At 35.7% G+C, this 72,089-nt stretch overlaps 1 protein-coding gene across 2 annotated transcripts; it reads right to left on the bottom strand.

The window, feature by feature from the left end:
- Positions 1-46,540: 46,540 nt before the first annotated feature.
- EMB2785 (elongation factor family protein) lies at positions 46,541-59,430 on the bottom strand. 2 transcript variants are annotated; one of them, XM_068609796.1, is made up of 19 exons: positions 58,959-59,430; positions 58,777-58,851; positions 57,905-58,055; positions 57,405-57,473; positions 57,126-57,298; positions 53,089-53,226; positions 52,199-52,324; positions 51,700-51,798; positions 50,717-50,837; positions 50,548-50,611; positions 49,836-49,890; positions 49,622-49,746; positions 48,938-49,011; positions 48,609-48,658; positions 48,383-48,469; positions 47,865-47,915; positions 47,708-47,791; positions 47,075-47,125; positions 46,541-46,910 (listed from the first exon to the last, which is right to left on the bottom strand). In XM_068609796.1, the coding sequence occupies exons 1-19, from the start codon at positions 59,274-59,276 to the stop codon at positions 46,827-46,829; spliced, it is 1,995 nt and encodes a 664-aa protein (XP_068465897.1). In that variant the 5' UTR covers positions 59,277-59,430; the 3' UTR covers positions 46,541-46,826. The 2 variants fall into 2 exon arrangements, with proteins under 2 accessions (XP_068465897.1, XP_090153114.1); XM_090296988.1 differs by having other exon boundaries at positions 53,089-53,236; positions 58,959-59,417.
- Between the last annotated feature and the right edge of the window lie 12,659 nt (positions 59,431-72,089).

Genomic DNA, 72,089 nt, shown 5'->3' with positions numbered 1-72,089 from the left:
TTGAGCAAGACTCTATTGGTGGAATCGACCTACCCATTAGGCTGAGGATGCTCCACCGAGGCAAACACATGTGTGACGTCGAGCTGTGTGCATAGCTTTCCTAGCTGCTAACTTGCAAACTAGGTGCCATTGTCAGACACTAAACGTTTTGGGATTCCAAAACTATAAACAATGTTTTTTCTTCACAAAGTGTTGAACCTTGTGGGCAGTTATCTGCGCAACGGGCTCAGCCTCTATCCACTTGGTGAAGTAATCAATGGCACACCAGGTACTTCATCTGACGAACTGCTAGTGGGAAATGGCCCAGGATATCAATTCCCCATGTGTGGAAAGGCCATGGGCTGTGGATTGATCGGAACTCCTCTAGGGTGCATGATGCCAATCGGCGTGCTTTTGCCATTGTTTTCACCGCTGTGCATACTTCATGCAGTCTTCTCTCATGGTCGGTCAATAATACTTTGCTCGAAGAACATTCAATGACAAAGTTCGTCCCTCAACATGGCTCCACAAATACCTTCATGGAGCTCTGCCATGATACGTGTGCACTGCTCTTCGCTCACGCAGGTCAAGATAGGATGAGTGTAGCCATGCCTCAATAGCTTTCCATCTACAAGGGTATATCTACCTGCATGCTTCTTAATGACCTTGGCCTCTGCTAGCTCCGCCGAGAGCATGCCATCAACAAGGTAACGCCTATAGGGTGTCATCCAAGTTTCCCTCACGACGATTAGGCAAACATCCGACGATTCCTCTTCTGACAAGCCATACCTTGGATACCTTCAGTGTTTCTTGGGTTTAGGGTTTAGGGTTTAGCCCTCTTTCTCCACCCTCCAAGACACCCACTTGTTGGACCTCTCCCGCACAATCGACGGTGGTCCTGGGCGCCTTTAGGGTCTCTTGGATGACTGACCTCTGGCGACCTCCCTTGCTTGAGCTGGCAAGTTTGGCCAACAGGTCTGCTCAAGCATTCTGTTCTTTAGGGACATGCACTAACTCGAACACAGGAAATATCTCCTTTAAGAGCATAACATACTTTAAATACGAGGCCATTTAGGGATCTTTGGCCTGGTACCCGCCTGTAACTTGTCCAGTCACCAACGACGAGTCACTTTTCACCAATAGACTTCGAGCGCCCATCTCTTTGGCCAACAACATTCCTGCCACCAATTCTTTGTACTCGACTTGGTTATTACTGACTTTGAAAGCGAACCTCAGGGCCTGCTTAATTAGCAATCCATTTGGTCCTTCCAAGATGATACCAGTTCCACTACCTTGCTGGTTAGAGGGCCCATCCACAGAGAGGACCCACTGGAAATTTCCATTGTCTAGCTGTGTGGCTTCCAAAGAGAGCTTTACTACAAAATCAACATAAACCTGACCCTTAATAGGTCATTTGGGTTCATACTGCAGATCAAACTCAAACAACTCGACTGTCCATCGGACCATCCGATCTGCCATGTCGGGCTTCTGTAGGACCTTACGAATCGGCAGGTCGGTCATGGCGATCACTGTGAAGCTTTGGAAGTAGTGGCGAAGCCTCCGAGCTGCGAATACAACTGCTAAGGTCGCCTTCTCAATGGCTTGGTAGCGCACCTCGGGCCCTTGTAACACCTTACTAACGAAATATACGGGCTTCTGGACATGATTTTGCTCCTGTACTATGACCGAGCTAATCGTTCGATCTGTAACTTCGAAGTAGAGACGAAGGGGAGTACCTAGTAGTAGCTTGCAAAGAACAGGCGAGCTAGCCAAGTACTCCTTAAGTTTGAGGAATGCCTCTTCACACTCGCTAGTCCATACGAAATGATTTTTCATCTTCAAGCACTGAATGTAAGGATACCCCCGGTCTCCTACAGGTGATAAGAACCGAGACAGGGCGTCCATTCGCCCAGATAACTATTGCACCTCCTTTATAGTGGCAGTGCTCCTCATTGCAATGATTGTCACACACTTCTCGTGGTTTGCTTCTATTCCCCACTCAGTTTCAAATTATATTGCTATTGTGGTGAATAGCTCCTTCAAATCAGCAACGTGTTGATCTCTTTCCTCGAGGTGACGACCATGTCGTCTACATACACTTCCACATTTCGCCCGATCATGGGGGCAGGAATCCTATCCATCAGCCTCTGATAGGTTGTGTCAGCGTTCTTAAGCCCAAAGGGCATTACCTTATAACAATAATTGGAGAGCTCTGTCATGAATGCAATCTTGCTCTCATCTCGGGGGTTCATACATATTTGGTTATACCTCGAGAAGGCATCCAAAAAGCTGAGAAGTCGGCAACCTGATGCGCTATCCACCAAGGCGTCAATGTTGGTAAGCGGATATGAATCCTTAGGACAAGCCTTGTTCAAATCCGTGAAATCAACGCACATTCTCCACTTCTTGTTGGCCTTCTAGACTAACACCACGTTTGCTAACCACTTAGGGTATTGGATTTCCCTTATGTGGCCAGCGCTTAGCAGCTTATTGGTTTCTTGCCTGATGACTAGGCATCTCTCTTCATTGAATTTCTTTCGTCTCTATATTACAGGTCTGACCTTCAGGTCCATCATGAGTCGATGGCACAGAAAATCAGGGTCGATGTCGGGCATGTTTGAAGGCGTTTAAATGCCATGTTATCATCTCGGCGATCTGGTTTTGCATTTCTTGGCTCAGAGACTTGCCAAGCTTAAACTTCTTTCCTCCGATCTCTCTTTCCTGAACCCTACAAGCAGGCTCAATTCGCCACTCTCTGGCGATCTCTACACGAGTGGCCTCTTCAATTTCTTGAGGCTGGGCAGCGACCACGCATACTCCTCTTTTATTTTTTAAGCTATTCTCATAGCACTTCCTTGCTGCCTTCTGGTCAAACTTGATAACGATTACCCCTCCCCTAAGGGAGGGCAATTTCATATTCATGTGCCTCGTCGAGGCCACCGCACCTAACCTGTTCAGGGCAGGCCTTTCCAAAAGGATGTTGTAAGCTGAAGCAACATTAACGACTAAGTACTTGATATTAATAGTGCGAGATGAGGTGCCATTTGAGAATGTCGTCCTCAACTCCACATGCCCCTCACCTCTACTTGGTCTCCAGCGAAACCAAACAGACAGTCGTCGTATAGTCTCAGCTAGTCTATGCAATTCTCCACATCATGCCTAAAGGCCTTGTGGAACTCGCACCAAGTATCTTTACTTGGCCCAAAATTCCTATCAGTCTTTGGGGGGAACCTCAACTTATCCGCCATGCCTGGTATGGTGAGCAACTCCTTGTAGGTCATTTTGAACTTAGGTCGAAAAGGCAGGCCACCCTTTGCTTTTGACTTGGATTGGCCCCTTCTTGGCGCATAAGGTGGACGCCGAGTTGGCGACCTCTTCTCCGTCGCAACTTCGTGCACTCTCACGGGTTGAGCACGAATTCTCTCACGGGGCTTGGTCTGCCCAGTGCTCGTGCTCCCACGCTTCATCGTTATAACTTCTTCTGCGTCGACGTGGGAAATAGCCCGTCGTCGAATCTCGCCAAACGTCTTCGCCTGATTCCTTATCAAGGAATCGTTGAACGACCCTGACATGACCCCCCCGCCCAAAGGCATAGACTATCAAAGCCTCGTCCTGGGTGTGGAGCTTCACCAGAAACGCCCCAAACTGGTCTAGGAAATCCTTCAAGGACTCTCCCTGGTGTTGCTTCACCCCGAAGAGGTCAAAAGGGACAGGGGGTGGAGCTCGGTTGACTATGAATTGTTCCCTGAACAACGCAGAGAACTGACCGAATGAGGTTATGTGGCCATCTGGAAGGCCAATGAACCAATGCAGTGTTGTGCCTGCGAACGTACCCATGAACAACTTGCAATGTATGGCATCCGTTCCTCCTGAAATCATCATCTGAGTATGGAAAGCCGTGAGGTGGGCCTCCGGGTCTTCGATGTAAAAGTAATTTTGGGTGTCATGAAATTTGTTGGTATAACAACATCCATGATCGCCTATAAAAACGGCTAGGGGCGAGCCCTAACTGGGATAGGTAGGTCCGCTCTCCTGTAGTGTGCTCCCCCAAACGTTGTAGATCTCTACACAATTCCTCATTGGCCCTGTATAACTCTTCGTTGCTTGTTCGCAATGCGTCCAACTCGACTCTGAATTGGTCTTGTCTGAGGACCTGCTTGGCTCGGACCTCAGCTAAAAGCCTCTCCTGGTCAGCCCTGGATGATGCCACTATCTCCTGAAGAGTGTTGACAGTCTCCATGAGTTGTTGTATGGTGAGGTTTTCACCTCCCTCCTTTCCAGATGGACCTTATCTTGGATTCCTCATATCGCCTGATAGCTTAATCACAACTGTGGATGGGACTTAGTTTTATCGGGCCCCACGGTGGACATCAAATGTTCTTGCCGGTTGACCTGCTCACCGGTTAACCCTAGAGAAAAGCTTTGGCTCCATCTATCTTTGCTGGAATCTGTTCCTCCCTTTTGTTGTATTGGAACGCGGCTCCGTTGAGACAGAAGGGGCCCTACCTATTGATTGCACTCTGACGATCAAGTCAATACATGGCTTAAGAAACAAGAAGTAGTAAGTCTCAGTCTTAGAAACAACGTACCTTCACTTGGGATCTCAAGTCCCTTTTATAGACTATCTCTAGGCTACCTCTTGTAACAACCTTCTCTCACAAGAATCTTATCATGAGTGAAAGCATGTTTAATGGGAGAAGAGTCTGTTGCAATGCGCACAATCTTAGCGCTGCAATTGCACAAAATCTTATCTCCTTGGAGTGCATAAAATCTTAACAGAATAACCACCGGGGTACCGACTCATGTACCAGCATCAGGGGTCCAATCTGTTTTACATAAGCATACATGCCCTTACGTATCATGCATGCAACCTGTCTTACCAAACCCTAGCGCTTTTGGGGTTAGGCTTTATAGAGAATGTTTTACTTGTACTAGACCCGAATGCACTAAACGCACCCCTAGACCCATTAACATTCTTTGTTGACCGACCAGGCCTTATACGCAAAGAATTACATTAAGTATATGAATGAGAGTCAATATACACATACCTAGAACCCACTCATGTGACCATCAACTCGACCCGATGACCGAGCTGACGTATTTAATGCAGACGTTGATGTCGGATTACCAAGCCCTGAGCAGCACTTCTAGTCCAATATAATAATTATAGTTATCTTTCAACAACATGGTAATTGACTTCAGTTTCTTAATAGGTTAAACTCTTCTTATATATTAGCAACGATATTTTTGGGGTACCTACTTATACTCGATCATAGACCGATGACCTCGTGATGAGCGTACTTTTCAACCATGTCAACTCTAACATCGAGTGGAAACTATGTACATGTCATCTAAAACCCGATAGCCTATTATATACGATCCACAAGCCTCTCAGGCTCGAATCGAGACGGTGTAAAGCATAGTCGATCTCTTACCTCCGAAGCGAAACATTGTTCCCTTTGGCAGGAGAATTCCAAACATTTTTTTATCCCATGCGACGTTTGAAGTGACTTTTGAATAGTCACACATAATCATTCAATGTCTCCCCTTGAATATTCTTCTAACACCTAATTAAGGTTTTACTATCCTTTCAAAGCTTCATGAAGTTCGATCATCATTCTCTTTTCACTACTCTCCTTCTCTGCACCCCTTCATTCATAATTCTCTAGTTATGTCCTGACTTTCCATTGGTTACTTCTTAACATACTGGTACTTCTACACGCTTAATATTTTCCATGTGCATGTATTTTACTTCAAAGTACCATATGTTCCTTTCTGGACTTTTTGGCTTTCTCTGAGTTTCCTTTCGTTTCTAGGTTTTTCTGGCTTTCTTCGCATTTTTGGGTTTTTTTTTTATGATTGAGGTTTTGTTGGTTTCTTTTCTAGTATAAGTTTTGTTTTGTTTGGATTCTTCTCGGTTTCGTTTTCGGGACTTTAAGTAGCTATGGGTTTCTCTCTAGGTTCCTTTTGTGTTTTTGGATTTTTTTTCCTAGGTTTTCTGCAAAACTATAGTTGATTCTCGAATATTTTGTATTTTTAGATGTCATCCCAATGTATAGATAGGAAGCATGGATTGTCAATCCCTCTACCGTAGGGCCAAATTAATATTTGAAAACATTGGTTACACCTCGATTCAAGTTCTAAATAAATTACAAGCTTATTAACCATTAGGTAAGTCAAGAAACGAGAAGGAAATTGTCCTCGAGGCGCACTAAAGACGAATCTGTTTGCAAGGATGACAAGGTTGACGAAGGAGACCCCTTCCTTTCCTTTGTATTGGACGTCTAATCCCATCGCTCAATCATTGAGGCAACTTACCGACCTAAATGAGGACGAGGCTCGACATTGCCGAGTACTCGAAGGAAACTTTTATATGGTTACCCTAATAAAACTTTTAATTCCATTTAAATGCTTACCTCTGTTATACTTAATTGTGTCTTTTATATGCGGATTGAAAAATGACAGTGTCTCGAAAGGAAATGGCACAACTCATGAAAGAGATGGAATTAAGAAGGTGGTTGCGACGTTGGGATGAGTGTGGCAAAGAACCAAGTTGATGGTTTAGCGAACACCGACCAAAGGAAACAATTCGGAATGAAGGCACACACCATCAAATGCTCTTCTGAACAAATATCCATCCACATAGTAAACAAAGATGCATTCTTTAGAAACGATGTCTTATCTGAAACATCTTCTTGTACTATCTCATTGGCTAACAACTGAATATATATGGTCATCCAAGACTACTTAACTTCCACGGATGAGAACAATTTGATAAGGAACCCTAAATTTACACTTGGTAAGATCAAGGTTTCTTGAATGCCTGTCTGACTAATGTTGCTGATCGCAAGTTTTTATAAGAAAAATGATGCTTGAACAACCGCAAATGCGTTGCTCCAGCATACAACCGTTGATGTGGCAAGGATAATAATATTTTGGGTCCCGATTTTTGGACAACCCTAAATGTGTGCTCCACCATACAACTGCCTACGTGGCACAAGAAAATATTATTTTATTTGGATTGTGGGGTCTACGAAAAATCTGAAATTGAGTGTTTAGCAGTACAATGTGAAATTAGTAGAATGTGAAATTAGGTTTTTAGAAAGGGGCTGAATTTAGGTTTCTTCTCCACGAACTCGTCTTCTCCACCACTTTGTCTTCTCCAGCACATCGTCTTCTCCACCACATCGTCTTCTCCACCACATCGTCCTCTTTGCAAGGTATTTGTTCGAAGTTCTACGCAACCTTTATGTTCAAGGACGTTCGTGGTCGTTATAGGTGCATCTACTTTTAGGGTGGTTTGGCGGTGGTGTCGTCTTCGACATCCTCCTTTGACGGTGGTTGGGTGGCGGTGTCGTCTTGGACATCTTGTTTTCACGGTGGTTGGGTGGCGTTCTCCTCTTGGACATCTTGTTTTCAAAGGTAATACATTTATTTTTTTCATTTGTTTATTAAGTGAAACCTTGATGTTGTGTGATTTTTGTTGTTGGGTCATTCATGTTATTTGTCCTGTGGTCACCCTTGTGTGAGCCAAAGCTGAATTTGATATTCGTATTTCATGTTGGGTTTACTTTGTGGGTCTGTATTTCACTATTATTGTAGTATTTTATTTCATAGTTCCATGTTAGGATACACAAAGAAAAGGGATTGGTGGAGCAACTCAGTTAGAGTTGTCCAAAAATCGTGACCCATTTTTCTGGAATATGACTTCATTTTTTGTGGAAAGTATTGTTGTTGGAAATATGTGTCTTGGTGTATAAATAATGCAGAATGATTGTTTGAAATGTTAGGTTCATGAGGTACAAAAATTTTTAAGGAAATCCTGTAATGTTGACATGGATAAAAAAGGTTAAAAGAGAGTATTAGTGTTATTGTTGACGTTGGTTGGGGAGGGGCAGAGGTGGGGAGAAAGTGGGTTAAATCAGGTTTTTATAGGCCATCAAAGTAGGATAGTGTGAAGTAACCACAATGTTCACAGTTCACAGTATATGGTGACCCTAATAGGAGTATGTGGTGACCCACATTAGAATTCCTGCACAGTCCTAACAGGGGAACTTTTTTTTAAATGTCAATTGTGTTCGTGTTGGTTAGGGAGGGACAAGAGGTGGGGAGAAAGTGGGTTAAATGAGTTATTTAGAGGTTGTGAGAGTAGGACGTTGTGAATTAACCACAAAATTTAGTCAAGTTAGAGAGTGACAGTATGTGGTGACCCTTCAGGGAATATGTGGTGATCCAGTTTACACTTCCTGCACAAACCCAGTGAAACTTGTTATGGAAATATGAACTGAGTGTTCATGTTTGTTGGGATGCGCATGATGTGGGGAGAAAGTGTGTTAGATCAGAACTTTAGAGGGCATGAGTGTAAGACAGTGTGAAGTGAGCAGAAATCCAGTAAACTTAGAGGGTTGCAGTATGTCGTGACCCCAGTAGCAGTATGTGGTGACCCACATTACACTTCCTGCATAGACCTAAAAGAGGAACTTTTTCTTGAAATGTCAATTGTGTTCGTGTTGGTTAGGGAGGGACAGAAGGTGGGGAGAAAGTGGGTTAAATGAGTTATTTAGAGGTTGTGAGAGTATGATCATGTGAATTAACCACAAAATTCACTCAGTTAGAGAGTGACAGTATGTAGTGACCCTTCAGGGAATATGTGGTGACCCACTTTACATTTCCTGTACAAACCCAGTGAAACTTGTTATGAAAATATGAAGTCAGTGTTCATGTTTGTTCGGATGGCCATGACGTGGGGAAACTTTTTGTAAAAATGGGAAGTGAGTGTTCATGTTGGTTGTAGTGGGGCATGAAGTGTTTAATTGAAGTGTTTAGAGGCCATGAGTGTAGACCAGTGTGAACTGTGCAAAAAATTCATTCAACTAAGTGAATATATGAAATGGTGACCCTATAGGGAATATGTGGTGACCCTAATGGGAATTGAGTGTTCGTCTTGGTTGTAGTGGAGCATGTGCTGGGGATAAAGTGGTTTAGTTGAGGTCTTTAAAGGCCATGAGTTTAGAGCATTGTGAAGTGGGCACAAAATTCACTCAACTAAGAATATCATGAAATGGTGACCCTATAGGGAAGATGTGGTGACCCACATTACACTTAGTGCACATACCTAGTCAAACTTTTTCCTGGATATGAGAAGTGAGTGTTCGTGTTGGTGAAGGGTAGGCTTCTTTAGAACCCATGAGAGTAGGAAAGTGCCAACTAACCACAAAATTCACTCAACTTAGACAGTTGCAGAATGTGGTGACCCTAGAGGGAATATCTGGTGACCCAATTATAGTTGTATGACAGAGGCAGGGTAACTTTTTCTTAAAATCTGAGGTTTGTTCTGTTATTAGTTAGGGTGGGGAAGGGGAATAATGTAAGGTTTTTGCCCTTCTCATGTTCTTTGTGTTGACCCAAAGTCAGTTGATTGCATAAGCACATTTACAGAATACAGTATCTGTGAATTGTTTGATTTTATAAACATTGATGTTCTTTCATTGTTGTTTGGTTTTGAGTAACGTATTCATTGTGGATTTTTTTTGTTTTGTAGGATATAATGACAACTCAAGAAAGTAGTCATGCAAAATCTTTTGTGGATGATAAGGTTTGATTTAGAATATGCTTAATTTTGTTAGGCATACGATGACATGACATTCTTAGTAAAGTGTACATGTTTTTATAAATGCAGGTGTTTAGGCATTATTGCAGGCCTAAATTTTTGGGAAGTTTGAACAAAACCTTAAGTGTTGAAGAAAAGTTTATTATTGAGTCAACCCCCTTTGGTTGGCTAATTGTGTTGGATGGGAAGCTGAAATTGAGTCACTGCCTTTTAAGGGAGTTATGTAGCAGGTGGATGGAGAGAAGTCATGGTTTTGTAGTCAGCTCTAGAGTTGTCCCATTTAGTTTGTTAGATGTTTGTTTAGGTATAGGTCTTAGAGTTGTGGGAGACAAATTTGACTTAGAAAAAATAGAAAACAATTGTAAGAGTAGGAGTTTTTTCAAAAGTAGTCATGTAACTGTGAAAATGATTTATGATGAAATTGTTAAACGTCGCAACGAATGTTCCATAGATGACTTTTGCAGGTTGTACATCTTGTTAGGAATGTTAGAGTTTTTATTTCCAAGTAGAATGAGTTTAGTTCCTGGTGGGTTGTTTAGGGTTGTGGATGATCTGGGCGAATTGGGTAGGTTTAATTGGGGAGGTTTAGTTTATGACTTTTTGGTTCAGATTTTGTGTTCAGCTTCAATGTGTATGAGGAGGAAAACTAATGCTACATATATCCATGTTCGTGGTTGTGTGTACTTAATGCAGGTAATTTAAAATGTTTACTTCGTATGTGTAATGATTCCCATACATTTTCTGGTTACTGACATTAATTTGACATGAATTGTGTAGATATGGGCTCTTGAACATTTGTTCTCTTACAAGCGACAAATGTCGAGGATTGGAAATAGATATCCTTGTATCAGACATTGGATGGCTGTTAGGCTGGGTGACATTGAAATTGCATCTGGACTGCAACAGAATGTGGTGTGTTCAATACATAGAAATTTTTTATTTAATGTACAATACTTATTTTTTTTTTCATTTATGTTGGTATTTGTTGTCTGCCTGAACAGGTTATTGTGGACTTATCTGCGTCCAATGAAGAGTTAGAAAAAGAATTTGTTGTTCAAGCATTTGAGGTAGTTCGACATGGATTTACATCTGACATGTCAAAAAAAAAGGATTATGATAAAATGAAGGTCAAAGTAGTTGATATGCTTCGCCAAGCAAAGGAACAAGAGGTTGTCATCAACAATTTGGAGGAGTTGAAAGAGTTACAAGAATTTTTAAGTGCACGTGCAAAATCTTATGTGCGTGATAGTCCTTTTGTAGATGATGACGAACATCTGCAGACGTCTTATGTTGATGATAAAGATGAACCCGATGAGGAAGGCATACCTGAAGGGCAAGGGTTACCCGAAGAGCAAGGCATACCTGATGACCAAGGCTTACCCGAAGAGCAAGACGTAGTTGAAGAGCAAGATGTATCCCAAGAGCAAGACGTACCTGAAGACCAAGATGAGGGAGAAGAAAAAAGTAACATATTCACCCGAGTGAAGCATAGAGCAAGGAAACGTGTGAAGTCGGCTGTGATGAAATCACCATGGACTAGGTATGGTAGGGGAAAAAATGATTTTGTTAGTCATAATTGAACCAGGGTTCGTATATGATGTGTTTAGGACTTAAGTATGTTTATTACGAAGTAGTTGTTATGAATGATACATGTTTATTTCATTGGGTGTAATGTTGTTAGAGAATTTAACACATGTATTTAGCAACTGTGTTGTAATTTTAGTAACTGTAATTTAGTTGGACTTTTTGAAGTTTTTATTTTAATTTTAATTGTCTTCCATTTATGTTGTTGAATTGAAGATATTTTTTAAATTTGAATGTATGGCAGTGTGAACACACATAAACTAAGTTCATAGAAGCTAAGAAGGACAAGTAACCAAACAATTCACTTAACACATGTAATAAGCATTGTTCAAACATGTGCTTATAAATTATAAATAGAATTTTGTATCCTCAATTATACAATAATAGTCTTCATTGTGCATATAGGCATGCTTGTAAGATATGGAAGTTTAAACCATCTTAGAACGTCGGATTCTATCTTCCTCCATGTTATTCAATAACTCCAATTGCTTTCCATCTGAATATATTTTGGATATTGAAATGTGAATTACAATATTGGATATAGGACATTGTTTTTTAAGTATAGAAATTTTTTGAAAGTGTACCTAAAGTCGGTGGATCGCGTATTACTGGATGACAAGAACGAACTTCCTCTTCAGATGGTGGACATATGACAAATTTGAAAACCTATAGGCATGAATTAGATGGTGTACATATGTCAAATTTTAAAACGTATAGGCATGAATATTGTAACGAAAGACACACTTCTTTGTACTATAGTTATAATGAAAGCCACATACCTTAACAATGTTTTTTACGGTTATATTAAGGTAGAATGCTCTTTGATTTGGACTAAATATGGCTACCTATAACAACATCAATGCTTTAATGAAATATGATATGGACTTATTTGAAAGAAAAGTTTTAAGAAAGATAAATACATTCTTTAGCACCAAGACTGATCCTACTGCAATTTGTGATCCAAATTCCGAATCTTTTAGGTTGCACGAAAATAACTTGGGTTGAGCGAAAATAGGACAGTGCTGAAATGGGCCATTTTAGCTTGCACGAAAATAACTTCGGTTGAGCGAAAATGGGACAGTGGTGAAAGGTCAATTTTAGGTTGCACGAAAATAACATGGGTTGAGCGAAAATAGGACAGTGCTGAAAGGGCCATTTTAGCTTGCACGAAAATAACTTCGGTTGAGCGAAAATGGGACAGTGGTGAAGGGCCAATTTTAGCTTGCATGAAAATAACATGGGTTGAGCGAAAATTGGACAGTGCTGAAAGGGCCATTTTAGCTTGCACGAAAAAAACTTGGGTTGAGCGAAAATGGGACAGTGCTGAAATGGGCCAATTTTAGGTTGCACGAAAATAACTTGGGTTGAGCGAAAATGGGACAGTGGTGAAGGGCCAATTTTAGCTTGCACGAAAATAACATGGGTTGAGCGAAAATAGGACAGTGCTAAAAGGGCCATTTTAGCTTGCACGAAAAAAACTTGGGTTGAGCGAAAATGGGACAGTGCTGAAATGGGCCAATTTTAGGTTGCACGAAAATAACTTGGGTTGAGCGAAAATAGGACAATGCTGAAAGGGCCATTTTAGCTTGCACGAAAAAAATTTGGGTTGAGCGAAAATGCGCCAGTGCTGAAATGGGCCAATTTTAGGTTGCACGAAAAATATTTGGATTGACCTTAAATGGGCCAGTGCACTTATGATTCTTTATTACACTTTGTACTTGTGGTTATTTATTAACATGAATTACTTGAATTGATACTTTGAGGTATGTTTACTCCTCCATATTCTTCAATTCAAAACACTCTTGAATTGAGTGAGTGTTAAATTTCTAAATTTATTTACTATAGGTGGCCTCGTCCTCACTTACTTCACACGAACATCATCACATTTTTATTGTAGTTTGTGTGCAGAAACTTTGTTACAGTTGACCACATTTTCCTTCATGGATCACCACTTATTCTGTAACACTTGACCACAATTTTCTTGTGTTTGCTATTTTAAAATTGTATCATAAATTTTTCACAAACATTGACTACAAAGACTTGGTAAAAAAATTGTTAAAATAGAATGTTTGCTGCATCATATGGTACAACAATATTCATAAATTCTCAGCATTAAAAAGTTCGCACATTCTTCAAGTCAATGGAAATGTATGTAATCCATTATGTTTCTACACTTATCAATGCTCGTAGGATACACTAAAAGATGTAATGAATAACTACACAATTGCAGAACATGCAGCTTCACATCCAACGCACTTTCAACCACCATCATTCTGAAGTTCCACGAAAGTTGAACTCCCTCAACACATTTTCTCGTTCTGCATTTCGTGCATCAAGGACCCAATTACAAACCATTTCCTGACGGAATGTTTGAAGCTCCTCCTGAAATTATTTTTGAAAATCAGTTTTGAGTGCAAAATAAAACTCATAACGTGTACTCTACTACTCAAAGGAACAAATACGTACACTGTTGTATTCAGGCATCGTCTTCCCCTCATGTTGCATACTATGATTTCGGTATATAGATGGATAAAAACAGCTCAACACAAAGGATATGGTGCAAACTATGTTTCTTCATATTTATTGGGTATTGCTAGAATAAAGTATTGCTAGAAATAATGAACCGTTAAATTGGAAACAAAAACATTTTATTGTAGTATGACAGTTTACCCCATGGGCATGTTTGGTTGCATTCTGGTGCCTTGCTTCAAAGAAATAACATGTTTTATACATACACAGATGCAAAGTCACACATTCATATTTTTACAATGATGCTATACAAAATTAAGACCATGTCATGGTAATTTCTTAAATATACAAATTATTCTCATTCCTTTTTGTCAACCACACTCTCTTTTTTAGCATTTTATAACAATGATTGCTTAAAAAGTATTTGTTGCTTAGAACAGTCTATATCACATCTAGGTAACAAACAATTACAATTACACTAGACTCAAGCTTCAAAGCCTAATGTAATGTTTATTTTGCATCAGGGTATTGACAGCATGGTGGTAGCTTCCACAGATTTTGGAGTTGCAATCGCTTAATCACTTGGGTTTTTCTAAAAGATATGTGAGATGTTTGCAGGCATGATATTAAATACTACCTCAAAGTGTATGTACAGTGTTCAGTACTATAGATAAAACCTCTTATTTCATATGCTATGTATTTTCTCAACCAATATATTACTTACTACAAACCTTGACAGATTTCGGAGGTTGTCAACAACATGAAAGACATAATACATATCTGTGCACAACACAAAGTTGGGGTAATAAGTAATTTGCATGTAGTTTTTCTGATGAGGTTACCCTATTGTGTTCTGTTTTCAATTAATCTACTTGTACGAAGCTGTTTGGAATTATATTCTTACATTGCCCATTGGCCTTGCCTGCAAAGTCTTTCAAACAATTATCCTCTACTAATAATAGCTTCAAAGCTCAAGATGCAATACATGAAGGAAATGGAGCACATGGCAAATGTTGATGGTCTACCAACTTATACAATCACACTCAATAACCTGATGGACTATAACCACCCCAACCACATATTCCTACTAAACCCTAAACCAACAAATACAAAACTCATTTGTTCAACAATTACACCATACAATTTATATGCTCTAACTTCATCATTGTGAAAAACATTTAACAATTTTATATCAATGTCTCTACTAATAACACAAAAAAACCAACCGTTCAACATTCAAGGAAGAAAAGCTTCAAGAAACTCAAACTAAAATTGAATCATCAATTTTAATTAAAACCCAGTTGATCAAAAATATATTACCTTTATCACCTAACCACCGTGAAAAGAGATGTAGGACGTCCACCGAGCTCACACCGAATGACGACGACGACGAACAACACTACGAAACCACTGCAGAACCACGACACCTTTGCGAAGAAGAAATTGAAAGAGGGAGACTTCGGGTAACCCTAAACCCTTTATCACCTAACCACCGTGAAAAGAGATGGAGGGAGTCCACCGAGCTCACACCGAATGACGACGCCGACGACGAACAACACCACAAAACAGCTGCAGAACATCCACAACTTTGCGAAGAAGAAATTGAAAGAGGGAACGGTGTCGTCTTGAACCATGACACCAAAACAAGAAGAAAATGAAAGAGAGACAGTTCAGGTAGACCAAAACAAGAAGAAATTGAAAGAGGGACAGTTCAGGTAAACCAAAAGAAGAAGAAATTGATAGAGGGAGACTTTGGGTAAATGTAAATCCTAACCCTAATGAAAATTTTAACCAAATATTAAACATTTTAAAAAAATAGTGGGCCCCGCACAACATTTTAATATTAGTTTTTTTGCCACCTGGGCAGTTGTACACTGGAGCAATTGCATAACCGGTTGTTCAACCAACATTTTCCTAATATTTTATTTATGTTGTGGGCCCAGTAAAAATTTATGAAAAGATAATATTTGAGTGCCCTTAGTCACATTGTAAAATTAGGTTAGAAATTGGGGCTCCTTTCACTTTCTTTTTGAGTTTGTTGCCGTTTTCCCTCTTCTCCTCCACAACCTCTTTTCACCTTCTCCTCAAGCTTTCTCTTCCAACGTTTGTGGTGGTCGTGGTGGGTGTGCCTCTTTTCACGGTGGTTGGTCATCGTCGTGGGTGTGACTGTTTTGACAGTGGTTGGTCTTGGTGGTGGGTGAACGTGTTTTCACAGTGGTTGGTCGTCGTAGTGCGTGCGGCTATTTTGACGGTGGTTGGTCGTGGCGGTGAGTGTGCATGTTTTCAAAGTGGTTGGTCGTGGTGGTGGGTGCAGTTGTTTTGACGGTGGTTTGTCGTGGTATGAAGGAACTATTTAGGTGAGTTTTGGTTCTTACAAATGAGTTGAAGATTGGGAAGATAACAAAACTATTATTTGTAACATGTTTTCTCTTTTTTTTTTCATATTCTTTTGCCTTAACTTTTGGAATTTTTGGGTTGTCTAATGTTTTATTTCAAATTTATTAGGCTTTGAAGGAAGTGATTTACACATGTTCACTTGTTTATTGTGCAGATGCCAAATAATAGTCCACCAAGAGTGCTATGGGGCAAAACATGTCAAGGATTTAAATTCTTGGGTTAGCAGAGTATGTGAAACTTCTGATGTTGAGAGAAAGTGTTTCCTCTTCCCAGTAAAAGGCATGTCACATTAGTATATTTGGAAGTTTGAAGAATTTTATTTGCTTTTGTGTCTATTTTTTGCGATGTTAAATTATTTATGAATGTAGTACACAGTGGATTCAACACTCTTAAAGATGAGACCCTTTGCATTTATATGTATTGAACCAACCTTAATTATATTTAAAAAAAAACATTTTACTTTGGTGGATAATCAATAACAATATCTAATGTTTTGCCATTCTTGTCCATTTTCACATTGTTAATAAATCCTCTTGTAACTTTATAACTATAATCCTGATACAAATGCTATAATGGTTATCTAGGAGTCCTAGTGTTATGAATTTGCAATTTGCACTAACCTTGTTTTGTCTTTCATAGTTTTTATCTTTAATGATCAGTGTTGTGATAAAATGCTAATATGCTTTAACTATATCGGAAACACTTGCTCTTCAGGTGGTGCTTTAAAGCCAACTAATGTTGAAATGTTGTGGGTTCATGTAATATGTGCTTGGTTTCGATCTCAAGTTGTTTTCCAAAAACATGAGGTCGTGGAACCTGCTGTAGGAATCCTTAAAATTTATCTTAATTCATTTATGAAGGTAAGATGGCTAAATGGTGATCTTGTTTTTATACAGTTGGTTTCAGCTAAATATTGTCTGAAATAATGATTGAATGATTCTAAATTTTATTTGACTGGGAAACCAAAATGAACCCAAATACATTTTGTTGTGTAAATTTAATAATTTATTTATATGCTTATTCTGAAATTGCTTTTGGATGATTTGTCTGTAAAAAGAAATTTCATTCTTCCAAATTACTTTTTGTGAAAAAGTAAACTTTTGCCTTTTTTTTTTTTTTTGCTATACTATAATAATGAACTTATGTATGGTTCTTATCCCTGAGACTGCAGAGTTGTGTGATTTGTAAACAGAGTCGTGGTTCATGTATAACTTGTTACAAGTGTGCTACATATTTTCATGTGATGTATGCATAAGCGTCACATACATAATGCAAGTAACTTTTTCTATTAAATGTAAATCATGATCTGCTATGACCTAACTTCTTTTCCTGTAAGCAATTGGAATGAATAGAACAAAATTTTGCTTCAGTCAACTTACCATTTAAGCATCATTTGCATTGATGATGAAACACATTATTTGTTATGACACTAAATATGAAGCACATTAATTGGTTGCATTGTAATATGGTTTTCATAAGATAAATTCTATTGTAGTTATTTTCACATTATTAGCAAGTATATATCTTGATTTTTCATCTTTTATATATATATATATATATATATATATATCTTTTATCAAAATTTATAATAATGTTCACAAAATTTAACACTATATTTTGTATTTTTTTTTGCAGCTTGTGGACAATGAAGACAACAATGATAATATTGCAGATGAATGAAGTTATATATTTTATGTACAAAAGAAAAAAATTTAGACATGACATGATGTGACTTGCACTTTTAAATTTGATGGCTTGATCACATTCTTGAAGATAATGTTTTTTATTATGTAATTTGAACACCATTGAAATATATTCTTGAAGATAATGTTTTTTATTATGTAATTTGAACACCATTGAAATATATCAAATTTGTGACTTATGGATTCAAGAACATGCAAATAAATTCTTGGATGATAATTGGACTGTGCATAAAATTATGAAGAGGTCACCACATAAAACGGCAGGGGTCACCCTTTACCTTCACACAGTAAATTTCAAACTCCTCTTACAATATTTAATTACCTAATCTCTAATGACCTCACTTTACTCCCATCTCAACCCTCACAACACCAAAGAAGATGATGCAAATAATTTCTTGGATTGTGCATAAAGTTCTTAACAGGTCACCATATAAAATTACAGAGATCACCATATAAAACTATACAGGTCACCACTTACCTTCACATACTACATTTGAAGGTCGTCTTAAAATATTTAATTACCTAACCTCTAATGACCTTCACTTTACTTCCATCTCAACCCTCAAAACACCAAAGGAGAAGATGCAAATAATTTCTTCGACTATGCATAAAGTTTTAGAGAGGTCACCACATAAAACTGCAAGGGTCACCACTTACCTTAACACACTACATTTGAGGGTCGTCTTAAAATATTTAATTACCTAACCTCCAATGACCTCACTTTACTTCCATCTCAACCCTCACAACACCTAAGAAGAAGATGCAAATAATTTCTTAGATTGTGCATGAAGTTCTGAAAAGGTCACTACATAAAACTGTAGGGGTCACCACTTACTTTCACACACTACATTTCAAGCTCCTCTTACAATATTTAATTACCTATCCTCCAATGACCTCACTTTACTCCCATCTCAACCCTTACAACACCAAAGAAGAACATGCAAATAATTTCTTAGACTGTGCATAAAAGTTATGAAGAGGGCACCGCATAAAACTACAGGGGGCATCACTTACCTTAACACACTACAGTAAGTGGTGATCTTTGTAGGAATAAGTGGTGATCTACTACCAACATTTTGCACAGTGATGTAATTTTAGAATTTTGAAGTTGTGTTGTTCTTGTGTGGTGTGGTGCAGTGCATGAGATGTGTGTAAAGTAACCCCAATGGAGGACACGGAGGTCAAGTTCTATAATATCACTGTTAATGTAGTTATTTAGTTAGTGATAGTCACATTAAGTGGTGACCTATTTAGAAATAAGTAGTTACCTGCTACCAACTTTATGCACAGTGAAGTAATTTTCGAAATTTTGAGTTGTCTTATTCTTAGGTGGGGTGGTGCAGTGCATAAGCTATGTGTAAAGTAATCCTAGTGGAGGAAACGAAGGTCAAATTCTATAATATCACGATTAATCTAGTTAGTTAGACGCAGTCACATTAAGTGGTGACTTGTGTAAGAATAAGTGGTGACCTGCTATTAAGTTTTTGCACACCTAAGTAAGTTCAGAAAATTTTTTCTTTGTTCTTGTGTGGGGTGGTGCATGAGGTGTGTGCAAATTGTAAGGATTGAGAAAATAGTCTTAGAGTAGAAGTGGTAAAATTAAAATGACACGTGAATATTTTATTTTTAAATTTAAAAGAGCATATAAATAGAAATTCTGTTATTCAGGTTTCATTTTAAAAAGAATCACCATCTCTCTAGAAAGTTCTTTTTCCTTTCCTCTCCCTTCTCTCTAAGATTCTGACTTTCTCGCTCATCAGTTCGATGATCGGAGTTCACCATCAGACTCCTGGTAGTGAATACAACAAGACTACCCTATCAGAAACTCTGATAGATTAAGTTCATTTTTGCTCTTCAATTTGAGTCAAATTTTGAACTTGTTAGGTTGTTTTTGTCTTTGCTTTGCATGTGATCCTTTTAGCTTCAGGGTTAATCTCTATTAGCTCAGGGTGTTAATGATATAGTTAAATTTTTTTATTAGGACTCTCTGGTGCACTTTGGTGTCATTTAGATCAAACTAAACTATTTTCGATCAATCCAAAATTTCTGGGTGCTCTCTGATGTCATTTACATCAAACTAAACTATTTTCGATCAATCCAAAAATTTTGGGTGCTCTCTGGTGTCATCTAGATCAAACTAAACTATTTTCGATCAATCCAAAAATTTATGGGTGCTCTCTGGTGTCATTTACATCAAACTAAACTATTTTCGATCAATCCAAAATTTTTAGGTGCTCTCTGGTGTTATTTAGATCAAACTAAACTATTTTCGATCAATCCAAAATTTATGGGTGTTTTCTGGTGTCATTTAGATCAAACTAAACTATTTTCGATCAATCCAAAATTTCAGGGTACTCTTTGGTGTCATTTAGATCAAACTAAACTATTTTCGATCAATCCAAAAAATTATGGGTGCTCTCTGGTGTCATTTAGATCAAACTAAACTATTTTCGATCAATCCAAAATTTCTGGGTGCTCTCTGGTGTCATCTAGATCAAACTAAACTATTTTCGATCAATCCAAAAATTTATGGGTGCTCTCTGGTGTCATTTAGATCAAACTAAACTATTTTCGATCAATCCAAAAATTTATGGGTGTTCTCTGGTGTAATTTAGATCAAACTAAACTATTTTCGATCAATCCAAAATTTCTGGGTGCTCTCTGGTGTCATTTAGATCAAACTAAACTATTTTCGATCAATCCAAAAATTTATGGGTGCTCTCTGGTGTCATTTAGCTCACACTAAAATATTTTCGATCAATCCAAAAGTATTGGGTGCACTCTGGTGTCATTTAGCTCACACTAAAATATTTTCGTTCAAGCCAAAAGTCTTGGGTGCACTCTGGTGTAAATTTTTAGCTTACACTAAAATTTTTAGCTCAAGCCAATTAATATATATATAATATTACTGTTATTATTTTAGCATAGTTTATTTTTTATTATTATTTTTAAATGACTTTTTGGATATATTTGGATTGTTAGAAAGTTTAAATTATATGTTATGATTGAATGGTGTATTGATGTGTTAAATGAAGTGTGCAATGATGTGAAAGTAAGATTAAGACATAGTATTTTCAGGAAAGAAAATACCGTGTTAAGATTGTTTAGGATGTGCATTGACTAGGGATTCGTCTAAAAGGAGATATCCTGACTCTACTGAGATAATGATATAGATGAAGTTATTCAGGTGGTGAGAGTCGAAGGAGGTTCATATGAATGGGTAAGTTGTTTGAAAGATAACTAACTTGACCTGTTATATGAGTTAACCCTGTCATACTAGGAGAGAGATGATATTGAGATTATTTATGCGCATAGCAGTGTGAACCACAATGATATAGTATGACAGGTGCAGATCTCTGAGTCTAAGTCAACGCACGAGTCTTCTGGAAGTAGAGTCAAGTGTCTATGTGATATGAGTCAGTGGAAGTCTGACATATTTGAGAATTTGTATGAGACTTGATGATTTATGTTTATTAATTTCAAATTGAAATTTTATAGAATTTTGTTTTATATAGCTTACCCTGTTATTTGTTTGTGTTGTTTCTTTATTTGTAATGATCGTGTATTTACACAAAAACAAATGATGTTACAGGTGATAGAGCTCCTCAATGAGAAGTTGGATGATGAAAATATTTTATTTATTTTTGAACATTTTTTTTAATGTGTTTTTTTGTAAATATTTAAAATCTTATGAAACGAGATATGTTTTGAAACATTTTAAGAAAGAGTTGTGGACATTTTTTTTTTGTATTATGTTTATATATTCATTTTAATATTTTATACAGATTTTTTTTAGACCAAAGTACAGTTGTCTAATCTCAATGTCAATGTCAATTAGAAAAGTTTACCTTGGCAACCTCCATTGTTCATTCATTCATTCAAAGTAGATCAAAACTCACATTGTTCAAAAGTATACCAAATTCAAGTACATCAAATGAGAACTTAACATCAGAGGAAATAAACAACACATTTTAATGTTCATCTCAATGTTCAAACAATTTTACAAGACATCTCAATCAATATTGCTTCCTTCGCTTGATCCTCTTACTTGATTTGACGATGGAGCGTCATTTCCAACAACCGATACCAGAAATAAATAAAGAATGATTGTAAGTTATTCAATTTCAATTTCAACCAAAATAAGCAAAAACATAACAGACAAGGTTTCCAACCTTTTGAGAATTTTTTGGAAACCATTATAGAATGATCAACATTTTTCTCAGTTAAATTTCTTGACTCTTGACTCATGTTCAATTATTGTAACCTTATTTTCTTTGGTCACAACTTCCATGATTGATTATCTCCTACAGGCTATAACCTCCCTGCAATCAATCAAGTCTAGAAAATTAATAAAGACAATTTCAACTCAACAAATTGATATAATAAAACTACCAAAAGCACACTCACAACACTCGAAGCATGGTAGCTAGACTGCAAACTAAAAAGGAAAAATTTGAGCCTCTCGATCCTCTTCCTTAACTAAAATTCAATAAGCAAGGATGGGAGTAGGTTGGTCAGAGAATATGCACTAACAGAGAATAATCAAGTTCCCATTCTCTGAAGCCTCTATAAACTTTTCTCCTTCCTCAACTGAGCCTCTATAAACTTTGCTCCTTCCTCAACTGAAAAAGTAGTATGTACACATTTAGTCCAATATTAAAAAAAATGATCAATAATAACTGAAGAACAATTAACCAAATGTTCATGAATAGAAGCCCTAAAGTTATCTAAAATCCCTTCATTAATCTAAAATCAATCAAACATAATTCATCTTCATATGAATTTTAGATAACATTAGCATGTATAGACTCTTTTAAGAGGAAGATACCACTTGGGAACTAATTGAAGATACAACTAATTAAAATTAGAGTTTCATGTTAGTAATTTATATATAAAAAGAAAAGCTTAAATTAAAAAATAGTATAGATTACTTATGTGAAAATCCAATTCATATCAGAAACAATATTAAAAAAAAATCTAAAAAACTACATTAAATTTTTGTTCAAATTTTTTTCTAAGAAAATTTACTGGTGCATATGCCTCTCTTATAAGGACTTGTTATGCTATTTCTTGTAAAATTCAATTACATTTTTCAGGGCATGGGAAGTAGAAAAATGTGGTCTCAACGAGGAGTATTGGAAGTAGAAAATATGCCTAATCTATTTGGAGTTTATTTTGGAAAATTATTAGATTAATGAAAAATAAGAAGAGAAATACCTATATAAAAAAAATTAAAGTGAAACAAGATTTAGTACGGGAATATATTAATTTATTGAAAATTGACATTAACTTAAGAATTAGGAAATCCTATTTATGCATAGCAGCCAACCTGCGACTTATTTTTCGGAGGCATTGCTCATTATTATACCTCTAATGAATTAATGGATATAAAGTAATATGAATTATCACTGCACATAAATTGAAGGAAAGTTTAGCTAGGTGTCTTTGTTCCCTTGGTACTAAAAAAAGATCTTTGGTTCTATCATTGTAGAGCCATGACACTTTAACCTATACATAATTGACACAATTTTTATGTATGAGATTTAGTCAAAGAAACTAATTAATAGGCCACATTTTTAAAGAAGTCCCTTCTAGTTGCTTCCAAGTCATCATTAGTTTTCTTGTTTATTTCTATATTGCTTAGATAAAGACTGAAGTTGGTTTCATTGTCAAAAAGTAATTTCATCATCCTCGCCATAAAAACTTGTTGCCTCTATTAATTCAACTTTTTCCTCTTTTTCTACTTCATGGGACCAAAAAAAAGTACACATACACCTCTCCTCATTGCCAATGTAATATAATTCCAAGGACAAGTAAAAAAGGATAACATTTATAATTAGAAAAAAAAAAGATTAAGAACATGATGTGCCACATCCTCCACCATCATCAACATTAAATCGATTTGTGCAAATTTGTCAAGTTAACAACTATAACGTAATATAACCGAGTAAAGAATGTATTTTGGGATTTTAAATATCTTTAGAATTTGAATTTCAATTCAAACTCACTCAGCTAGTAGAACATTTTAGGGCACCAAATGTATTAAATTCAGCAAAAGAACCAGCAAATAAGAATCTTTTGACTTCCCAGACAATATCGTAAGCACCTCTATCCACATGTCAAATAACAAGGATAAACTTTACATTATTCATCATCCAACAAAAATCAAACCACATTAATCTTTTAAAAGTAAACAATGAAGAGAAAATGTATTCTGTAAATGTGTGAGTGCAAGAATTTCACTTCGGGTCATCACATATTATTACAAGAGTCACCACGTGGCAAATAACAGGGACAAACTTTACATTATTCATCATCCAACAAAAATCAAACAACATCAATCTTTCAAAAATAAACCAATAAAGAGAAAATGTATTACCTTTGGTGAAACGAAATACATCACTTCCAATGTAATGTCACCGCGCCACCCAACCACTGTCAAAACCCTAAACCCTAAACCCTAAACCAATACCACCACCCAATCACCGTCAAAATAGCCGCACCACCACCACGACCAACCACCGTCAAAATAGCCGCACCACCACCACGACCAACCACCATCAAAACAGCCGCACCCACCACCACGACCAACCACCGTCAAAACAGTCGTACCCACCACGACGACCAACCACCGTGAAAAGAGGCGCACCCACCACGATCACCACCAACGTTCGAAGAGAATGCTTGAGGAGAAGGTGGAAAGAATGTGGAGGAGAAGATGGGAAATGGGAACTGAGAGGTGGAACCCCAATTTCTAACCTAATTTCACAATGTCACCAAGAACACCCAAATGTCCTCTTTTCAAAAAATTTAATTAGGTCCCATAATAGAAATAAAATATTATTTTCTTTGTCACGTCGGCAGTTGTATGCTGGAGCAACGAATTTGGGGTTGTTCAAAAATCAGGACTCTTTTTATAATAAGTTGACCCTCACATTTCGGTCACAAAGAACGTATGTAAGAGTAAAAATATTAAATTCTAGAGTAATAAATCGAACCTTTTTCAAGTAATTAATCATCTGAAGGTCACAAACTTGATAAGTTCCCTATAAGAAAGAACAATAGAGGTATAGAGGAAAGATAAGACTGAAAAGTATTATTAAAGAAAAGTATTGTATTTTACAATCAAACATAGTAGAGTATGTATATATAGAGAGGATATATGAGAAATTATAACTAAGTGACAGTAACTAATGTGTTATTATCTCCCCTTAAACTTATAGTGATATTGATTTCCATCTTAAGTTTATTCCTAAATTGATTGAAAGATTTATTTGAAATAGGCTTAATGAATATATATATATATATATATATATATATGCTACTTGAAGTCGTCTAGGTAGATGAATATGGCGAGCTTGTTTTTGTTGACTTTATCTCAGATAAAATGAATGTCAAGTGCAAAATGTTTAATGCAAGAGTGCATAATAGGATTTTTTTTTTGCTAGAATAACTGCTCCTAGATTGTCAGAGTAAATTGTAGGAATATCAGACCTTATATTGAGCTTGTTGAGAATATGTGATTTCAGAGAGTACTACATCTATACTGCAATACTCAACTTTAGTGATGCTGGGAGAGACAACTCTTTGTTTTGTGTGAAACCCAAGAGATAAGATTGGGCCCAAGATATACACAGAATCCAGTGGTATACTTGTGATCATCTAAGTCTGAAACCCAATCAGCATTACTAAATCCTTTAATGGAGTATATATGAAGATAAAGACCATGATAAATTTTGTTCCAATAAAATATCGCAAGATCCATTTGACAACTTTCCAATGGTGCTCCTTTAGTTGGTGTATGTACTGACAAACTTTGTTAACAGAGAAAGTTAGGTCGACACGTGTTATGATGGCATATTGCAGAGCTCCAACCATGAATCCAACCATGAATCTATATAACTTGGGATCTTCAAATGTTGATGAACCATCTTGAGTTAATCTAAGAGATGATATCATATGAGTAGGTTGAGAATTGGCCCATGCATATTGGCACGTTGGAGTAACTTGCAGATGTATTTTGTTTGTGACAAATATAATATCTCAACTTTTAAATAACTATATTAATTATTTTATCCTTATATTAATAAGAGTTACCAAATCTTACACTATAATTTATAATTTATGTGATTATATTCTCATTTTAAAAGTACTTTGTATTTTTTATAAAGTTTAAACGTCAGAAAAAATTAAGTACCTTTCAAAAAATTTGTGACTAAATAGAATAAAAATCATAATAAAAATAAATAATAATAATAATAATATTATTCAAAATACCATCGAAAATATTATCAAAAAATTGTAAAAAAAATTATCCAAAACATTAACAAAATTTAAAAGTTAAACTATTTTTTTTCTTATATATAGAAGTGTGGGGCGAAAGCTACCTAGAGTGAAAGAAGAAGAAAACAAAAGGAGAGAAAGAGTATATATATATATATATATATATATATATATATATATACTCTTATATATATAATTTAGGGCTCTACTTTTAGAGTCTTTTCTCCAATTAAAATAAGAAGATTGAGATTAAGTTGTTTTTATATTAATCTTAATAAATTTATAGTATTTTCTTAATCTTTTATTAATTTTGAATTATATGTTATTTTACTTTCTTTCTTCTTTTATATATTATTTAGTTTAATATCTAGTATTTATTTTTTTATTTATACTTATATAATTTAATTTATCTTCATTTATGCATTAGTCTTATTTATTTATTTATTTATTTATCATCATTATTTATGTCCTTTAATTTATCTTCAGTTATATTGATCCTTGTTCTTACCGGTTGACCTGGTCGCCGGTTGACTTCAAAGGCAAGTAGTGGCTCCTCATATTCCTGGTGGATTCTATGCCTGACTTGGATGTTGAAAGGCGGTTCCGTTTAAACAGAGGGGGTCCTACCTATTGATTGCACTCCAACGATCAAGTCAATTCAGGGTTTATAGAAACAATAAGTAAGTAAGCAGTTTCAGTCTTAGAAACAATGTACCTTTACTAGAGATCTCAGCTCCCTCTTAGGTTACCTCATTGTAACAACCCCTTCTCTCACGAGAACTCTATCTCGAGTGAAAGTGGGCTTGAAAGGAAGCATTTTGTTACGTTGTTACACAATCTTAGTGTAACAACCGCAAAAATCTTTCTCTTTGGAGTGCACAATCTTAAAAGCATAGTCGCCAAGGGTACCAACTAATGTACCAGCATTATGGGGCTCATCTGTTATTGTGGGCGCCCTAGTCCTTTACGTATCATGCATGCAGGTTTCCCCTGAAAACCCTAGCGCCTTTGGGCCTTGGCGTCTTCAGGGGATATTTATTTGTGCTAGACCCGAATGTACTATACACACCACATGCATTTTCTTGCTGACTAGGTCTTTCATATATACGAGTTTCAACCCACACATCTCTGGGGACCCACTTATGTGGCCCACTATCTTGACCAGATCACCGAGCCGACTTGATGCCTAACGATGCTGATGTCCGATGTCTGGTCCAGTACAGTCCTATTTATTTATTTATATTTATGTCATTTAATTTACCTTCAGTCCTTCCCTTACACACTAGTTCTATTATTTATTTATTTATTTACATTTATGTCATTTAACTTACCTTCATTTATGCATTTGTCCTATTTATTTATTTATATTTATGCATTTAATTTACCTTCAATTACGCATCCATCTTGTTTATTTATTTATATTTATATTTATATAATTTAATTTACCTTCGGTTACACATTGATCCTATTTATTTATATTTACCTCCAATTATGCATTAACCATATTTATTTATTTATTTATTTTTATCTTCATATACACAGGTCCTTTTTATTTACTTTTACCTCCAATTACAAACTGGTCCTATTTATTTATTTTTATCACCAATTATGCATTGATTCTATTTATTAGTTCTTATTTTTGTTATTTTATTTTCTTATAATATATTGATTCATTTCTAATTATTTAAAATTCTTGATTTACTTCTTATTTTATTTTATTTCATATTATTTAAAAAATATTTTTTATAATTCAAAGAAGTATATAAAGTAATAATTAAAATAAAGTTAAAGTAATTATTATTTTTATTTAATGAGTTTGTATAAAAGAAACTTACTTATATGCTTTATTATTTGTTTCTCGAGAAAAGAAGCATTGTATTTGTTCGAATGTTTGTATAAATTATTGATAAGAAAAATATGACATATCTTAATAATTATCATGTTATGGGATTTTTGAAAGTGTCAGTTGAGAAAAAGTCACTAAATTCGCTGCATTGAGTTTAGATCATGTTAATATATGAGTCTAAGGAAGTTACCAAGTAAGTGAATATTTGGATAGTTCATAATAGCGACAAGTACTAATTCATAGACTAAACTTTGGATTGTCTAATACCTGCTAAGCATCGCCAAGGTTGTTTAGTGAGTATATATTTCTTTCATGAGCAGATGAATGACTAATATTCTCGAGAAAAATAAATACAATTGTACAAATATTTTTAATGAGAAGTACTCAAATACCTAATAACTTCTCAAGCAATTTTTTATGTTTATGGTTATAGCTCAAATAAAATTAAGTCTTATGATATAGGTCAAGACAAATGAGTGATAAATTAAGATAAAGTCTTATAGTTATTGGTCAAATCATAAACCTCTATTATTATAGTTATAAGTCAAGTCATAGGCTCTTATTGTTTGTATTTTATGTTAAGATTGATATTTAAGGCTTATATAGACCTAACTCCTTTTTGTGTTTTTATTTTATATGTACCTGTACAAGTATAAGAAAAACATGCTCACTAAGAGTTGTTTAGAAAGATTTCATACAATGCACTCTGGTTGGGGCCAAATTGTTTATCTGTTCTTCACAAGACCTCTAATAATTTGGTGGCATTGACCTTCGTGACAATTTCTTCTTGGACACATTAAAAGGAGTAGGCTAGAAGTTTGGTCTATCTTTGTGTTTGTTAAAAAAGGTAGGTTGCTTAAAAGAATTGGGATCATTTTTGTTAATTGGTCGCCTCCATTGCCCTTCATCTCATCATGGTGGTTTGTTGTACTCACCATTATGTCTTTCCTCAACCCTTTTGTGTGCTTAACGCTCCTTAGCTTCAATAACCCGATAAGCCTTTAACAAATTTGAACTTAAAATAAAAAATAAAAACAAAAGAAACTCTGATGGAGATCAAGCTCAAGAGAACATGGAGGCCAATCAACAAGATCAAGAAGAGGTAGAGGCACAAATGGAGGACGCCCATGGAGGTCAAAGCCCACCTCAAAGGCTTACAAGAAGCATGTTCAAAGATTTAGGAGCTAGGGGACATTTATTTTCTCTTTTTGTAATTTCTTTAGTTGAAGGTGCTTAGAGGGAAACATTAGAAACCTCTATTGTTATAGCATCTTTTAGTCTTTAGTTAGGAGCTTTAGGGGGGGTGTGTTAGTAGATAGGTGTAGAAGTAGAATAGGAGGTGCCAAAGTGAAGGAAGGAGTCACACCTTCCTCATGCTTGGGTTTTGGCGCCAACTCTAGATGATTCTTAGGAGGGAATTTTTGAATTTGTGTTGCTTACATTTCAGCACCTTAGGCTATAAATAGAGGTGCTCTCTTTGTAAAATTCAGATTTGAAATTTAGAGAAAAGAAACTATACTCAAATTTTGAGTGATCATTGGAGAGTTTTTGAGTCTTCTTCTCTAGTCTCATCTTGAAGGATCCTTGGTTTCCTCAAGTGGCGGCAGCACACTCATCTAGGAGCATCCATCCTTCTAGTGGCGTGATCATCCAACCATTCTTCCATCTTCATGAGCACTCTCTTCTCCTTCCTTTCTTCTCTTTCAATTGTTCATGTTGTCTTGTTTTCTTGGTTTTTGGTTCTGTTCTTTGGTTTTTTTTCCAGCAGCTGTTCTTGTTTTTCTTGTGTTTTGGTTCGGTGCCTTTCATTTTCCAGCTTTCCTTTATAGTTTGGTTGCCTTTTACTTCATTTTGTTCGGTTCAAATGTGTTCTTATTCAATTCTATTCGGTGCTTTTTAGTTTTACCTCTTTTTGTTGGTTCAATTTGACAATATGAGGAACTTCCATGTGAGTTTGGATTTGGTGCTAGTTTTGGTGAGTTCTTGTTCATAGAACCTTGATCCAATTCTATGAAAAAGTTCCTAACATTTGTCCAACTCAAGTTGATTCCCAAGAATGTCAAGAATCATTCTCTTCTATGCTAGTGGAATCACATCATGTGGTATCATGAGTTTAGGTGTGTTCTTGTTTAATTGTTGAGTTGAGTAGCACTTTATTTCAAGAGCTCTTTTAATTTCTTGAAATTTAAGTTTCTTTTTTAGGCTTATTTTGAGTTTGCTTGCTGTTTTAATTCTTTTGCCTATCATATGTTTGAGTATTTTCCTTTTTGAATCATTTCAAGTTTTGTCTTAGTCATGTTATTCCATAATTGTCATTACTTCTAGTAGTACTTTTATTGTTTTTTATTGTTTCTTGCTTTATTGTCATATAATTTTCTGAATTGATGTTGATCCTTTGTGCATTTTCTTTTTTGAATTGAGTTCATACTTGTATTCTAGATCTATACAAGTTCCAATACATCATTTTCCATTATGTCTTTGCTAGTTCATAATTCTGTTTTTTATTCCTATTAGGATTCCTCTGTTTCTGAAAAAAAGTGCTTACTGTTTTTCCTTATTGAAATTGATTTACTCACTGGAAAATTCTGAAATTCTGGATTTGTGATATTCAAAGTGTTAGAAAAGAGTAGAAAAAATAATCATTTAAAAATTCAAAGTACACAAAAAATGATAAATAAAATAAAAAAAGTGTACAATTCTGCCGAAAAGAATACGGTAATCTGGCAGCGATTTTAAAAAATTTATCTCAATTAATTGGCTTACTGTTTTTATTTGATTCCAGTGCCATTATTGAGTTAACATCTTGAAGTTTCTGTGGTTTAAATTTCATAATCCAGTTCGCTCTACATCATTCCAGTTAAATCAGTGAATATCAAGCACAGTTTGCATTTAAAAAAAAAAATTCCAGTAGCTAATTTTTTTGTTTTCTTCATCTACTCTAGTGCTTTTCCTTAAGTATTCTTTTGTGTGCCTACTTTCTCATTGAGTTCTTTATTTTCTTGATTGTCTTTCATTCTTTACTCTTTGAGTTTGTCTTACATATAGTTTTCCTTTTGCAATTACCTTTCCTTGCTTATACCTTTTCTTGTTTGTCTTTATTGTTTCATTGGTTTTGTGGTGGTTGCTTTTTGAGATTGGTGTGCTTGCTTTGACATCTTTCATTTGAGGATTCCAATGCCTCAAGATCAGATTGGTGCAAGGAGATTATTTCTTTGAGAGTGACCTATTTTTCTGCCTCAATTCCCTTCGGCAATTTCATTGCCAAGCTCACTGTTTTTGCTAATTTTTGTTTCTTAACTTGTTTGCTGTTTTTGTGTGTTTGCTGTTTTTTATTTCCAAAATGGCTGGATTTTCAAGTGATGCATCATACAAGCAGAATTCTCCTTCCAAAGCTTCAATCCTTGGTGAATTACATGAAGCTCAAAGAACCATTAGACGGTTGGATGAGAAATTGCAAAAGATGGAGGTGCAACAAGCTAGACCATCTCCTTCAATTCATGATGAGCATCATAGACCTTCAACAAGAGCTTCTTCCAATGATTTTGGCCGTGAAGATGAGCATAGGAGAAGGAGAACTCCACCCCAAGTCCATGGACAAAGACATCATCACCAAGGGGAAAGAACTCACTACGGCAATGGCTTCTATCATGATGCAAAGTCAAGGCTTCCTTCGGTCAAGCTACCTTGTTTTAATGGCTCTAGTGATCCTAATGTATATTTAGATTGGGAGGCTAAGTGTGAACAAATATTTGAGATCCATGAGATCCAAGATGAGCATAAGCTTAAGCTAGCCACCCTAGAGTTTAGTGATTATGCCATGAAATGGTGGCATGGAATTGTAAAGGACATTATCTATCACAAGGGTCCTCCCGTGGACTCTTGAAACTCTTTAAAGGATCATATGTGCGCTAGGTTTGTGCCCCCACATTTTAGGAAAGACCTCATGTTGAGACTCCAACGGTTTCAACAAGGCACGCTAAATGTGGATGAATATTATAAGGAGCTTGAGACGTTTGTGCTTAAAATTGAATTAGAAGAAAGTGAGGAAGCTATGATTGCTAGGTTTGTGAGTGGTCTTAGGAAGGATATTCAAGACATTGTTGAGTTACAAGAGTATTCATCATTGGGCTCTTTAGTTCATCTTGCAATGAAGATGGAAGCCCAACTTGCTAAGAAAAACTCTTTCAAAAATGCTTCCAATGATGGATACTACTCCAAGTCTTGGAGAAACAAAAATTCTTTTTCTAAACATCCTTCCAAATATTCTTCTTTCAAACCCAAGGAAACTAAGTCATCTACTTCTAGACCTAAGTCTCCCACTAAAACATCTAATACTAAATGCTTTAAATGTATGGGTTATGGTCATATAGCTGCAAATTGTCCTTCCAAACGAAGTATGTACATGCATGAGGGCATTGTAGTTAGTGAGCATGATTCGGATTCTCCTAAGCATTCATTGCATTCTCATGCATCTAGTGAGGAAGAGAGCGAATGTCCACTTGAAGGGGACTTGTTAGTTGTGAGAAGACTTCTTGGACAAGTTTCACAACCTTTTGATGAAAGTCAAAGGGAAAATATTTTCCATACAAGATGTCTTATTCAAAACAACATTTGTTCCTTGATAGTGGATGGGAGTAGTTGTGCAAATGTGGCTAGTACAAGAGTAGTAGATAAGCTTGGATTGCCTACTATCTCTCATACAAAGCCCTACAAATTACAATGGCTTAGTGAAGTAGGAGAAATAATTGTCAATAAACAAGTCCTCATCCATTTCTCCATTGGAAAATACAAAGATGAGGTATTATGTGATGTTGTGCCCATGGAAGCCACTCATGTTCTTTTGGGAAGGCCTTGGCAATTTGATAGAAAAGTTTTACATGATGGCTTTACCAACAAACTATCTTTTGAATTCCATGGTCACAAGGTTACTTTAAAATCTCTCTCTCCAAGAGAAGTCCATGAGGACCAAGTTATCATGAAGAAAAAGAGGGAGAGTGAAAAAGATAAAAAAGATAAAAAAAGATAAGAGTTCTAAGCCTACACTCCTTGTGTCTAGGCGTGACATTGAAAGGGAAATAGTGGCTCATCATCCTCTTTTCTTAGCCATCCCTAGAACTCTTAGAGTAGAATCACTTGTTGATAGTCCTCATTGCTTGGAAAATTTGGTAGAAGAGTTCCAAGATGTGTTTCAAGATCCTCCAAATGGACTTCCACCTTTGAGAGGGATTGAACACCAAATTGATTTGATACCGGGCTCTTCTTTACCAAATCGTCCAGCATATAGGACCAATCCAAGTGAAACCAAGAAAATTCGCCAACAAGTTGAGGCTTTGATTGAGAAAGGGTGGGTGCAAGATAGCATGAGTCCTTGTGCTATGCCTATCATCTTAGTGCCAAAAAAGGATGGCACATGGCGAATGTGTTCGGATTGTAGGGCCATCAATAACATAACAATTAAGTATAGGCATCCCATACCTAGACTAGATGATTTGTTGGATGAATTACATGGTTCCAAAATCTTTTCAAAGATTGATCTTAAAAGTGGCTACAATCAAATCCGTATCAAACCGGGTGATGAATGGAAGACGGCTTTTAAGACCAACTTTGGTTTATATGAGTGGTTAGTCATGCCTTTTGGCCTAACTAATGCACCAAGTACTTTCATGCGCCTCATGCATCATGTTCTTAGACCTTTCATTGGTAAGTTTGTTGTTGTTTACTTTGATGACATTCTCATTTATAGCTTATCTTTGAATGACCATAGGTTGCATGTTAGGCAAGTTTTAGAAACCCTTAGGAAGGAACATTTGTATGCTAACCTTGCTAAATGTATGTTTGCTCTTGATCATATAGAATTCCTAGGGTTTGTTGTGAGTTGTAAAGGGGTCCATGTGGACAAAACAAAGGTGGTGACCATTCAAAATTGGCCCACACCGAAATCTTTAAATGAGGTCCGAAGTTTTCATGGACTTGCTTCTTTCTATAGAAGATTTGTCCCAAACTTTGGTACCATTGCCGCACCCCTCAATGACATAGTGAAAAAGGATGTGGTCTTTCATTGGGGAGAAGCACAACAAAATGCTTTTGACACTTTGAAAGAAAAATTGACTAATGCTCCCATCTTGGCCCTTCCTAATTTCACTAAGACATTTGAGATTGAGTGTGATGCTTCAAGCATAGGAATTGGGGCTGTTCTCCTTCAAGAGGGCCACCCCATAGCCTATTTTAGTGAGAAATTGAAGGGAAGTCATCTCAATTATTCCACCTATGATAAGGAATTATATGCACTTGTTAGGGCTTTGTTTACTTGGCAACACTATCTTTTTCCCAAAGAGTTTGTGATACATAGTGATCATGAATCTCTTAAATATTTGAAAAGCCAAAACAAACTTAACAAGAGGCATGCTAAGTGGGTGGAATTCATTGAGCAATTTTCTTATGTGATCAAACACAAGCAAGGCAAAGTAAATATTGTGGCGGATGCTCTTTTTAGAAGATACACTTTGCTAAATCTTTTAACCTCTCAATATCTTGGTTTTGATCACATTAAGGAACTTTATCATGACGACCTTGATTTTTCTCTCATCTATCAAGAGTGTCTTAAGGGAGGACACAAAGACTTTTTTATACAAGATGGCTTTCTTTTTAAGGGAAAACGTCTTTGTGTTCCTCAATGCTCTATTAGATTATCTCTTGTTAGAGAAGCTCATGAGGGGGGTTTAATGGGACATTTTGGGGTTGCTAAAACTTTGGATGTGTTGCATGAAAATTTCTTTTGGCCTCATATGCATAAACATGTTCATAGTTTGTGTGATAAATGCATAGCTTGCCGCAAAGCTAAATCTAAAATGCATCCCCATGGTCTATATACTCCTCTTCCTATCCCTTCAATGCCTTGGGTAGATATATCTATGGATTTCATCTTAGGCTTACCCAAGACATCAAAGGGAAAGGACTCCATTTTTGTGGTAGTGGATCGTTTTTCAAAGATGGCTCACTTTATTCCTTGCCACAAAGTGGATGATGCATGCCACATTGCAAACCTCTTCTTCCAAGAAGTGGTTCGCCTACATGGGATTGCTAGGTCTATAGTGTCCGATAGAGATCCCAAGTTCTTGAGTCACTTTTGGAAGACCTTGTGGGGCAAGCTTGGGACTAAGCTTTTATTTTCTACCACTAGCCACCCACAAACTGATGGTCAAACCGAGGTGGTGAATAGAACTTTGGGACAACTATTGAGATGTTTTATTTCGGGGAATCCTAGAGTGTGGGAGAATTTACTACCCCATGTTGAGTTTGCATATAATCGTGTAGTAAATTCTACCACCTCACATTCTCCTTTTGAGGTGGTCTATGGGTTTAATCCCCTAACACCTCTTGATCTTCTTCCTATTCCCCTTCTTGGAGATGTCTTGTGCAAAGATGGGGATGAAAAGGCTTCTTTTGTGAAAACTTTGCATAAAGACATCAAGAAGAGAATTGAGAAGAAGGTTGGCAAGTATGCTGAACTTGCCAATAAGAGGAGAAAAGCATTGTTGTTTAATGAGGGCGATTGGGTTTGGCTTCACTTGAGGAAGGATCACTTTCCTACTCAAAGGAAGTCCAAACTAATGCCTCGAGGGGATGGACCTTTCCAAATCCTCAAGAGGATTAATGACAATGCTTATGAGTTAGATATGCCTGATACATTCTTAGTTAGTCATACTTTTAATGTCAGCGATCTAACTCCTTTTTCTGTAGGTCTCCAGAATTCGTGGTCGAATTCTCTCCAACTCGGGGAGTATGATGGAGATCAATCTCAAGAGAACATGGAGGCCAATCAACAAGATCAAGAAGAGGTAGAGGCACAAATGGAGGATGCCCATGGAGGTCAAAGCCCACCTCAAAGGCTTACAAGAAGCATGTTCAAAGCTTTAGGAGCTAGGGGACATTTATTTTCTCTTTTTGTAATTTCTTTAGTTGAAGGTGCTTAGAGGGAAACATTAGAAACCTCTATTGTTATAGCATCTTTTAGTCTTTAGTTAGGAGCTTTCGGGGGGGGGGGGGGGGGGGGGGGTGTTAGTAGATAGGTGTAGAAGTAGAATAGGAGGTGCCAAAGTGAAGGAAGGAGTCACACCTTCCTCATGCTTGGGTTTTGGCGCCGATTCTAGATGATTCTTAGGAGGGAATTTTTGAATTTGTGTTGCTTACATTTCAGCACCTTAGGCTATAAATAGAGGTGCTCTCTTTGTAAAATTCAGATTTGAAATTTAGAGAAAAGAAACTATACTCAAATTTTGAGTGATCATTGGAGAGTTTTTGAGTCTTCTTCTCTAGTCTCATCTTGAAGGATCCTTGGTTTCCTCAAGTGGAGGCAGCACACTCATCTAGGAGCATCCATCCTTCTAGTGGCGTGATCATCCAACCATTCTTCCGTCTTCATGAGCACTCTCTTCTCCTTCCTTTCTTCTCTTTCAATTGTTCATGTTGTCTTGTTTTCTTGAGTTTTTGGTTCGGTTCTTTGGTTTTTTTTCCAGCAGCTGTTCTTGTTTTTCTTGTGTTTTGGTTCGGTGCCTTTCATTTTCCAGCTTTCCTTTATAGTTTGGTTGCCTTTTACTTCATTTTGTTCGGTTCAAATGTGATCTTATTCAATTCTATTCGGTGCTTTTTAGTTTTACCTCTTTTTGTTGGTTCAATTTGACAATATGAGGAACTTCCATGTGAGTTTGGATTTGGTGCTAGTTTTGGTGAGTTCTTGTTCATAGAACCTTGATCCAATTCTATGAAAAAGTGCCTAACATTTGTCCAACTCAAGTTGATTTCCAAGAATGTCAAGAATCATTCTCTTCTATGCTAGTGGAATCACATCAAACTTTAAAAAAACATAATTAGCCTAAAAAAGTATGACAAAATCAAGAGTAATCACTCATGAGCCGCTGAATAAGGGGTTTGCCTAAGGGTCCTACTCTCAATCCTTCGACAAAGGCATCTATAAACATAGCTTCGTTCGATTATAGGGTTTTTAGCCTGACTTACAAAATCTTTTCAAATATTCCTTCAATGACTCTAAACTCTAAACTTTGTTATCTTACATTGAATATATCACTCATCTTTTGTGGTTTCGTTGTTGTAAAGGTGAACTGAGCAGCAAAAAATTAAACAAAGTCATCAAGACATCATATTTCCCCTCATAAAAGCTATTGAATTAGTCTAACATTGTGTTGGCCAATGTGTTCACAAACATTTCACATTGTACTTCATCGGACCCCATTGATCAATATTTAAGCTTCAATAGTTTTAACTTGAGAATTGAGATTCTAACTTCCTATGAATTGGACAATCTTAGGCACCATGTAGTGAATTGGTATAGGCTCTTTCATTATTTCCCAAGAAAATGGTTGGAAAACTTGTGCAGCTACTACATGAGTCTCATCTCAAGAAAGGGTGTGTCTCAATGCTCCTTGTAGATCTTCGTTATGCTTTTGTAATTCTTCTTAAACCTAAAATGTTTCATCTACTCGTTGTGTTGTTTCAGCATGTCGCCTTAATTCATCTACCACTTGCATGATATCTTGTAGTTCCATATATTCTCCCTCCTCTAACACCTAGGTTCTAGATCCTTTCAAGATGTATATTAGATGTTATATAGTGGAAAGGATTAAGTTAAAATTTTTCCACAAACAGCTTCAAATGTGTTGAACCAAGTGGTGTTCAACCTTTGAAGAATCCAAACCCTTTGAAGGATGTTGAAGCCTTGGTTGTGCTTGGTGTTGCTGTGCTGGTTTAGTATAGTTCTGGGGTAGTTTGAGTATTGTAATCCACCCCTTGATCGAATCTAAAGCATAAGCATCTCAATCTTTGTGAAAGTAAAATGTTTTCAAACTAAGTTAAAACAACCGATTGTTTTGTCGAAACAACCGATTGTTTATACTTAGATGTTTTGAGAAAAAGATTGAAAACTGTTTTTAAAATGGTTGAACTATTAAGAACCAAAACAACCGATTGATTCGAAGAAACAACCGATTGTTTGTTTTGGGACCATAACAGAAAAACTGTTTTATCTTTGACTGAGCTTTAAATGATTTAACTGATTACGCTCCAGTCATTAAATGCTTTGACCAATCTTTTAATGCAATTTAAGAGTTTGTTAAGATTTGATAACAAACTACATCTTTGAATAAATTCAGAAAAACAGATTTGAGAATTAATCTTTGACAAGTTTTTTGCTAAGAGTTTTTGAGTTTTTCAAAGAGCTGAGATTGGTGAAAGTTTGTGATTGATCAAAGTTGTGGAATAGGATTATGCTTGTATTGATTTCAGATTATCTTCTGTAACAAGTTTAATCCTTGTACTCTGTGAAACAAGTTTCGTTTCTGTGTTTGTTGATTGGCTGTGTGTTCTTGAGGGGATCAAGATCAGCAATCTTGGTGTTGGTGTGTTTGCCAAGAAGAGTGTGTGTCTTGAGGTGTTCAAGGTCATTTATTCTCTTGGTTGTTGTGTAAGTGATCAAGTTGTGATTGCTTAGTGGATTTCCTCAAGGTTTCTGAGAAGACTAGATGTAGGTCTGGACTTGGAGTGAACCAGTATAAACATCTGTGTGAAATCTCTCTATCCTTAATTCTTTAATTTCAGCTTTGTTTGTTGTTTGCTGGTATAAACAACCAATTGTTTATGTGAAACAACCGATTGTTTTTCTGGTTATGCTGTTTTGTTTGTTGTTTTTTGGTAAACTGAATTTCTTATCAATTGTTTCCTGAGATAAATTCATTCTTGTTTCAAAAGTTTGCAAAAATCTTCTTTAAACAATCCCCTCTAGTTTAAAGCCATCCATTCTAACAATTGGCATCAGAGCTTGGTTCTTGAAAGTTATTCAAGTTGATTCTAAAAACCTTTTTTAATGGCTGATAGACTACCTTTTGGGGAAGGTGCTTGAATTAACAGACCACCTCTGTTTTGTGGTTTGAATTACCAATTTTGGAAAGTAAGAATGAAAATATTTATGGAATCACTTGACAAAGGAATTTGGGATGCAATTGAAAATGGTCTTTTTGTCCCAAAGTTTGAAAAAGATGGATCTGTTATTGAGAAGCCATGGTCTCAATGGACTGATGCAGAAAGTAAAAAGGCCAAATTTGATTGCATTGCCAAAAATATTATAACCTCTGCTTTAAATTCTGATGAGTTTTTCAGGATCTCGCAATGCAAATCATCAAAAGAAATGTGGGACACCTTGGAAGTCACTCATGAAGGAACAAATGAGGTAAAGAAAGCTAGAAAGCATGCTCTAATCCAAGAGTATGAGATGTTTAGAATGCTTAAAGGAGAAACAATTGTTGAGGTGCAAAAAAGATTCACGCACATCATCAATCACCTTATGAGCCTTGACAAGACCTTTGATAAAGAAGAGCTGAACATCAAGATCTTGAAATGTCTTGATAGAGCATGGCAACCAAAGGTAACTGCTATTTCCGAATTTAAAGATCTAACATCATTAAGTGTTGCTTCTTTCTTTGGAAAGCTTAGGGAACATGAGCTAGAGATGAATAGACTCAATGTTCAAGAGAGTGAAGATAAGCACACAAGGAGCATAGCCTTAAAAGCATCCAAGCACAAAGGGAAACAGGATTCTAGTGATGAAAGTGATGAGGAAAACCTTAGCTTGCTGTCAAGAAAGTTCAGCAAATTCCTAAAAAGAAACCGCAACAAAGACAACAACAAAGATAGGTATGGAAACAAGAAATCCAATGATTTTAATTCCAATAACTATACTTGTTTTGGTTGTGGTGAGCAAGGTCATATAAAGGCAGATTGTCCAAACAAAAGCAAGGAGAAAAAGCCCAGTTATAAGGAAAATAAAGGCAAGACAAAAAGGGCATACATAGCTTGGGATGAAAATGAGATATCATCATCAAGTTCTTCATCAAGTGAAGATGAGAAAGCAAACATCTGCTTGGTTGCTGAAAATGATGATGAATCTTGCAGCTCAAGTGAGGTAAGTTCATGTGCTTCCTTAAATGAACAAAATTACAGTGAATTACTTGAAGCTTTTCAAGAAACACATGATGAAGCTAATAGATTGGTTCTTTCAAACAACCGATTGAAAGATCTTAACATTTGGCTTGAAAAGAGAGTTAAATCACTTGAAGAAGATCTGGAAAAAGCAAAAAGTGATTTTGAAAAATTAGAAATACATTTCAAAAACTCTTCTTGCAAGTGTGATACTCTTATTTGTGAAAATTGTGAAAATCTTGAAAAGAAAGTGCACTATCTTGTAAGTACTGTGGATAAGCTTTCGAAAGGAAAATCTAACTTTGAGAATGTCTTGGCATCTCAAATCTGTGTTTTTGGAAGGGCTAGTTTAGGCTTTAATCCACAAAACAAACAAGATAAGTTTTCAAAAAAAAATTTAAGAAAGCCAGAAAAATAACTGATTGTTAAGACGAAACAACCGGTTGTTACATGCTTTTACTGCATGAAGAAAGGCCACTCTGTTAGGTTCTGCAAAATAAGGAAATATTCAGTTTCAAGAGGTTTTATAAAGTGGATTCCTAAGGGATGTGAAGTTTCTAACTGCAAAGAAAAGCCAAAAGGACCCAAATTTGTAAGGGGACCAAATCTTGTTGCTTGAAATCTTTTTATGCAGGAAAACTAAAGAAAAAGGAGGGACTAAGTCATCTAATCAAGTTCTTGAAGAAAAAGACAGTCATTGAAGCTGAATCAATGCTATGTAAAAGACCTCAACAATGAAAAGAGGCTTCTTGATCATAAAGCACATGGCTCATGGAAGATTTAACATAAGGATAAGACTTTCCTTTATTTGTTCTTAATTTGTGTTGTAAAAGTCCTCTCTCTTGGTTAAAAATCTTTTTAATACGCTTAGTATCATCTGCTTTGAACTCTTTCTGCTCATGGTTAAAATTCAAAAACAGTTTTAACTGCTACAGAAAAAATACCGATTGTTTCTTCGAAACAACCGATTGTTTTGAGTCTGACAGCACTGTGAAGAAATCTTTTTAATTGCTATTTTGAATTTCTATCCGTTGCAGATCAATTCAAAGAGAAAATCTTGGTCAAAGAATCTGTGTTGAAAGTTGATCATGTTCAGAGAGAAGTTACAACAGTCATAAAGGAAAATATTCCAAAATCTTGGAAATTCAAGAGCCTTAATGACTAGTCAAAGATCACATGTGAAGGCCATGTGATTCTTAGCTTTTTCTGACATTTTCTGTGCAGAGCAGAGTCAAGTCCTCTCTCTCTGAAAATCAGGTACCCACTAAATAAAATTGAATGCTAATTGATTCTTTTTCTGCTATAAAATTTGGTACAGCTGATCTCTTCCACAAGAACAACCAATTGCAACATCTCTTGCAAAAATCTGTGAAGAGAGCTCTTCTCTGTTTTATTCTCTGCCATCATGGAATCAACTCCTCCCACCTCAAAGAGAGTAAAATTCAGGGTTGTAAGGTCTGGAGGAAGGCTAGAAGGCTGGTTTTCTGGAGACAATGATCTTATTGAGAAGTATAGGTATGAAACAAGTATTAAGAAGATAAACAACCCCAAGGTTGTATGCTTTGATTGGCTGAAAAGTCAAAAGCTTGATAATGTGAGAAGGCTGCTCAAGGATCAATCTCTCAGAAAGTTCCTGAAGATGAAGCGAAATATATATCCAGATTTGGTGAGGGTGTTCTACACAAACCTAAAGTTTGAGGGAAACAATCTAGTTTCTCATGTGAAAGGTGTAGAAATGGAGATAACTCATGAAGTATGGACTGCTGTTGCTGGTCTCAAGTTCTCTGGCCTTAGAATCAACAAAGGAAATCTTGGAGTAGTGGAGGATTTTAACAAAATCCAATACTACAAGAGTTGCTTGAAGAATCAACATGCTCAAGTGAGAACATGCTCGGTTGGAGGTCTAAAGCTTGATGAAAGATTGCTTGCTCTTATTGTGACTTAGATTCTAACTCCAAGGGGGAGTAATCATTCTGTTCTTACTGAGGAAGATCTGGTATACATTTTCTGCATCATGAAGAAGATCAAAATCAATTGGATTCACATCATCAAAGAGCACATGCAAAAGGCTATTAGGTTAAGTGACTATCACTATCTATATGTTGTTTTAGTATCTAAATTTCTACTCTATTTTGAAGTGAACCTTGAAGATGAAACTTCTGAGTTGGTCAAGTCAACTCAAGAGTTGAACAATGGATCACTCAGCAAGATGGGTTTTACCAAAGTAGGTGGAAAATGGATTAGTAAGGATGGTGACCTTGGTGCCTCATCTAGTGGTGTTGCTGATCTTGAACAAGATGAACCTGATGATATGGATGTTCAACATGAAGATCCACCTAAAGATTATCAAGATGCTGGACCAAGTGTTGGTGCTGGAAATCAAGAAGAAAGGATGCAAACAATATCTCCTTTTGAAAGACTAATGATGAATAGGTTTGATAGCTTCGCTGAAAATCAAAGAAACCTCCATGATCTCTGTGTTAGTAATTTCCAGAGGATTGACAACAGGTTTGACAACATGGATGCACGCTTCATGACTCTAGATGAACGGGTTGAAGCTGTCCATAACAAAATCTTTGATCTTCAGTTTGTTGATGATGATGAATGAAGAAAAACAACCGGTTGAATTATCGGAACAACCGATTGTTTTTGGTGGTTATATCTGGTGTTTTAAATTTTCTTTCCTTCTTCTGTTACTGCTTTAATTATGATGTAATCAAAACAATATCTTGTTTTATCTCTTCTCTTTGTCTATTTGTGAAGACAAATAGGGGAAGATATATATGCTGTGTTTAAATTATTCATATCAGATGCAAACAATATCTCCTTTTGAAAGACTAATGATGAATAGGTTTGATAGCTTCGCTGAAAATCAAAGGAGCCTTCATGATCTCTGTGTTCGTAATTTCCAGAGGATTGACACCAGGTTTGACAACATGGATGCAAGATTCATGACTCTAGATGAACAGATTGAAGTTGTCCAGAACCAAATTTTTGATCTTCAGTTTGCTGATAATGAAGAATGAAAGAAAAACAACCGATTGGTGTATCGAAACAATCGATTGTTTTTGGTGCTTATATCTGCTTTTTAAATTTTCTTTCTTTCTGCTGTTGCTGCTTTAATTCTGATGTAATCGATTGTTTTATTTCTTCTTTTTGTCTATTTGTGAAGACAAATAGGGGGAGAAATATGTTGTGTATAATTTTCTGTTTTTTTTTTATTGTTAAAACAATTTGGATGAGTAATATTTTCTGATATTTAAATCTGAAGTTTATTACTGTTTATCTGTGTTAACCAAATATCAGAAGTTCTATGCTTTGTTCAAAACTGTATCTTGCAGGAACTGCTTCAGATTCAATCAGGTACAACACAACCATCAGGGATTTGTCTTCATCAAATAGGGGGAGATTGTTGAACCAAGTGGTGTTCAAGCTTTGAAGAATCCAAACCCTTTGAAGGATGTTGAAGCCTTGGCTGTGCTTGGTGTTGCTGTGCTGGTCTAAAGCATAAGCATCTCAATCTTTGTGAAAGTAAAATGTTTTCAAACTAAGTTAAAACAACCGATTGTTTTTTCGAAACAACCGATTGTTTATACTTAGATGTTTTGAGAAAAAGATTGAAAACTGTTTTTAAAATGGTTGAACTGTTAAGAACCAAAACAACCGATTGATTCGAAGAAACAACCGATTGTTTGTTTTGGGACCATAACAGAAAAACTGTTTTATCTTTGACTAAGCTTTAAATGATTTAACTGATTACGCTCCAGTTATTAAATGCTTTGACCAATCTTTTAATGCAATTTAAGAGTTTGTTAAGATTTGATAACAAACTACATCTTTGAATAAATTCAGAAAAACAGATTTGAGAATTAATCTTTGACAAGTTTTTTGCTAAGAGTTTTTTAGTTTTTCAAAGAGCTGAGATTGGTGAAAGTTTGTGATTGATCAAAGTTGTAGAATAGGATTCTGCTTGTATTGATTTAAGATTATCTTCTGTTACAAGTTTAATCCTTGTACTCTGTGAAACAAGTTTCGTTTTTGTGTTTGCTGAGATTGGTTGTGTGTTCTTGAGGGGATCAAGATCAGCAATCTTGGTGTTGGTGTGTTTGCCAAGAAGAGTGTGTGTCTTGAGGTGTTCAAGGTCATTCTCTTGGTTGTTGTGTAAGTGACCAAGTTGTGATTGCTTAGTGGATTTCCTCAAGGTTTTTGAGAAGACTGGATGTAGCTCTGGATTTGTAGTGAACCAGTATAAACATCTGTGTGAAATCTCTTTATCCTTAACTCTTTAATTTCAGCTTTGTTTGTTGTTTGCTGGAATAAACAACCGATTGTTTCTGTGAAACCGAGTGTTTTTCTGGTTATGCTGTTTTGTTTGTTGTTTTTTGGTAAACTGAATTTCTTATCAATTGTTTCCTGAGATAAATTCATTCTTGTTTTAAAAGTTTGCGAAAATCCTCTTTAAACAATTCACCCCCCTCTAGTTTAAAGCCATCCATTCTAACAAAATGTTCCAACAAAAATATATTTTGGACCACTCTTAACTTAGAACCAAAATATCCTCTAAAGTTATTGTTTTGAGTAATGTGGAAAACATGGTGATCCTCACACCCTGAGGTCTCATAATGTATTTATAGGAGGAAAGACCCCATTCAACCTTCTTACTTTCCTAAATATTTGAAGTTTGATATTTTTCCATGCAAAATTATAGTTATCCTTCAACAATCGAGTCAATTACTTAGTTAGTTAAAGTCTTCCTATTTTCACATTGATATTCTTGGAGATAGCTGCTTATACTCAATCATAAACTGATGTACTCAGGACAAACATACCTTTCAACCATGTCAACTTTTAAATCTAATGGAAAACTATGTACCTGTCATCTAAAATCCAATAGTCTAGGACATACAATCCAATTTTGAATATGTTTATTTTATTAACTAATTTATTAACTAAAGATAACAACTTTTTATAACTCAAACATAGTGAATTTTAACTTAACTAATGATAGGAAATTTGCTAACCTGTCTCAACTTTCTTTAAGTAGATTATTCCTACACCATATCATTTGTGATTGGCATCCAACATGTCAATGTAAAATTACTATTTTATTCTTAATGAAATAGAAATTAGGTTAAAATTTAAACCCAGTAAAACAGTAAATTTTCATAAAAAAATTTACTTCAGGATATATATATCCGTAATTGTGTTATTGTGTTTCGGATATATATATCTGAAATAGTTCTGGATAATTATGTTCGAAAGAATATTTTGCTTGATTTGTTCCAGATGAAAAAATCTGAAATATGCCTCTACCATTCCCTTTAACTTTTTCTTTGAATCTCATGTGGCCCCTGCCAACACATCTCACTCTCTTGGTCCAATTAATTTGAGGAATGCAACCATTTCTTTCCATTGCACTTCCGCCCAAGAATTTTCGGAGTGTTTCACCAAACTATTAGTTTGCTACTTCAATGGCAATAAGGCACATGGTTTCACAATGTTAATTTTATTGTCTTTTCTAGGTGCTTTTGGATTAAAGTCCATAACATTAATTCTTTAAATTTGTTTAGTTGAGTAGGTTTTAATCCATTAAAAATACCAAAATTATCATACTACCAAAAAAGAGTTGAGGATGATTGGCTTCTGGATATGTATATCCAGAAGCATGCATGATATGTCTTCCGATAAAGATATCCATAGTTAAAGAGTACAATTCTGGATGATAATATACGTAGACAAACATGACACTTCTGGATATTAATATCCGTAGGCAAAACTGACACTTCCGGATGTAAATATCCATAGGCAAAACTGACATGTTCGGATGTCAATATCCATAAGCAAATTTGTGACTTCCAGATATTGATATTCATAAGCAAATTTGTGACAAGAGCAAAGTTGAGTTTCAAAGATTACGTTGGGTGCATATAAAAAGTAATATGTTGCAAGAAGAAATTGCCCTTTCTTTAAGATTCAATACTTGCAGTAATGTGACTTTGAATTTCTAACCAGGCTGCAATATTTAATATCAGCACCCAATCTACTATTGAAAATGATAAAAATACTTATCTAAAATAACAAAAGTAACCTTAAACAAAAGAAGGGTGTGAGTTAGATTACCTCCAAAATCCTTTATCCGAAAATATTCTAATTTTTTTAATTTGAAACTTTTTCATCTGAAATGCATTTTTAATTGTGTTACAAATTTTTATTTTCAAAATGTATTTTGAATTATATTCATTATTCCAGATTTAAAAATCCAAAATAAGGATAATTTTGGAAATTTAAAAAAAATATAGGGTACAGGTTAATGAACCTATAATACACGTTGCATTGAAGCATTTGGCCCTCACGCAAAACTCATTCACTTTAGTTTAATAAAATAGTAGATATAATCTTGACTAGTTATAGACATTAATATTCTTAAAAGATAGACTATATGAAAAAACTTCTTCAAATTAATTTATACATGAACTACTTTTAACATAGGAAAAAATCTCATTTTATTTTTCCTTAGAAGTTCTTAGTCCAGACGTCCTCTAAAAAGGTAGTAAACATTGGCATCAAGTGCCAACAACATGAAATATAAATGTTTTATTTTGGGTAAAAGGAAATCTCAGCAAACCCTTATTAACTGGTGAGCAAATAAAATGGCCTTTCGTAGCAGTTACAGTTATAATCTTGTGAACAAACGTTTTTTATATTGCATCATCACAATGAGCAACTTGTTCCATGGCCAATTATTAACCTCTACTGAGCAAATACAAAATTGAATTAACTTACTTATCACTACCAAAGAATATTTCTTTCTGCGGTACCTGTAATACAATCAATACTTTAATTATGGCAAAACCTGGTAAGAAAAATTGCTTGTAAAGACTATATCATACACTGAATGTTACAAAATTTAATCGAGGATAAACTCCTCATTCCTCTGGCCTTTTACTTGTCGCTTTATGTCCTCTTTTCATTCCTTTGGTCTTTTACTCATGGCTTTCCGCTTGTTAACATCAAGGTATTTCTTGCGTAAACGAATGGCTTTTGGTGTAACCTTCACGAACAAAAAGTAAAACGTACGAGAATATATAAGTGAGAAAATCAACAAAAGTCATTGATGTCAAATGAATATCACCCATTTACGTTAAAACTTTAACAAAAAAGTAACAATGTAAGTAAACAAGGCAATTGTCGTGTAAATTGCATGCAGAAATTTACCTCAATAAGCTCATCGGAAGCTACATAACCTATAGCTTCTTCAAGTGTCATCTGCAACCATATACCACCATCAAATGTTACAACCATCACAGTATAGCTGCCTTTTTGCTAACTACTTTTCAATTACATACTAAATACAGCCTGAAAGTGATGCCAAGTCTAAAACATAAATGCACGGTGGAATCCAAGAAGCGAAAGGACACAGTTTATTGAATATTGATAGTCACCATTTGATATTAGACTTCACATGCTTCATAAACTTTTGACAACAAAAAGTTAAGAAAATATTTTGCTTATGAACCATTATCTAAAACAATTATTGTGTATGATCTCTGACAATCAACAAACAACAGCTTCAAGAAATTTCATAGTTCAGGCGAGGTAAATATTTATTTGAATTTTCGTACTTCAAAAAAAAAATTTGTAGGAGGATACCTAAAAATACCAGGGCATGTGAACTCTTCACTAGATCTAATCAAATGATAAGTCCTAAAACTAATTGCTGGATATCATATGCATGAATGAATTGATACCATGAACCCTACTTGGTAATGTAGTTATTAGTATTAGAAATCTAATTGTCTAAAAATAAGCAAGTTGTAACAGCGTAATTTTGCCAGACAAACTACATACCAGACGAGGGGGAGTCAGCCTAACATTCTCATCTTTGGAAGCAGAACGTATATTTGTAAGTTCTTTGGACCTCACTGGATTCACCTGAAATATCAGTATTTCTCAGCGAGACACCTTTGAAATAGAACTAGCATTTTAAGTTAAGAATGCTTCTTACATCAAGATCTGTATCCCGTGAATGTTCTCCAACAATCATTCCATCATACGACTGGAAACCAAAAATCAGTAAGTACTGTAGCTAGCAGAGCTTATATATGCAATAAAAGAAAAAAAGCTATGTTACTTGAAAATCCTCTTAATTTTTCTTTAGCAGTCACAAACTCCCTAAATGAAAAAACACAATCAAAACAAAAAGATTTCTAACTACATGGACTCGAGCAATTAATGCAATGTATTCACTATTCAAATAAATGGTAAATAAGTATAGGCAAGAAAAACACATGGACAAAATGATTGCTATCAGAAAGTCATATTGAATATTTGAACAACAAACTCATCATTAATCCATAGGCAAAACAGTATGTGAAGGTCTAACAGACTAATTTATTTTTTTTAGACGAACTAGGAGGCTTAAAAAAATGAAAACTGCAATGGAGACACTAGCAGCATATTTACAAAGATAAGAACTTACGTTACATATAATTATAATTCATGAAAGAGATACGAAATTCTAACCTCCATTCCAGGATTTACAAAAAGAGTCCCTCGAGCTTCTAAGCTCATCAATGCATGAGCTGTAATAGTACCAAAACCCATGGACACCTGTTCAATTAAGTAAACAACATTGGATAACCACAGGAGATAAAAACCACACAACTGAGACAGAGCAAAGCGTATCATGTGAGTAGTAACTAAGTGTAGTTTAATTATTGTCTTTAAGGACAGGGGCAGCCAAACATACCAGTACTCCTTTCCTGACATTTCCAAGAGGACCTCGAAATTGTTCATATGCTGCAACATTTCAATAAAATGCATATTATGAAAAAATAAAATAATTAAAAGACATGATACTACAGTAAGCCACACTGCAAGAAGGGGAGTCAAACAAAGTGTGGAGAGTTAGTAAAATAAGACTAAGCATAATAGCCTGTGTTGACATTTAATAAGCAAAACCTCGTGGGAGCAATTAAACAACATGATTTGCAAAACATAAAGCAAATAAATTAAAAACTCACATCATTACGTGCAAGTTCAAAGAAAAAGATATTAATTTATGCAGAGAATGGATACCATGGAAAGCACGATGCATGAATCCAGTTCCACGTGTGTCACTGCTGAACACACTCCTGTACCCAACCAGACCCCTGAACAAACAAATTCAAGAAGTTATTAAAGTTCTTGCATGCTTCATAAGATCTGATATCACTAGAACCGTGATACCAAAGAAGTTATATCTCCATTGATGACAAACATCCATGAACATAATTTCAGAAATTATTCAAGTGGCTCCCTGGGATCCAACCACAATAGGGAAGCAACCAGAAATCTGGACTATTATTAATCAGTGAGAAATGCCTTCTGGATTCAACCATGATACCAGAAACTATTTATAACGGATAAAAATTATAGAAAAACTATACTTGAGTGTATAACTGATGTCCAATAATTCAAAACGCATTTACTCAAAGATTCATTCCTTTTTTTCTCTTTCCTAGTCTCTAGGCCCAAGGTTATTTTGGAAAGCCACTAGGATCACAACAAGTGGTAATTATCTCCCCTAAAAGGGCAAAGGAGATAATAAGAAAGAAACAGGAGACCTGAGAATGCAATTTCTTCAAAACCATGCATCTATAGTATTTCCATTAAATAGAAATATATTTTACCTATGATAATACAATACGAAAACTACCATTTAAGTGTGGGGTGAAAACAGATCAAAAAGAAAAATTCAGAGAGAAAGGTAACTCAGCTAACCTTGATGGACAAGTCAAAGACAATCTAGTTCGACCAACAGTTCCGGGGACAGGACCCATGTCATTAACCTCAGCTCGTCTATGAGATAAGGCCTCCATTACCAAGCCAACATGCTCATCATTTACCTGGAATAGATCCATTATCTTGTTAGAACATAGAATAGATCCCCAAACTCTTGGACAAGCATACTATGAATGGCAAGTTGAATTATTACCTCAATTGTAACTTCTTCTACGGGCTCAAGCTTATGACTCTTTTCAGTTTTATACCTAATAAATCCATAGAAAAGTTCACTAAACCAGTATACAGAAACATAAAAAGACACACGAGCTCAGACGACGTATAATGTATCACTTCAGATCAGAACCACTAAACCACCAAAAAGTACAAAAAATGTCTAGGTCGAATATTTTAAATGGGTAGAACTTTTACAAGATCTATTAGATGAGAAGAAAAACCCATACAATATCAGCCTTTAAAACTATGTTATGCAAGCTCCGTGCTTCTTGGATGTTATTCATGAACTTCAGTATTTTGTTAATAGAAATTAAAATCTTGCTGTTTCAGGAATCTTACTAGCATTGTTATGTGGAAGGGACTTGTACAAGACCTAAAATAGCAGTGGAAACAGGGAGTATTAGCGTTTTGTATCACATTACTACTATATCTCTAATATCCTTTTTTATCTTTTCCTATAGTTTCGGTTAGATACAAAACCATTCCTGAGGCTTCAATTATTTCAAAGACAGGGTATTAGACTTCTATAACTAAGAACTAAAGAATTTAATTCTTTCAGATATACAGTAAATACAAAGCTTCCAGCATTTACTCAATATTTAAAATTTAGTGCTAGGCAAGCAAAACAAAATCGTGTCAAAGCTGATATCACAAATAATTTGGAGCTTATTCAGTCCTTGGAAACTCACATGACTTTAGGTGGAGACACAGATAACTCAAATCCTTCACGTCTCATATTCTCAATTAAAATACCTATTAACAAAGATGACATAAGAAGCTGTGTAAGCACAGCAAATCATGGAGTTTTTGTAAGAATACAACAGAGTATCATGCAATCTCAGAGAAACAGGAACAAACCTAGCTGTAGCTCTCCTCTTCCCTGAACTTCAAATGATTCTGATAAGCCAGGAAGCACATTAATGGCAAGGTTGGTTTCAGCTTCAGCCGCTAGTCGATCACCAATTCTTCCCCCAGTCAACTACAAAAAAGTTCATCATCAGTCTATACTCAATAAAGTTACCAACAAGTACAAACATGTCATAAATTTTTATGCAAAAGCTAGAAAATACTGCTTTAATTCAAAGATAACAAAGGGTATGATGGAGGAAGAGTTGCTCCATGTAATTCCAAGCTGAATTAATGGAAGGAAGCTTGGAGGATTTGCAGCGGAAGATATGAATTGAAGGAAGAATGATTTCTGAATTGGAGGAAGTGCAAGAGTTGCATGTTCAAGCTTGAAGAAGAAGAAGCTTCTTCAAAGGTTTCCTTAGCTCTAGGTTCTTGGAACTCTAGAAAAGTGAGTGAGACAAGAGAGTAAGAATTCTGAATTTGCAGAGTTTCTATACTCATTTACCAAGTATGAATATACAATGAGGCAGCCCTATTTATAGGAATTGGGAAGGGAAGGTAGCTTGCAAGTGAAGCTACACTAACCTTAGCTTGCATGACAAGTTAGGGTTAGGGTTAGCATAGCCACCCATGCTTCTTGGAAACCCTAGCTTGCTTCCCAAGTTAGGTTTTCTAGAAGCCTCTCCTTCCTTTTGATGAGTTTTACACATGCCTCAAAAACAAAGGAAAACTGTGGCTCAGAATACAAAGCCAGAGAAAGGAAACCTATTCTATTTCGTACAAAATTATACAAGGCTTAAGAAAGAAATATATTCTTCTGTGTCTCTGCTCTTGGCCTGAATTGTGGTGGCTGGCTTTGGCTAGATGGATCTCCATCTGGGTAGGTGTGTGTTGGGAACTTGGGATTTGAGAAGAATGCCCAAAGCTTTTTACACAACAACAGAAGGAAGAAAATGAAAGTAAAAGTAAGATAAACAGCAAACACCACTTACATGAGTGCCATCACGACCAGCCAATGGGGAGTCATTCACACCAAAAGTCATGGAAATTGTTGGAGGGTCCAATTCAACTGTTGGCAAAGCAGACATAATCTGGAACATAAAACCGTTTTCAAATTACGAATTACATGCTAGAAAGGTTCACGAAATATAAGACAATAAGTTCATAATGAATTGAATATAAATTTAATAAAACATCACCCAGTAAACATTTTGTCAGGAAAATTATTGAAAAAAAAACTCAACTTGAAGTAAATGCCCAATTAAATATCAAAGTAAATACATAATTAAACTTTAAATTGCCATACGGAGATTAAGTTAGCAGAGATTATATTTTATAAAAATTAAGAACAAATAAATTTTATAAAATACAAATAAATTTATCTATTCATTAGCTTACAACAATTTAAAATAAAAAATATATATTGGCAACATCAAATATCCATAAAAAATAAGGAGCCAAACCATATGTATCTACTGAAAAATTAAATACCTCCACAGTTGCCACTGTATGGCCTATTGACGGACTGGATAGGCCAGCAAATGATATTATATCACCAGCTCCAGCACAATCAGTTAGAACCATGTTTGTACCCTTCTTTTTCATCAGTTTCACCACCTAAAAAATGAAAAATCGTATAAAACTAAAGCTTCCAGTAGAAGGTCAAGATATCTTAATCTAATAGAAGCTATTACCTTTTAGAAAAAAACTACACTAAGCACTTCAACATTTCAGTTCAAGCCATCTGTAAATAATTAGTACTTTCAGGAATCTCTTAGTTCTTATGATTCCACTACATTTTGAATATAACTAAATGACTTTTATCTACCCTACATGTTTAAAAATCGCATATTATGTTCCATAAAGAGTTGATTAAGGACATGATTGATATCTAAGCATGAAAATATACTGCCCTTTTCAGAGACACTAACAGTGATGCCAATATGGTTTTACTGTTGATTTCCCAGCTAGTCGTAAATTCAATGTCAATATAATGTTTCGATACAAATATTAGACATATATAATATAAAGGTTACTTGCTTATTACGCACTTTATTTACCAGTAAAAACGAAGTATGTATGAAATATTTGGCAATATAAGAATATATGAAAACATTCTTCCCTAACACTAAATCTTGTTGCAATGCATAAGTGCAATATGTCAAATATTCTCTTCATGGATAACAGACAAACTTTTAAAATGTATATCATAATACCACCACCAAGTTCTACACAACACACCAATAGAATGCAAAAAATAAGAGAGAAATTACAGGGTAACTTCATAAATTACAGATTAGCTGAAAAATTACCAACCATAATATTAATAGTACCAGTCTACCCCTCTACAATAGCAATTCCAAGTTTATACACCCACAAACCTTTCCCTCTTCAATCTTTTCAGCGCCAGAATCTTTATTCCGTAGCCCATGAACCCGGTCACCTACACGAACAACCCCAGATGATATGCGTCCAGTCAAAATCCGCCCAAGATAAAAATCACGTTCCATCATTGAAACCTGAAAAGCACTATTAAGCATTGTTTTTGACTGATCCCAAGTATACAGACAAAAAGTAAAAGAACCAATAATTCAAAGAGGATATACAAGAGAAAGAAAATAAAACCACAGCTTGCTAAAGCTATTATGCTTTTGACATGTGGGCTCCTACAAGGCTAAAATTAACTGTAGCTTGTATTATTTGTATAAAGTAGATTTTCTGAGTGATGAACTAAGGACCATTTGTAATGTTCACAATAGTTTGTGATCCACCGACAAGTGTATCCATGTTGAAGACGTATCAAGCTCGGATACGTCTAAAATTAATAAAAAAAATATATATGCAAATATCAGGCACAGATACACATAACAGCTTTAGAATCAGAATAAATAGCCACGGTTTTGAAGGATATATTTTCTAATTTCTGAGATTGAGAGGATATAATATAGCACGCAGATACTCTAAAATACATATATGCAGTGTCAATAATAAAAAAAAAAAGATATGCAAATATCAGACACAGATACACGTAACAGCTTTAAAATCAGAATAAATAGCTACAGTTTTGAAGGATATATTTTCTAATTTCTGAGATTGAGAGGATAAATATAGCGGGCAGATATGCATAACAGAAATTGATAAACTAAGTTTTCTATCACGCACAGATACGATAACAACTTTTAAAGGATACACGTAAAATATCACTTTTAATTTTCTATGAAATGGTGCAGCAAATGAAAATTATTTGATGCGATGCATCCATGAAAACTATTTGAAGAAGGCGGAAAACTATTTGAAGCAGTGCTCATGTTCAATTTTTTTTATTCTTGTCAATGTTTACAGGGAATGCTTGACACAGTACATCTTGTCTCTTTTTTTGTCTTCTTCCAAAGGTATTTATTTTTCTTTCCTTTATATACTAATTTTTTTTCATTCTTTGATCACCACCGCCACCAACTCTTCAAGTATATAGTCGTAGTCAAACGTCAAATCGTTCATCAGATGACTCTCTTCTAGTGCCAACACCTCCACCCCCTCCGACTCCGATAGTTGAACCTCCGACAGTTGAACCTAATCCTCCTATTGCCATCCGTAAAGGTATAGTTCTACCTGTAATCCCTCTCCATATTATACTGTTTTGAGTTACCATAGACTATTTCAACTTTTTTATACTTATCTTCGTCTATTTCTTCTGTATCCATTCCAAAATCTGTATGTGATGTCTTAGTCCATCTTGGTTGGCGTCATGCCATGCTTGATGAAATGAATCTGCTTCAGAAGAATGGAACTTGTTTCTTTGCCATCTAGGAAATTTTTTGCTGGTTGTAGGTGAATTTTTGCTATCAAAGTTGGTCATGATGGTACTATTGATCGTCTCAAAGCTCATCTCGTGACTGAGGGATATACCCAAATTTTTTGTTTAGACTATGGTTATTACAAAGTGGACTTTAAGCCTAACTCAACCCCATAAAACCGGCTCATGAAGTTGAGGTTTGCACCCACTTATATACAATGAAAGGCTCTAATCTCTAGTCGATGTGGGATCTCCAACACACCCCCCTCACGCCGAGAGGGCCAACTCGTGTGTGGGACTATATATTATGGGTGATCCGACATGGCCATAGCGGCCGCCATGCAAAATCCAATTCGTCACCGCCTTGTTGTGGCGATGGTCAGGAAAACCGCTACCGAAATCCGCCATGGCCGATAAGTGATAACACTGATTAGATATTTGTGAACTTAATTGTTTTCTGTATGAACAATTTATGATTTATGAAACTATTTCCAGTAGTGTTATGTATTGAATATTATTTTTCATATGTTAGTAACTCTTACGAGTCGAGTTACGATCCTCAAGTTACGGTCTTTTAGCTCCTTCCCGATCCTCGTACAAGTTACTAGTTTGACTACATTGATTTTAGGGCCACTATGAGAGGGTTCCTAGTTTTTTTAAAAGTTGGCTAACAAAATGATTGACGTTATTAATTAAGTACAGGAAGAAAATATTGTGCAAGTTATAACAAATAATGCTCATATGTTCAAAGGTGCTGGAATGATCATTGTTGGTTCATCTCCTAAAGTTTTTGGACACCTTGTTTGTGCACACACTGAATATTTCCTAGAAGAACGTATGTGCAGCAGAGATCACTGAAGGAAACCAAGTAAGCTATGGTGAATGCAGTTGGATTACAAAAATTGTTGATGATGTTTTTTCTATTAGGAACTTTGTCATGAAACACTCAATGAGATTGGCCATTTCTAATCATTTCTCCCATTTGAAGTTTCTTCTTGTTGTGATACATGTTTTGATTATGTTATAATGATGAGAAGATTTAAAAAAATTGTATACATTCTTTGCAATCCATGGTTGTAAGCGAAGAATGGAGTTCTTATAAAGAGGATGATGTGGGCAAGACTCAACCTATTAAAGATTTTGTTTTGAATAATAACATATGGTGGGACAAAATTGCATATATCTTAGCTTTGAGTGAGCCTATCTATAACATGCTCAGAGCTTGTAATATAGATAGCCTCATGCTTCATTTGGTCTATGAGATGTGGGATACTATGATAGAAAAGTGAAGACATATATATGCAAAAAGAAAAAGAAGAAAATGATACATTAATATTTTAAGTTGTTTATAATGTACTAATTGCTAGATGGACTAAAAGTTGTAGTCCTCTCTATTGCATGGCTCGCTCTCTAAATCCTATGTAAATTTATCCTATCTATAATCATTTTTTTCATAATGTATATGTAAACAATTAGACAATTACTAGTTTTTATAAAAAAAAAATCTGAATTAGTATTTATAGGTATTATAGTGAAAAACGGCTTCAAGAGACTTCAAATAGGATCCCCCACACAAGGATGAAGAGATTTCTTGGGAGAGGAATAAGTGTTTGAAAAAGTTTTTTCACAACTAGTGAGGATAGAAGAAAAGTTGCACTTGAATATGTTGACTTCTCATCAAAGTCAAACAACTTTGCTTCTTTTGACTCAATTGAAGATAGGTGACATTGGATTCTAAATCTTTGTGCGTGAAGCATCTTTTGCTCCTCTCCTTCAAAAGCTAGCATTGAAGCTTCTTGTGCAACCTTGCTCATCATCTTGTTGTGAAAGAAAATGAGGTACCTATTCATTCATTCACTCATTAAAAAGAAATAAGTTCAATCCTGAAAGAGTTGAAAACTTGGTTTACATGCATACTAATGTACATACAAATTAGAGGCTTTTGGCTAGTAAAAGTGAATATCACCAAGAGAGCACTAAGATGTGGGACATTAGTGCAGATGCATGGGATGACTTTGATGATGTTGGAAACCTTTGAGTAGTAACATTATCTATTGATGAACCAAATATGGATGTTGTCTCATTTACAGCTGATACTCAAGAAAGGAAAGAAATTGATACTAATCCTATTGCTAGGCAATAGGCAATAAGTAAGTGATTTACAATTTCTATTTTATATTTACCAATGTTTAAAACTATAATGTCTCATTTCTAGTTCACATGTACATTTGACTTTAGTATGTCCAATCTGGATAATATTTAATAATGATTTTCAAGTTTAGTATGGTTTTTAAAAAAAAATTACAATAGCATTTATTTTATTTTGTGAATTATATATATGCAGAAATACATAATCCAAATATAGCTGAATGCATCATATCCTATATTTCGCAAGACTAGACAAAGCAACGTAAAGTATCGGATATCTGATAGTCGTATAGTATCCGTGCATGATAGACAATGGTAAATAAAATTTAGTAGTTCAAATCCTCAGTAAAAATTGGCCTTGATAAAAGAAATCAGTTCGTTGGAAACAAAAGGAAAGATACACTGCATTAACAAGACAACTTCTCCAAAGGAAAACTCCTCATACAAAAAGAACTTATTAAATTTCTAAATACTAACCAGCATTTGGAAAGGCGCGTCAATGTTTGCAGTTGGTGCTGGGACATGTGTTACAACTGCATCAAGCAACTGTGACATATCTTTGGTCTCTGCAGGAGGATCCTTGGTAAATGTTGTGGATGCCCATCCTTCTTTAGCAGAAGCATAAAGAACAGGAAAGTCTAGTTGCTCCTCTATACACACAAGTAAAATAATAATAAAATCCCAGAGAACAGAGTTTAGACTACATAACATTCAAGTATAAATAGATATAATTGTAAGATATTTCCATTTTTGTACCTGTAGCACCCAGGTTGGCAAATAGATCGAATACCAGACTCTCAACTTCATCACATGTCTCTTCAGTAACTGTATAAAAAAATAAAATTACAAGAGTTAATCACAAACAATTCACAACCAGAAGCAACCAATAGATACAAATAAGAAATATCTAACCATCAAGATAAATTTTATTGGCTTAAGTGTATTTTAGTCTACATATCATCTTCATTTCTTGATTGCACACCCCTATTTTTTCCTGAATTTGATCCCCTTATTAAAATCACATCCAATACATAACATAAAAGCTAATGTATATCAGCACTCTAATGCCATGCCAAAATTTCCATTAAATATCAGATGTCAAGTTTATAAAGGTCCAAATTAAACAATTCAAATTGTGGGAGATCAAATTTTGCGAAAAAAAGGGGACTAAATTCGAGAAATTGATAGTAAGGGTCCAATTGGACAATTAAGCCAATTCTATTTCATGTAGCAGCCAAGAATCATGCGATGACTACCTGAAGGACGATCAACTTTGTTTAAAAGAAGAATAGGTCGCAACCCATACTTCAAGGCCTTTGCAAGAACAAACTTTGTTTGTGCAAGTGGACCTTCACCAGCATCAACAACCAAAATTGCTCCCTCCACCATACCAACAACACGCTCAACCTATACATCAACCAACCATAAAAATAAGATAAGCAACCAGATTGCACAACAACCAGTCAACCAACAACTGCCCAATACTTCAAAATTCACATTCACGAAAAACTTGAAACAAAAAAGGCATCTTCAGTGACAATGACAAGCTTGGTTCAAATCACCACCTCTTTATAACAGTTTTGAAATAAAAGAAGCACTCTCCATTTTTGCAATCAAACATGCTGGACCAAGGACATGTTTTGATGAATTTCACATTCAATAAGATAAAACTAACTCATACATGTTTGATTTTGAAGAAGCAGATACAATAAAACCTTCACAAGTTAGAATATGCATAAGATAATTTTAATTTATAGAACACACTTATTATATTTTGGACATGTGTGGACAAGCTTCTTCATAAGCACCTTTAGGAGAGAGAAAAATATGAAATAAGTTTTTCCATAAACTAAATTTAGCTTATACACAAGTTAATAAAAATTTAAAACTGAAAAGAAGCTATATGAAATAGTTTTTACAAATTAGCTTCTAGCTTATGGAAAAGCTGGTTTAATTTTTCCTTCTTATTTTTCTCCACTAGAAGTGCTTCCAGAGAAACTGTCCTAAACAGCCTATTTCTTTTTATTTTCTTCTCCTACAAGGGTTTATGAAAAAATCATCAAATCATGTCCTTAGTGACCATATGTAGTTCCAGATTAAATGGGGCAATTTCCGCTGAAAGCCTCACCTCGCCACCAAAATCAGCGTGTCCGGGAGTATCAACCATGTTCAGCTCGTTCTCCTTCCACGTAACAGATGTAACCTGTAAAACCAACCACACGTCGTTAGCGTTCTCGAATTTAAATCGATCTATCCGATTCGATTGAAAACGAGGTCGAGGCCTTGAATAATTGAAATTATGTCGCGAACCTTAGAAGCGATGGTGATGCCGCGCTCGCGCTCGAGCGAGTTAGAGTCCATGGCGCGCTCGTGGGGGATGTCGGCGCCGCACTGGCGGAGGAGGCGGTCCATGAGCGTAGTCTTGCCGTGGTCTACATGGGCGATCACGGCCACGTTGCGGAGGCGGGTGGGGTCGATAGAGGAGGCTGTGGTTGCGGCGGCGGGGTCGACGGCGGGAGCGGCGGCGAAGGCACGTGAGAAGAAGCGCGAGTGGGATAAAGGAGGGGAGGAAGAGGTGAAGGATTTTCTGGTAGATGACCAGAGAGAACGAAGAATGGGACCCACCATGGTTTAGGTCTGAGCTACGACGATGCAGCAAACACCATGGAAGGTTTTAGCTTCTTCCAACACAGGAACAACCACTCCAAGGTTTAGCGAGTACCACAAGTTGAACAACGATAATTATTTTTTATTAATTTAATAATACCTAACTAACGAAAACATTTATTCTGCTTTTATATCTTTGAAATTTAAAATAAATATGAAGTATTATTAAATATTATAATTAGAAAATATAAAAGATTATTTTTTTAAAATATACATATTGGTTTATTTTCTCCATGTTTAACATATTAAAAAGATATTATTAACGAGACAAGAAGTTGCAAAAAGAGGAATAACTTATATTTAAGAATAATTTTAAAAAAATTATATATAATATATATACATATGTATGTGTGTATATTATTTTTCATTATAATTTTTAATTTATGTAAACATAACTTATTTATTTTCTTCTATCTTATTTCCTGGACAATCATATAATTTTTTTTTATAATTTCTTATTATTTTCCCAAATTTAAATTTCTTAATCAATATCTCAAATCTTAACACAACACCGTAAAAGTAAGTAAATTATATATATATATATAAATATATATTAAAAATATATTAAATTTAAATCTAATATATATATATATATATTAATATGTAAAATAATAAAAATTATTATAATAATTGAATTTTAACTCAATAAAATAAATTGTAAATGATAATAATAATAACTAGAAAAAAATCATGTGTTCTTATGTCTATATTTTTATCATATTAAAATAATATAATTTTAAAATATTAAAAAAACAAATTACTTTATAAAGATGAAATTAAAAGGATAAATTATTTAATTAAAATTACATAAAAGGATATGAAAAATAATAGATTTTTATATAGCTGTATAGATAACAAAACTATTTTAATTTAATAAAGGATAAAAGTTTTTGTTCTCGCCCGCTGACCTGGATCGGACTTTGGTGGTGAATTCTGGATCGACTTTTCTTTTCTGATGTTGTTGGTTTGAGATGCTTTTAATTCACAATGAGGAGAGCTCCACCTGTTGACGAGACTCTAACGATCAAGTCAGTGAGAGCATATAAGTATCAGAATATAATGTATGAGTATGGGTGTAGTATCTCCAAATCGAACTTTCCTTTGTTCAGGGTCTCGTGGCCCTTTTATAGCATTCGTAGATCTCCCTTTAGAAGTTAATAACATAAAAATATTATGTGAATATATCCCTTTTATTTTAGGGGTGCAGGTAGAACATTATCTCTAACTATTTATTTTCATTGAATCTCAGAGTAAATATTTGTGTCTAGCTAATTCATTTCTTCATTCGATTGTATTTATTTTAGTTATCTTATTAAAATGCCTTGTCAACTGTTTGGGTCAACTACTCGACGTGTCACTGGACCTATGATTGTTTTGGGTCGAGTTAAGCATTTTTACTTTATAGACTAGGCAGGTCATGATAGTGCGCTTAAGTGCTCGGGTTGGGCTCCAAGCACGTCCGACCAGTACACAGCCCCCCAGCCTCAAGCGAAGCATGGCGAGGCAAAGAAGTTTAATTGTTTGACAAGACTTTGAGTCAAAGGATGGTTGTCTCACGGTTTTCGAGGCATCACTGGACGGGACAGTTTCATGATAGCCTTAATGATGTACACGTGTGTCCCCTAATCAACGGTTGAGGAGGAGTATCGTTTCAATACTCTCTTTTCAAAGTTTTCAATACCTCGGAACCCCCTCTTCTTCTCTTACTATTCCTTTGTTCATTGAGACTTAAAAGAGACAAAAAAGAAAACCTTTCCTCCCCTGCGTCGTCGTGCTCCTCCGCGAACCGCCGTGAACCAGGTACATTCTTTTCGCTCATGTCCCTCAAATAGTAGAACTTATACCATGCTTCCTCATGCGCTGTTTGTTTACTTTACACGATGCCCATCTTAAACTACTTTTCGTATTTGTATGTCTTTTGTTTTAGTCGTCTTTAAAGATGGATTATGCCTCTACTTACCCTTGAGCCAAAAAAGAATTGCATAAGGAAACCTCTATTTATACTGCTCGTTTAAAAGTTAGGAGTTGAAGGAATCGGGGGGTGGTCTAAGCAAAAAAGATTAAAGTTTAGTGAAAGTTGTAGTATGTAAAGAGGGCGAGTCGATATGTAGTTGTTCCTTCTAGGGAGATGAGACCTAAAGAACTATTGATTGGCTTCGTCTTCTTTCCTCCTATCGGTTGGTTAGCTCGCACTTCAACCTACTCCTTCAATCTTCGTGCTACTCTTTTAGGTATTGGTCACCTGATCGCTCAGTCTCTGAGGAAAATGTCAAATCGGGGGTACCTGCAAAGGCACTCTGACGCTCAAGTCAGCAAAGGGCGTTTGACACTCGAAGGTGTACAGTAATTAATGACGTACCTGCTCCTTGGAATGTGTGCTATATTATATTACCTGTAATGGGCTTTCCTTATTGGGTCAGGTTAAGGAGTTGGTCCGCGTTTAGGGCTGCATTACCTAGATGCTAACTGCGGATTTGGTTTGCTGACTCCCAGTGGACCGACCGGTGGTATGAATCTTATCACGCCTAAGCGATGAGTATAATGATACGTAGAAGATGTTCGTCCCCGAGTCAATCTGACCTTAGGGTACGACCAATCGGGGTGTAATGTAATTGTACCGAGTTAGTTTGACCTTAGGATTCGGTTAATCAGGGTAATTGTTCCGAATTAATCTGACCTTAGGGTTCGGTTACTCGGGGTAACTGTTCCGAATTAGTCTGACCTTAGGGTGCGGTTAATCAAGGTAACTATTCCAAATTAGTTCGACCTTAGGGTGCGGTTAATCGAGGGGTAACTGTAACTGTTCCGAATTAGTCTAATCTTAGGGCGTGGTTAATTGGGGTAACTGTTTTTAATTAGTTTCACCTTAGGGTGCGGCTAATCGAGGGCTAACTATAATTGTTCCAAGTTAGTCTGACCTTTGACATGGTTAATCAGGGTAACTATTCTGAATTAGTCTGACCATAGGGTGGGGTTAATCGGGAGGTAACTGTAACAATGTGTAGATTTCCAAAAAAAAAATATTTTAGGGCGACCGTATTAAAAATCCCTTTTAAAGGAAAAATAGTGTCACCCAAAACAGAACATAAAATGTTTAAGAAACACTAGAAATAAACATCTTAACTGAAATAGAATTTGAGACTTGTCACATTCCATGTTCGCGGGATGGTTCCCCCATCCAAAGTTCCCAACCTATAAGCTTCGTTATCGAGCACCACGGTTACTCAATATGGGTCGGTCCATTTTGGGACCATAACAGGAAAACTGTTTTATCTTTGACTGAGCTTTAAATGATTTAACTGATTACGCTCCAGTCATTAAATGCTTTGACCAATCTTTTAATGCAATTTAAGAGTTTGTTAAGATTTCATAACAAACTACATCTTTGAATAAATTCAGAAAAACAAATTTGAAGATTAATCTTTGACAAGTTTTTGCTAAGAGTTTTTGAGTTTTTCAAAGAGCTGAGATTGCTGAAAGTTTGTGATTAATCAAAGTTCTGGAATAGGATTCTGCTTGTATTGATTTCAGATTATCTTTTGTAACAAGTGTAATCCTTGTACTCTGTGAAACAAGTTTCGTTTCTGTGTTTGCTGAGATTGAATGTGTGTTCTTGAGGGGATCAAGATCAGCAATCTTAGTGTTGGTGTGTTGGCCAAGAAGAGTGTGTGTCTTGAGGTGTTCAAGGTCACTTTCTTGGTTGTGGTGTAAGTGATCAAAGTTGTGATTGCTCAGTGGATTTCCTCAGGGTTTCTGAGAAGACTGGATGTAGCTCTGGGTTTGGAGTGAACCAATATAAACATCTGTGTACAATCTCTCTATCCTTAACTCTTTAAATTCAGTTTTGTTTGTTGTTTACTGGTATAAACACCGATTGTTTTTGTGAAACAACCGATTGTTTTTCTAGTACTGCTGTTTTTAATTGCTGTTTTGGCAAACTGAATTTCTTATCAATTGTTTCTTGTAATAATTTCATTCTTGTTTTAAAAGTTTGCGAAAATCCTCTTTAAACAATTCACCCCCTCTAGTTTAAAGCCATCCATTCTAACAATTGGTATCAAAGTTTGGTTCTTGAAAGTTATTCAAGTTGATCCTAAATCTGTTTTTAAAATGGCTGATAGACTACCTTTTGGGGAAGGTGCTTCAATTAACAGACCACCTCTGTTTTGTGGTACCAATTTTGGAAAGTGAGAATGAAAATATTTATGGAATCACTTGATAAAGGAATTTGGGATGCAATTGAAAATGGTCCTTTTGTCCCAAAGTTTGAAAAAGATGGATCTGTCATTGAGAAGCCATGGTCTCAATGGACTGATGCAGAAAGCAAAAAGGCCAAATTCGATTGCATTGCCAAAAATATTATAACCTCTGCTTTAAATTCTGATGAGTTTTTCAGGGTCTCTCAATGCAAATCATCAAAAGAAATGTGGGACACCTTGGAAGTCACTCATGAAGGAACAAATGAGGTGAAGAGAGCTAGGAAGCATGCTTTAATCCAAGAGTATGAGATGTTTAGAATGCTTAAAGGAGAAACAATTGCTGAGGTGCAGAAAAGATTCACGCACATCATCAATCATCTCATGAGTCTTGACAAGACCTTTGATAAAGAAGAGCTAAACATCAAGATCTTGAAATGTCTTGATAGAGCATGGCAACCCAAGGTAACTGCTATTTCCGAATCTAAAGATCTAACATCATTAAGTGTTGCTTCTTTGTTTGGAAAGCTTAAGGAACATGAGTTAGAGATAAATAGACTCAATGTTCAAGAGAGTGAAGACAAGCACACAAGGAGCATAGCCTTAAAAGCTTCCAAGCACAAAGGAAAACAAGAATCCAGTGATGAAAGTGATGAGGAAAACCTTAGCTTGCTGTCAAGAAAGTTCAGCAAATTCCTAAAGAGAAACCGCAACAAAGACAACAACAAAGAAAGGTATGGAAACAAGAAATCCAATGATTTTAATTCCAATAACTATACTTGTTTTGGTTGTGGTGAGCAAGGTCATATAAAGGCAGACAGTCCAAACAAAAGCAAGGAGAAAAAGTCTAGCTACAAGGAAAAGAAAGGCAAGACCAAAAGAGCCTACATAGCTTGGGATGAAAATGAGGTGTCATCATCAAGTTTTTCATCAAGTGAAGATGAGAAAGCAAACATCTGCTTGGTTGCTAAAGATGATGATGAATCTTGCAGCTCAAGTGAGGTAAGTTCATGTGCTTCCTTGAATGAACAAAATTACAGTGAATTAATTGAAGCTTTTCAAGAAACTCATGATGAAGCTAATCGATTGGTTCTTTCAAACAACCGATTGAAAGATCTTAACAGCTGGCTAGAAAAGAGAGTGAAATCACTTGAAGATGAGATTGAAAAATCTAAAAATGATTTCAAAAATCTGGAAAACCATTTCAAAAATGCTTCTTGCAAGTGTGACACTCTCATTTGCGAAAATTGTGAAAATCTTGAGGAAAAGGTTCACTACCTTGTTGAAACTGTGGACAAGCTTTCAAAGGGAAAATCTAACTTCGAGAATGTCTTGACATCTCAAAACTGTGTTTTTGGAAAGGCTGGTTTGGGTTTCAATCCACAGAACCAACAAGATAAGTTTTCAAATTTTTTTTAAGAAAGCAGTGAAACAACCTATTGTTAAATCGAAACAACCGGTTGTTACATGCTTTTATTGCATGAAAAAGGGCCATTCGGTTAGATTCTGCAATATAAGAAAACTCTATGTTCCTAGAGGCTACATGAAATGGATTCCGAAAGGATGTGAGGTTCCAAGTGAGAAAAATAAGTCTATTGGACCCACATTTGTGAAGGGACCAAATCTTGTTGCTTGAATTCATGTTTTTGCAGGAATTCTAAAGAAGTGTGAAGGACTAAGTCATGTGATCAAGTTCTTGGAAGAAAAAGACAATCATTGAAGCTGGATCAATGTTATGCATCTGTCCAAAGAACCTCAATAGTGAAAAGAGGCTTCTTGATCATAAAGCACATGGCTCATTGAAGAATTAACATAAGGATAAAACTTTCCTTTACTTGTTCTTAATTTGTGTTTTATAAGTCTTTCTCACATAATAAAAATCTTTTTAATATGCTTAGTGTCATCTGCTTTGAACTCTTTCTGCTCATAGTTAAAATTCAAAAACAGTTTAAATTGCTGCAGAAAAACAACCGATTGTTTCTTCGAAACAACCGATTGTTTTGGGTCTGACAGCACTGTGAAGAAATCGTTTTAATTGATATTTTGAATTTCTATCTGTTGCAGATCAATTCAAAGAGAGAATCTTGGTCAAAGAATTTGTGTTGAAAGCTGATCACGTTCAGAGAGAAGTTACAACAGTCATAAAGGAAAATATTCCAAAATCTTGGAAATTCAAGAGCCTTAATGACTAGTCAAAGATCACATGTGAAGACCATGTGATTCTCAGCTTTTTCTGACGTTTTCTGTGCAGAACAGAGTCAAGTCCTCTCTCTCTGAAAATTAGGTACCCACTAAATAAAATTGAATGCTAATTGATTTTTTTTCTATAAAATTTGGTGCAGCTGATCTCTTTCACAAGAACAACCAATTGCAACATCTCTTGCAAAAATCTGTGAAGTGAGATCTTCTCTGTTTTCTTCTCTGCCATCATGGAATCAACTCCTCCCACCTCAAAGAGAGTCTAAACCAGGGCTGTAAGGTCTGGAGGAAGGCTAGAAGACTGGTTTTCTAGAGACAATGATCTTATTGAGAGGTATAGGTATGAAACAAGTATCAAAAAGCTAAACAACCCCAAGGTTGTATGCTTTGATTGGCTGAAAAGTCAAAAGCTTGACAATGTAAGAAGGCTGCTCAAGGATCAATCTCTCAGAAAGTTCCCGGAGATAAAGGGAAACATTTATCCAGATTTGGTAAGGGTGTTCTACACAAATTTAAAGTTTGAGGGAAACAATCTAGTTTCTCAAGTGAAAGGTGTAGAAATGGAGATAACTCATGAAGTATGGACTGCTGTTGTTGGTCTCAAGTTCTTTGGCCTTAGAATCAACAAAGGAAATCTTGGAGTAGTGGAGGATTTTAACAAAATCCAATACTACAAAAGTTGCTTGAAGAATCAACATGCTCAAGTGAGAACATGCTCGGTTGGAGGTCTAAAGCTTGATGAAAGATTGCTTGCTCTCATTGTGACTTGGATTCTAACTCCAAGGGGGAGTAATCATTCTGTTCTTACTGAGGAAGATCTGGTATACATTTTATGCATCATGAAGAAGATCAAAATCAATTGGATTCACATCATCAAAGAGCACATGCAAAAGGCTATGAGGTTAAGTGACTATCACTATCCATATGTTGTTTTAGTATCTAAATTTCTACTCTATTTTGAAGTGAACCTTGAAGATGAAACTTCTGAGTTGGTCAAGTCAACTCAAGAGTTGAACAATGGATCACTTAGCAACATGGGTTTTACCAAAGTAGGTGGAAAATGGATTAGTAAGGATGGTGACCTTGGTGCCTCATCTAGTGGTGTTGCTGATCTTGAACAAGATGAACCTGCTGATATGGATGTTCAATATGAAGATCCACCTGCAGATTATCAAGATGCTGGACCAAGTGCTGGTGCTGGAAATCAAGAAGAAAGGATGCAAACCATGTCTCCTTTTGAAAGACTAATGATGAATAGGCTTGATAACTTTGCTGAAAATCAAAGAAACCTCCATGATCTCTGTGTTAGTAATTTCCAGAGGATTGACAACAGGTTTGACAACATGGATGCACGCTTCATGACTCTAGATGAACAGGTTGAAGCTGTCCATAACAAAATCTTTGATCTTCAGTTTGCTGATGATGATGAATGAAGAAAAACAACCGGTTGAATTATCGGAACAACCGATTGTTTTTGGTGGTTATATCTGGTGTTTTAAATTTTCTTTCCTTCTTCTGTTACTGCTTTAATTATGATGTAATCAAAACAATATCTTGTTTTATCTCTTCTCTTTGTCTATTTGTGAAGACAAATAGGGGAAGATATATATGCTGTGTTTAAATTTCTGTCTTTTTAGTTGTTAAAACAATTTGGATGAGTAATTTTTTTGTTTCTAATATTTAGGTCTGATCTTTAAATCTTATATCTTTGCTAACCAAATATTAGAAGTTCTATGCTTTGTTCAAAACTGTATCTTGTAGGAACTGCTTCAGATTCAATCAGGTACAACACAAGCATCAGGGATTTGTCTTCATCAAATAGGGGGAGATTGTTGAACCAAGTGGTGTTCAAGATTTGAAGAATCCAAACCCTTTGAAGGATGATGAAGCCTGGTTGTGCTTGCTGTTGCTGTGCTGTTATAGTCTAGTTCTGGGGTAGTTTGAGTGTTGTAATCCACCCCTTGATCGAATCTAAAGCATAGGCATTCTCAATCTTTGTGAAAGTAAAATGTTTTCAAACTAAGTTAAAACAACCGATTGTTTTGTCGAAACAACCGATTGTTTACACTTAGATGTTTTAAGAAAAGATTTGAAAACTGTTTTTCAAATGGTTAAGCTGTTAAAACCAAAACAATCGATTGATTCGAGGAAACAACCGATTGTTTGTTTTGGGACCATAACAGAAAAACTGTTTTATCTTTGACTGAGCTTTAAATGATTTAACTAATTACGCTCCAGTCATTAAATGTTTTGACCAATCTTTTAATGCAATTTAAGAGTTTGTTAAGATTTGATAACAAACTACATCTTTGAATAAATTCAGAAAAACAAATTTGAAGATTAATCTTTGACAAGTTTTTGCTAAGAGTTTTTGAGTTTTTCAAAGAGCTGAGATTGCTGAAAGTTTGTGATTAATCAAAGTTCTGGAATAGGATTCTGCTTGTATTGATTTCAGATTATCTTTTGTAACAAGTGTAATCCTTGTACTCTGTGAAACAAGTTTCGTTTCTGTGTTTGCTGAGATTGGCTGTGTGTTCTTGAGGGGATCAAGATCAGCAATCTTAGTGTTGGTGTGTTGGCCAAGAAGAGTGTGTGTCTTGAGGTGTTCAAGGTCACTTTCTTGGTTGTGGTGTAAGTGATCAAAGTTGTGATTGCTCAATGGATTTCCTCAGGGTTTCTGAGAAGACTGGATGTAGCTCTGGGTTTGGAGTGAACCAGTATAAACATCTGTGTACAATCTCTCTATCCTTAACTCTTTAAATTCAGTTTTGTTTGTTGTTTACTGGTATAAACAACCGATTGTTTCTGTAAAACAACCGATTGTTTTTCTGGTACTGCTGTTTTTTATTGCTGTTTTGGCAAACTGAATTTCTTATCAATTGTTTCTTGTAATAATTTCATTCTTGTTTTAAAAGTTTGCGAAAATCCTCTTTAAACAATTCACCCCCCCTCTAGTTTAAAGCCATCCATTCTATCAATTTATATGCATTGGTCCCCACTTACGCATGTGATGAATGGATGAGTATAACCATAACGGAGGAGATGACCATCCATCAGGATGTACCCGCTTGCGTTCTTCTTGATAATGTTGGCTAGAGAGATATCAAACGTATGGTGTTAGCCAAGAGTCTACCGAGCTGATCTGCATGATCTCAAGGTGGTCATCTTCGGGAGGCCCCTGGACGGTCGTCCTTGGCATCCATGGTAAGTCAATGGCACAGAAAGTATGGGTAAATCCTAAGCATATCGATAGACGACCATGCAGAAATGTTCATAACTTTTATATGACTTCAGCAAATTTATCCTCCAACTCCTTGCAAAGTGAGGCCCCAATCTTGAACCTTTATCGTTTATCTCCAATTCCCGAACTTCACAGCGGGTCCGGGTCGCCTTTTGTCGCAAGAGTTTGCCTCGACCACCCAACTTGATTCTCCCAACTAGGTGGTGATTGTGTAGGTTTCCCTACGTTTGTTTAGACTGCTCTCGTAACATTTTCGCGCCATCTTTTGGTTTACCCTCATCGGGATTACCTTTCCTTCGAGTGAGAACAACTTCATCTTCATGTGGGTGGTAAAGCAGGTTATACGCGGAAGAGGTATTAACAATGTATTTTAGCATGATCATTCTGCCTGCGTTTTCATCAACGAAGGTTGTCTTTAACTCGACATACCCTTGCACCTCCACTTGATCGCCTGCGAAACTCACAAGGCAACCGTCGTAAGGCCTCAATTGGTTAGGGGAGATTTGTAAATTTACAAATTTTCCCAAAACATTACGTCAGTCGAGCTTCCTTGATCGATGAGGACCTTGTGTACATTTTGTCCCACGGTGATGACTGATATTACTATAGGATCATCTTCGTGGGTGAACACGTCCTCCAAGTCAAACGTTGTGAAGCAAAGAGAGGAAAGTTATCACTTTAGCATAATAAGGGGGATGTAGTTATCATTTTAGCTTGTGCCTAGCCCTTAGGAAGGAAAATTGACCTAACTTCTAGAAGAACAAGCCTAAGGTGCAGTTTTGACTTAATCAAACCCTAAAGGCAGCCCCTCACACATTTACTATCCTATCCTTGCTCATCTTGTTTTCCAAGGCACCCATTCCTATAAACAGGGTGCCTTACTCCATGTATTCTCATGTTGAATTTTGATATAGAAGGAAAACTCTACACAATTTGTGTGAGACTTGTGTTCTTTTAGCTTAGGTCTTATCTTGTGAGGGTTGAGAGCTCTTCAAGTGGCGACCCTCCACACTTATCTTGGAGAATCCACACTCCAAGTGGTGTGTTCTTCTCTTGTCCATCACCATAAGCTTTCTTTCCTTCATCTCTTCTTCCATTTTCCATTACATCATTGTTCACTATGTTTATGTTCTTGTTTTGTTCTTTCTTTTTCCCTTTCGGTTTTCTCCATTACATTTGTTTCTTTCCATGAGTTTCAATTCCGCAATATGCATCATCATCACCATATAATGTGTTTTTCCTTTTACCTCTAGAAGTGGACCTTCACACTTACTTAACCACTTGGTTGAGTTCGTGTCCAGTGGAGATCTTCCCTAGGTCTCACCTTATATTTGCTAAAATCCAAATCATAAACAAAGTGTCACCCTTAAAATGGATAAATCTAAACTCACATCATGTGGTATTCAGAGCAAGATTATTTTATGCTTATTTGCTTTGAGTTGAATTCGACACTTTACTTTCTTGCACCTTTAAATTCTTGCTTTTACTTTCAACCAATTTTCAATTCAACCTTTACTTTCTTGTCTTTACATTTTGACACTTTTTATTCATTAGCTTTTCTTTTTTACTTTTGAATGTTTATTTTGTGTCCATTTTTTTGTTCTTACCTCTTTTTGCTTGAGTTGTATGTTCTTAGTTTTTTTAGGAGTCTTTTATTTCTTATACTTACTTTGTTTTTAATTGTGAAGGTATAAAAGTAACTAGAAATTTGTTTGAGTAGAAGTTGAGTGAGTTCCAAACATAGATTTCAAGTGTTCATTTAATTTGAATCCCAAACTTTTTTGTGACAATTGGAAGTGAATGAAAATATGCATGACAAGATTATGGACACATTTAACTCCATAAACAAAAAATAAGGATAAAAAAACAGTTTGCGCCATTTCACTTTCCTTTTTTTCAAGTTCAACAATTCTAAAAAGAAGATTCATTTTATTTGGCAAATTGATTTCATTGTGGAATTTTATCCTTTTGCTTTTACAATTTCTAAAGAGACTAAAACTTCATAGTTGAAAGTTAAGTAAGTATCTTTGAGTCTTTTTTTTGTGCTTTTCTTGCTTGTCTTTTTAAATGTTTTGTCATTATCTCATTTCCAATTGTTGGGTCTATTAGTGTCTAAGTTCAAGAGGGGAGGGATGAATTGAGCTTATAAAATTTTCGCAAGAACACACAATTTTTCAGTATTCCAGAGGCAAAAAGAACAGATTGTTTTTACATGAAACAGATTGATTCTTCAGAGCAGTCTTGACACAATTTGAATTTTGTTCAATGTAAAATTGTGTTCAACAAAGAATTATACCAGAACCTGATCAGCTTAATATTGTGAGGATGAAAGATACAGCTATGCTTAGAAATCAATCAAAAGTTACACAACACAAGCTTTCAAGAAGTATGATCCTTTCTCAGGTTTTAATGAATGATCAGTTTGTTCACAATTCACTTAAACCATTATATGCAGCAACCTTGTTTATGATCAGAAAACTTCAACAAATCAGGAAGAACAGTTTTCACTTAACCCAGAATTAACAGATTCAATTTAAAAAGAACAGATTTAGTTCTTGACAGAATTAAGCAAAAAACCAGAAAAGAGTGCAGGGATGGGAATACAAGATACACACGTTTTTATACTGGTTCACTCATACAGAGCTACATCCAGTCTCACCTTACCCCAAGGTGGAATTCACTAAAAGCAGTACCAATCACTTACAAAACCAGCAGTTCTTGAACACTACAAGAACAACACACACAATGCTGAAAAACCCTATTTCAGCACACCTTGCACTCCAAGAAACCCTATCAAGGAGTGACTAACACTTACACCTTTACAAAACAGAATAAAGGAAAGATTACACCTGAAAAGAAGATGCAAGAACTCAAAACCAGTAGTTCAATTTGCTGCAGAACTGCACCAGCACCTTCACCAAGATTCAAGGTTTCCTAGAACAAGCACACTTGAAAATCTCTTTGGAAAACCTTTCAAAAACTCTTTCAATCCTTCTTCTCACATGGAAATTGTTTGATCTCTGTCAAAAGCGTAATTCCTCAGCACTAATTCATGTGAGATAGACTTTTCTTTATATAGAAAACAGTTTCTAACTTCTTTTCAAAAAACAGTTGAAAAGCAGTTAAGAAAACAACAGA

Source organism: Phaseolus vulgaris, chromosome 11 (genome assembly GCF_051622355.1).
Source record: "Phaseolus vulgaris cultivar YP4 chromosome 11, ASM5162235v1, whole genome shotgun sequence".
NCBI classification, from domain to species: Eukaryota; Viridiplantae; Streptophyta; class Magnoliopsida; order Fabales; family Fabaceae; genus Phaseolus; species Phaseolus vulgaris.
This window is presented reverse-complemented; position numbering and strand designations above follow the sequence as displayed.

Coding starts and splice junctions, on each gene's coding strand:
- EMB2785 (XM_068609796.1), bottom strand. CDS start 59,276: ATGGTGGGTCCCATTCTTCGTTCTCTCTGGTCATCTACCAGAAAATCC. Junction 53,227..57,125: donor ACGCGCCTTTCCAAATGCTG/GTTAGTATTTAG, acceptor AGTGCTTTTCAG/GTTTCAATGATGGAACGTGA. Junction 47,792..47,864: donor CACGGGATACAGATCTTGAT/GTAAGAAGCATT, acceptor CTGATATTTCAG/GTGAATCCAGTGAGGTCCAA.